Source organism: Lathyrus oleraceus, chromosome 3 (genome assembly GCF_024323335.1).
Source record: "Lathyrus oleraceus cultivar Zhongwan6 chromosome 3, CAAS_Psat_ZW6_1.0, whole genome shotgun sequence".
In the NCBI taxonomy this organism is placed as follows: domain Eukaryota; kingdom Viridiplantae; phylum Streptophyta; class Magnoliopsida; order Fabales; family Fabaceae; genus Lathyrus; species Lathyrus oleraceus.
Window position 1 is genome coordinate 14,876,487 of NC_066581.1, and position 72,089 is coordinate 14,948,575.

The following is a 72,089-nucleotide window of genomic DNA, read 5'->3' on the forward strand; positions in this document are numbered from 1 at the left end:
CAATAAGAATGGCTCAATGTATCATTTTGGCATACATGTGAAGAAAATAATTATCATAAAAAAAATCCAGCCAATGGAAAAATCATTAAAAATCACAATTAAAAACTAGACTCAATCATGAACATGATGGAAAAAGAATCATAATTTTTGGATGAAAAATGAATTAGAAAATAATTGTTGAAGTTTGATGATTAATTGGGTGAAATGTGAACAAAAATGCATGGCATAAGTGGTCAACACAAGTCAACAGTGGCAATTGAGTAAATATTTTTTCATTAATCAAAACGCTGCAGTTTTGGAGGGACACGGGAAATGTTCCTATTGGCTGTTGCCAATGGAACAGTGAATTTGGCCAACAGCAAACGAAAATCTGGGCTTTCATGCACATGAACTAGGGTTTGGCAATGGTTCATGGATTCAACAACATCACATATCATGGTTCAACCAACACAAACAGCATTATGGCATTCATGTATTCATCAATCATCATGCAGCAACTAAACAACAGCGTTCAACATGACAGCAGCAGCAACATTCATCATTCTTCATAGCATAACAGCAAAACAACATGGACATGAAGATTTATGAACAGCTCAAACATACACAGCAATATCGTGCATTCATCAACCAGATTCATCATCAAAATCAATAGCACATGAACAACAGTATGGACTTAGCAGCAATGGTTCATGGTATTTTCAAACAGCAGCAAGGTTTAATGATCATGGCAGCTCATGTTCATCCATATCCAAACAAAATTTGATCAGCATACAATCAACATGGTATTGGCTCATGAAATTAAAACAGACAATAGCAGTCAATATTCATCATCATGTATAGCATGTTTCACAAGGGTTTTCAGGACAGCTTAAGGTCTTATAGCAGGGCACTATCTTCATGTTGCTAACAATTATCAAAGACAAGCTTTATATACCAACAGACAAATGGCAGCCAACACAAACAAGAGAGCACAAACCATGTGGACTTTTGAGCATGGCATGGGCTAAGCATAACAGCATCAGGCATTAGCATAGCAAAGGATAATGGCTCGTGTAATCAAAACAAACAACAGTACACAATAGCATGAATTTAGCAAGCAAAGTTAACATTGTGTCATCATCATTATAACACAAAACATGAACAACAGCATGCAACATAACAGCAGCGGCAACATTCATCATTCTACGACCCAAAACCAGACCAAGCATAGCATAATTAACATGGCAGCTGTACACAATCAGCATGGTACTCATCAATTCAACTAAGTTCATCATCAACCAAATAACAAGCATGCCACAATCAGTAAACCCGACCATGCAACATCATTATCATTCAACACTAGCTAGCATAATCAATGGAGTTCTAGGCATGGGGGCGGGTTTCAAACAGCAGGGCAATATGGTATCATGCTCATTAACCCATCAAAATCAAACAACAGTAGCAGGGTTTTAGCAGCGTGGCTGCACATTCATGTTCATCATCATCATGTAATCATCATCATACCACATTTCAATGGTAACAGCATGGTATTATCAATGTGCAAATGGCATCCAAACAACAGCATGGTAATTGCAAGCAGTCAACAGCAAAGTTCATCATCATGTAATCACTTGGAACCCAACAGAAACAACTAGTCATGGCAAGGAGGTACTGTCATGATGCAGTAGCATCAATCAACAACAAAACAAAGCAGCATAGCACAGTAGGTTCATGCAAATATCATGCAACATTGAATAACCAACACCAAACACAACAAACACAATGCAATGGACTTTCTGAGCATGTTTAGGAGATTTCAAACAGTAAGGCATAGCACAGTATGGCAGCATATTCATGTTTTAAAAATTGCAGCAGAATTTTATGAACATCAACATCATCATCACAGCAGCATGGTATAGCAGCAACCACTCATGTTCATCATATAATCAAAACAAGCTCATCATCAACATGCATTACCAACGAATTTCAACCATAATTTACAAATAGCATGGCAATGATATAGTTCATGCAATCACCATGTAAACAACAGCCATACACGATACAGAAAAAACAGGAACAAACTGGGAATGGCTTAGGGTTTTCAAAGCAGTAGCAACAACTCCATCACCTCAAATCGAGTTTGTATGAAAAATTTTCAGGAGTCCATATTGAACACACACAAAGGTCCAGAAAAGCATGGCAATCAATAGTTCATCATCAGTTTCCATTAAAACAGCATATACACCATGAATCGAGCATAAGAAAATCTGAACACCAACTTTGCTCATGAATGAAAAGTTTCAGAAGTGGATAAACAGCATACCAACAGGACCATTAGAGCATATACAGAGCAAATTCAAGCATGGTTTTCATGGAAACATGGTGAGGAAGGAGAATCGAGCAAAAATGTATATGAACCAGCAATTTCAAATCCAGATTTCTAGCAATCTACTCAACCATTTTAAGTGGTTCAACTTGCAATAGACTCAGCATGGCAAGGACTACACAAAGCATAACATGGATTTGAAAAATAAATGATTCGAAAATTTACCAATATGAAGAGCAGAGGAAGATTCAGCAGTTGTTTGGTCTGGATATGCTCAAACAGTTGAAAATTCTCCCTCCACAAGTTGAATGGTGAAGAAAGCTCGTTTTAATGCAGCTGGGAAATCACTTAAACCAAATCTGCCATAGCTAGTGGTGCTGAAGAACAGTTGAATCAAAGCTGCTTCCAGTTGTGAAATGGCAATGGGAATGAGCTTGAAATGATGTTTGGATGATGGAGAAACCAAAGGAAGCTCGAGTATTTTGGAGTTTTAGCAGAAAATGCAAGTCGAGCAAAAATGCAAGAAGGAGAGAATGAGTGTTTCTGTCCTTGGAGGCTGTAAAACTAGGGTTGTTTTGTGCTGAAAATGATCTCTTATATGACTGTTTAAGATTAACCAATCATGTACTAACCAAAATTAACTTAATTAAACCATTTTGCAAAATTGCTAATGTTTGGCCAAGTGGAGGAGAGGTGTGAATTGACTGAGAATTTGGGCTGGGTACAGGCTGCAAAAAGGACAGTATATTTGCTGTTTTTGGTTATACATGGAATGCTGCAGCATGTTGTACTGGTTTTGCCTTATGTACTTCTATTTGCACCTTTTGCCAATTTTGAATTTTTATCCAAAATGATGATGGAATGATGGTATGATGGTGGTTTTAAGCTTTGAGCAAGTTTCAAATATGGTTTAAAACATTTCCCAATTGGCAAAATGATGAAAAAGTCCATAAATCAAAAAGTCAAAGTTTGGTCAAACTTTGAATTTTAAAGGAATTGGTCCAAAAATGCCATTTTGATTGGCAAGGTTTTAGGTCATGAAATTTATATTTTTGGAAAGAGGATGAAAAATGTGGTGTGTAGGAAAAAACCCCACCAAATTTGGCCTTATGGTTTGAGAGTTATGGCTTGTTGAAGTTCAAAAATTGGTGAAAATGATTTGATCATATCTTGACAACCACACATGGGATTTTGATGTTCTTGGACTTTTTGAAAATGGGAAGACAAGATCTTCAACTTTCATGTTGGGCAAAAATTCATTTGAAGCTTGTATCATGATGTAAGTTTAAGATCAAGAAGTTTCCATTTTTGGCAGTTGAAATTACAGGTCCACTTTCTATTTCTGGAAAATTTTCTGATTGGCTTGATTTTCTTCCATGATGAGGTTGAACATGATAGATGAGGCTTATACAAGCATGAATGAGCTCCTTCAAATCAATTCTATCCATCAAATCTTGATTAAAACAACTGTTGACCAAGTTTGACTTTCTGTTGACTTTTTCTAGGGTTTTGGACTGATTGAACTTCTTCTGATGATTTCCAAACCCTAATTCCTTGAGACCTTGACTTCAAATGATGTCTCAAGATGTGTGAACCTTTGATTAATAATCATGATGCCCAAATTCTGCAAGAATGGCCATCATCCATTGCTTTGACTGATCAATGACTGACTTTGACCTAATTGCTGATGATTGCTTCCACTGCAAGCAACAAGGTTAGACAGACAATATTTTTGTACTTTTTTGGTTAATAAACATGTGAAAGCAAAGATATACAAATGCAAAGTATGCTTGGTGATCAAGAAACAAACCCACAAGGCAATCTATCCACTAAGAGGAAAGCAAAGGCATGCAATGATCCTTGAGGTTATGATATGAATGATATGGGCCATGAGGGATCTTAGGGCCCAAAATTGGGGTCTTACAGTGGCTATTGATTACTTCACCAAGTGGGTGGAAGCAGCCTCTTATACGAACGTGACGAAGCAGGTCGTTGCCAGGTTTCTCGAGAGAGACATTATTTGCAGATATGGGGTTCCCGAGAGAATCATTACTGATAATGGTTCTAATTTGAACAACAAGATGATGGCAGAACTGTGTCGGGAATTCAAGATTGAACATCACAATTCTTCTCCCTATCGTCCGAAGATGAATGGGCGGTTGAGGCAGCCAATAAGAATATAAAGAAGATTGTGCAAAAGATGGTAGTAACCTACAAAGACTGGCATGAGATGCTGCCGTTTGCATTGCATGGGTATCGAACGTCGGTGCGTACGTCTACTGGGGCAACTCCTTTTTCTTTGGTATATGGGATGGAAGCCGTGCTACCGGTTGAGGTTCAGATTCCCTCTTTGAGAGTCCTGATGGGCGTGAAGTTGCAAGAGGCTGAATGGGTAAGGACCCGGTATGAAGAGTTGAGCTTGATTGAGGAAAAGAGGATGGCGGCCATCTGTCATGGGCAGTTGTATCAGTAGAGGATGAAGCGTGCTTTTGACCGAAAGGTACGACCTCGGGTATATCACGTGGGTGATATGATGCTGAAAAGGATTCTTCCTCCTCAAAACGATCGAAGGGGCAAATGGACACCCAACTATGAAGGTCTATTCGTGGTCAAGAAGGTTTTCTCTGGTGGAGCCTTGTTGCTAACGACCATGGATGGCGAAGATTTTCCATCCCCTGTGAATGCGGACGCAGTTAAAAAATACTTCGTATAAAGAGACCCGCTGGACGAAAAGAATAAAATAGTCCAGGAAAAAATGGGCATCCCGGCGAACCAAAAAACAGAAAGAAAGGTTCGGGCAAAAATTAGGGATAAAATGAAAAATTGTACACCCGGCAAGTCGAAAACCTGAAAAGGCGACTTGCGCAAAAAAGGGTATCCCGGTGGACTGAAAACCCGAAAGGGCGGTCCAGGCAAAAGAGGGATTGAAACGAACAACTGCGTCTAGCATGATCGTTTGCGCTTTGGTTAAGGCATCATGGATAATACCCGGTGGGGATCAATCAGAAACGTCTTGTTCAGAAGGCAGAAAGCACGGAGAGTTTGAGGACATATGGGGTGTAACCGAGTTGGAACTCGATGAGATTACGGGTTCCACATTGCCATTAGGATAGATTTTTCCTTTTGTGCGCAATTACCTCTTTTCAGGAATTGCTTCCTTTGTATTGCTCAATTTGAGCCACACTTTTTAAATCAATAAAATGCATATTCAGTCAGATAATTTTGTTTTTGTTTTTCATTATCGCTTTGATTGCAAAAACATCCGATTATTTTTGATAAAGAATCTTTGCATTTTAAGACATACAGGTCCCTTCCAATGCATGTTTATAAGATTGAAAACTTGAAATCTTATTCGGAAGGTTGAGTGACCCTAGTGTTGAAATCTTGACACGTGTGGGGCACGATTTTATCTAACGATCTTTTTTGCGGGTCCTGTTAGATCTTTTCACTCACTTGCAGGTTGTGATGTGGAAGTTGTTGACAAAACAAATCCCCATGGAGTCCGATCAGGGACGAATGAATAGAAGAGCGGTGAAAAAGGGACGACGAGACGTACGACGATCCTTGAAATTAATTAAGAAGACTCTTCAAAGTCTGAAGATTGGAAGGTCTGTATAAATCCCAGGAGTTCGCTTTTTGTCGAGTACGGAGCGGTTTGGAATACAAGATGATGGAGCAGAAAAGGTCCAGACGAGTCTGGAAGTTCTCAAAGTTGGAAAACTGACATGGGAGTTGGATATGAATACCATGGTTCGACGAGTCGTCGGGTGTTCAGTGCCGGACTGTCCTCCTCCCCAAGCAGAGTCGGAATGACTAATTCCCCAGCAGATTCAAGGTCTGTGGTTTCCCTGGCAGGGTCAGGATGGTTATCCCCAGCAGGTTCGAGATCAATGCTTCCCCAATCGCCAGGCCTGAAGGTTGCGATTTCCCTAGCGGAAGTATCTGTGTGCGGTGGTGTCTCAAGCAGAGTCGGGATTGATATCCCCAGCAAGTCAAAGACTGTTGTATCCCCACAGAGTGCATTGGTGGATCTTTCCCCAGCAGTTCCCCAAGCGGATCGGGTGCAAAGGAGGTTTTTTCCCCAGCAAGGGTTGCTTTTTCCCAGCAGCAGCGATATTTGTAACACCCCGATAAAAATAAGATAATTACTTAATTTAAGTTAATATTATATTTATTAATTTAATTAAATAATTGGAATTATTGGATTATTATAATTATTATTATTATTGGAATAATAATTATTGAAAAGTATATAAGTTGGAAATAAGAAAAGGGTTCCATTTTGGTAAAAAGAGTTTTACGTGAAAAGGAGAGAAACGGCTGAAAAGAGGAAAAGGGCAAAGAGGCAGAGCAAGGGTTGAAGAACGGAAAAGCTTGAAGCTTAAAGATTCGCCGGATTAACTCAGGTAAGGGGGTTTATCGTCGTTTAATGGGTATTATGGGTTAACATGTAATGGGTAGTGATAAACCGTTGAATCGACCCTAATTGGGATGTTGAATGCTGAAAAATTGTGTTGGATAAGTTGTGTTAAAGCTGTAATTGAATCTGTATTAGTGTGAGTTGCGATTTCCCGAACGTATAGCTTTTTACGGAATCGGAATCGGAGGTCCGGAAGTCCTCCAACGGTGGAAAATGCGGAGAATTCTGCATTCTGCTTCGTGTTAGCGCAGGAACAGCTTTCTGTCTTGCGTTAACCGGTTAACCCAGGGTGTTAACCGGTTAACACTGTTAGGAATTGTGAAGTATTGCTGTTTTGCTTGCGTTAACCGGTTAACCCAGGGCGTTAACCGGTTAACACTGTTGTGATTTGTGAAAATTGTTGTTCTGTCTGCGTTAACCGGTTAACCCAGGGCGTTAACCGGTTAACACTGTTGAGTTTTGCCAGAAAGCGTGTTCTGTGTTGCGTTAACCGGTTAACCCAGGGCGTTAACCGGTTAACACTGTTGGAAATTGGAAAAATTGATAATTTAATGTTGTGAACAGAATTGGGGATTGGCCTACATCGGTGTGTGATATAGTAGGGATTATTTCCCGTTGTTTTGAGTAGGATAGGTATTAGTAGAGTGTGCTAATACTGTGATTGAATTATTTGGCATGACATGATATGATTATGTGATAAATATGCTGATGATGTGTGAAAATATGCATAATGTTGTGAATGTATATATTATGCATGTGTTGGTGAATGGACTGTTTTATGGCTTAGAGTGTGAGCATATGTCCATTGTGGATTGTTGTTGATGATGTTGCATTGCTAGGTGAATTAGCATGCATATTGTGGCCTTTATGGTGGTAGCTAATTCCCAGGGTGAGGAATTAGTGAGTAAATCATTGTAGATTGTTGTTGATGTTTGCATGCTAGGTGATTAGCGTGTATAGCATAGCCCTTGGGGTGGTAGCTAATTCCCATGGTGAGGAATTAGTGAGTGAGTCACTAGGTCTCAAATGAGTGGGACTAGTGGGCTTGGTAGCCGTATCTGGATTTGATCGGTGAGGTGAATTATATGTTCACGAATAGTCGGTACCGCATGCATGGAGTCTCATTGCATAATGTATGTATGGCGTATAATATGAATGGATGTATTCCAATATTATACGTGTGTTTGTGTTGGCATTGAGTATGAGTATGAATTGTGTGGTATTGAGTATGATATTTGAGTTGATGTGCCGTTACTGAATGTGTGATATGATTAGGGTGATTAATGTGTTATTGACTTAGCATTACATGATATTTTATAACGCTTATTATATCGATTGAGGAACTCACCCTTACAACTATTTTTCAGGTAACGAGCAGTGATTGAGTAGAAGCTAGTGCTTGGAATCTAGTGTAGTCTCCTTAGTGGGTCATGCTCTGATAGATGTAACATCGGGACGGGATGTTTTACCTTGTTGAATAATTTTACATGTAATGTGTTACATGTTCTGCATGATTGATTTGATTTCTATCCGCTGCGTATTGTGCAAATACTTTATGTTTTGAATTAATAAAAGAGCATGACAGTTATGATGGTGAATGGTGTGAAATGATTGTGTGACACCCTTAATTGCATAATTACTCTGATTGATATATTGTTATTTTAATTAAATATTTGGGGTATTTTAGAAGGGTGTTACATTAGTGGTATCAGAGCATAGTCGGTCGAGTCGAGTCGTAATTATTCTGTTTCCCTGTATGGGATAGGTGTTGTGTGACCCTATCAGTACTTATTGTTTTAGCTTGATTGGGTTTTCAGAATAGAGATGGCTGGAAGAGGTAGAGACGATGCTGCGATTGCTGAGGCTCTGGGTATGCTAGCTGGAGTACTTGGAGGGAATCCGAATGTCGTGGGAATGGGAGCTGCTCGTCAACTGAGTGAGTTCCAGAAGAACAATCCTCCAATGTTCAAGGGAGCATACGATCCAGATGGTGCTCAGAAGTGGTTGAAGGAGATCGAGAGAATCTTCCGAGTGACTGAGTGTGCCGATAACCAGAAGGTCAGGTTCGGTACGCATATGCTGTCAGAAGAAGCAGATGATTGGTGGGTTGCTACCCGCACTGAGTTGGAATCTGCTGGGAATGCTGAGATCACTTGGGCTGTGTTCAGAGAGAGATTCCTGAGGAAGTATTTTTCAGAGGATGTCAGAGGAAAGAAAGAGATAGAGTTCTTAGAATTGAAGCAGGGCAATCGGTCTGTTACTGAGTATGCTGCTAAGTTCACAGAGCTGTCGAAGTATTACACTCCCTATGATGAGGCTACTGGGGAATTCTCGAAATGTGTGAAGTTTGAGAACGGGTTACGTCCCGAGATTAATCAGGCTATTGGGTATCAGCGGTTTAGAGTGTTTTCTGATTTGGTTGACTGTTGCAGGATTTTTGAACAGGATACCAAGGCCAGAGCGGAGAGCTATCAGCAGAGGGTTGATAGGAAAGGCAAGAATCAAAATGATCGTGGGAAACCGTATGCAGCTGGCAAAGGTTTCCAGAGACAGAGTGGGATGAAGAGGCCTAGTGGGGGAGACTCCAGTGCCCCTGCTAAGTGTTTCAGATGTGGTCAAGCTGGACATCGTATCCATGAGTGTACCAGTAATGAGAAGAAGTGTTTTAAGTGTGGCAAAGGTGGTCACTTGGCTGCAGAGTGTCGGTCGAAGACTGTGACTTGTTTCAACTGTGGAGAGGTGGGTCATATCAGTCCACAGTGTCCTAAGCCGAAGAAAGAGAACCAGTCGGGAGGCAAGGTCTTTGCTTTATCGGGTTCTGAGACTTCTGCAGATGATCGTTTGATCCGAGGTACGTGTTATATTAATGGCTTTCCTCTTGTAGCTATTATTGACACAGGTGCGACTCATTCCTTTATATCTTTGGATTGTGCTGTGAAACTTAAGTTAGAGATATCTGAGATGCATGGTAGTATGGTGATTGATACTCCTGCGAAGGGTTCAGTAACTACTACTTCAGTTTGTTTAAATTATCCTTTGAGTATTTTTGGTAGAGACTTTGGAATGGACCTTGTGTGTCTTCCACTAGTGCAGATTGATGTTATCTTGGGTATGAACTGGTTGGTGTTTAACCGAAATTATATTAACTGTTTTGATAAGACTGTGATCTTTCCTGAGATTGAGGAAGGAAAGGATTTGTTTCTATCAGCAAGGCAGGTGAATGAGGAAGTAGCAGATGGGGCAGAGTTGTTTATGCTGTCAGCGACTTTGGAGGCTAAAGATAAACTGGCGATTTGCAATCTAGCCGTGGTGTGTGATTTTCCTGATGTGTTTCCTGAAGAAGTGAATGAATTACCGCCAGAGCGTGAAGTTGAGTTCTTGATTGATTTGGTACCTGGTACTAGGCCGATATCGATGGCTCCGTACCGTATGTCTGCTGTTGAGTTAACTGAATTGAAGAGTCAGTTGGAAGATCTGTTGGATAAGAAATTTATTCGTCCGAGTGTGTCACCGTGGGGTGCGCCAGTGTTATTGGTTAAGAAGAAAGAAGGTACTATGAGGTTGTGTGTGGACTACAGGCAACTGAATAAAGTGACGATCAAGAATCGGTATCCTTTGCCGAGGATTGATGATTTGATGGATCAGTTGGTTGGTGCGAGTGTGTTCAGCAAAATAGACTTGAGATCTGGGTATCACCAGATACGTGTGAAAACTGAGGATATTCAGAAGACTGCCTTCAGGACAAGGTATGGACATTATGAGTATTCTGTAATGCCTTTTGGTGTGACTAATGCGCCTGGAGTATTTATGGAGTATATGAATAGGATTTTCCATCCGTACCTAGACAAGTTTGTTGTGGTGTTTATTGACGATATTTTGGTGTATTCGAAATCTGAAGAAGAGCATGCTGAACATTTGAGAGTGGTTCTAGGAGTTCTGCGAGAAAAGAAGTTATTTGCTAAACTGTCAAAGTGTGAATTTTGGTTAGAAGAGGTTAGTTTTCTTGGTCATGTGATTTCAAGAGATGGTGTTGCTGTTGATCCTTCTAAGATAGAAGCGGTAGCTAAGTGGGAAGCTCCGAAGTCAGTTTCTGAGATAAGGAGTTTTCTTGGTTTGGCTGGTTACTATAGGAAGTTCATTGAGGGATTTTCTAAGTTGGCGTTACCGTTGACGATGTTGACTAGAAAGGGGCAAGCGGTTGTTTAGGACTCAAAATGTGAAGAAGGTTTCCAAGAGTTAAAGAGAAGGTTGACTACTGCTCCTATTCTGATATTACCGAGTTCGTCGGAATCATTTGAGGTTTACTGTGATGCTTCATTGTTGGGTTTGGGTGGTGTGTTGATGCAGAATAAGCAGGTTATAGCTTATGCTTCGAGACAGCTGAGGGTTCATGAGAGGAACTATCCGACACACGATTTAGAGTTGGCAGCTGTGGTATTTGTTCTGAAGTTATGGAGACATTACTTGTATGGGTCAATATTTGAAGTTTTCAGTGACCATAAAAGTTTAAAGTATTTGTTTGATCAGAAAGAGCTGAATATGAGACAGAGGGGATGGTTAGAGTTTCTGAAGGATTATGACTTTGGTTTGAATTACCATCCGGGTAAAGCAAACGTAGTGGCTGATGCATTGAGTCGGAAATCATTGCATATGTCTATGTTGATGGTTAAGGAATTGGATTTAATTGAGCAGTTTAGAGACTTGAGTTTGGTGTGCGAGAGTACTCACAATAGTGTTAAATTGGGAATGTTGAAGTTAACAAGTGGTATTCTGGATGAGATTAGAGAGAGTCAGAAATCCGATGTGCTTTTGGTGGACAAGTTGACTCTAGTGAATCAAGATCAAGGTGGTGAATTCAGAGTTGATGAGAATGGTGTTTTGAAATTTGGTAATCGGGTGTGTATTCCGGATGTTACCGAACTTAAGAAGAGTATTCTTGAGGAAGGACATCGTAGTGGCCTGAGTATTCATCCTAGGGCTACGAAGATGTACCATGATTTGAAAAAGTTATTTTGGTGGCCGGGAATGAAAAGAGAAATTGCAAGTTTTGTTTATTCTTGTTTGACTTGTCAGAAGTCAAAGATTGAGCATCAGAAGCCGTCTGGGCTAATGCAACCGTTGGCTATTCCAGAGTGGAAGTGGGATAGTATCAGTATGGATTTTGTTTCTGGTTTACCGAGGACAATTAAGAATTTTGAGGCTATTTGGGTGATTGTTGACAGATTGACAAAATCGGCTCATTTCATTCCGATCAGAATGGATTATCCGTTAGAGAGATTAGCTGAGTTGTATATTGAGAAGATTGTAAGTTTGCATGGTATTCCGTCGAGTATTGTTTCAGACAGAGATCCTAGATTTACATCGAAGTTTTGGGAAGGTTTGCAGAAGGCTTTGGGAACTAAGCTGAGATTGAGTTCTGCATATCATCCGCAGACTGATGGTCAGACTGAGAGGACGATTCAGTCACTAGAAGATCTTTTGAGGGCTTGTGTTTTGGAAAAGGGAGGTGCTTGGGATTGTTACTTACCTTTGATTGAGTTTACCTACAACAATAGTTTTCATTTGAGCATTGGTATGGCACCGTTTGAAGCTTTGTATGGTAGGAGATGTCGGACACCTTTATGTTGGTATGAGTCCGGTGAGAGTGTTGTGGTTGGACCGGAGATTGTTCAACAAACTACGGAAAGGATTAAGATGATTCAGGAGAAGATGAGGATTGCTCAGAGTCGTCAGAAGAGTTATCACGACAAGAGGAGGAAGTCACTTGAGTTTCAAGAGGGAGATCATGTGTTTCTTAGTGTCACTCCGATAACTGGGGTTGGTCGAGCTTTGAAGTCGAAGAAGTTGACACCTCGATTTATTGGTCCTTATCAGATTTTGGAGAGGATAGGGGAGGTAGCCTATCGTATCGCTTTACCGCCGTCACTTGCGAATTTGCATGAGGTTTTTCATGTGTCTCAGTTGAGGAGGTACATTCCTGATCCGTCGCATGTTGTCCAAGTAGATGATGTACAGGTGAGAGATAACCTGACTGTTGAAACATCACCTATGAGGATCGAGGATCGAGAGTTGAAGCAGTTGCGGGGTAAAGAGATTGCCTTAGTGAAGGTAGCTTGGGGAGGACCAGTAGGTGGCAATGTGACTTGGGAACTTGAGAGTCAGATGAAGGAGTCTTATCCGGAGTTATTCGTTTGAGGTATGTTTTCGAGGACGAAAACTCTTTTAGTGGGGGAGAGTTGTAACACCCCGATAAAAATAAGATAATTACTTAATTTAAGTTAATATTATATTTATTAATTTAATTAAATAATTGGAATTATTGGATTATTATAACTATTATTATTATTGGAATAATAATTATTGAAAAGTATATAAGTTGGAAATAAGAAAAGGGTTCCATTTTGGTAAAAAGAGTTTTACGTGAAAAGCAGAGAAACGACTGAAAAGAGGAAAAGGGCAAAGAGGCAGAGCAAGGGTTGAAGAACGGAAAAGCTTGAAGCTTAAAGATTCGCCGGATTAACTCAGGTAAGGGGGGTTTATCGTCGTTTAATGGGTATTATGGGTTAACATGTAATGGGTAGTGATAAACCGTTGAATCGACCCTAATTGGGATGTTGAATGCTGAAAAATTGTGTTGGATAAGTTGTGTTAAAGCTGTAATTGAATCTTTATTAGTGTGAGTTGCGATTTCCCGAACGTATAGCTTTTTACGGAATCGGAATCGGAGGTCCGGAAGTCCTCCAACGGCGGAAAACGCGGAGAATTCTGCATTCTGCTTCGTGTTAGCGCAGGAACAGCTTTCTGTCTTGCGTTAACCGGTTAACCCAGGGTGTTAACCGGTTAACACTGTTAGGAATTGTGAAGTATTGCTGTTTTGCTTGCGTTAACCGGTTAACCCAGGGCGTTAACCGGTTAACACTGTTGTGATTTGTGAAAATTGTTGTTCTGTCTGCGTTAACCGGTTAACCCAGGGCGTTAACCGGTTAACACTGTTGAGTTTTGCCAGAAAGCGTGTTCTGTGTTGCGTTAACCGGTTAACCCAGGGCGTTAACCGGTTAACACTGTTGGAAATTGGAAAATTTGATATTTTAATGTTGTGAACAGAATTGGGGATTGGCCTACATCGGTGTGTGATATAGTAGGGATTATTTCCCGTTGTTTTGAGTAGGATAGGTATTAGTAGAGTGTGCTAATACTGTGATTGAATTATTTGGCATGACATGATATGATTATGTGATAAATATGTTGATGATGTGTGAAAATATGCATAATGTTGTGAATGTATATATTATGCATGTGTTGGTTGTAAGAACAAAAATTGTTCTACAACAGATTCCTTGATTTTGATGATAACAAAGGATGAAACCCAAAATGGCACCCTAACGAAAAGTTTCTAAGTGTGCAGGATTCTAAAGAAAGAAGGAAGAAATCTGATGATGTCATCAGATACAGAAGCAGATCAGATACATATTCTCAAATGATCAGAAGCATCTGATGAGGAAACACGCTCAAGAAGTTCTAACTCTAAGCAAAACAGCAAAGTATCAGAAGCATCTGAACAAGAAGTGAACTCTAGATGTTCTGACTCTGAACGACGCTATCTCTAAACTCCAGAAGTTCTCAGCGCTATCTAAAGAAACTATCTGAACTCACAAGAGATCAACATCAGATACAAAACTCCAAGTTTCTCCAGAAACACAAATACTCTTAGCATGGAATTGCTAATCATAAAAGAGTAACGTTTAAGTCAAGAAAAGATTTGCAAATGGATTTCCTAATTGAGAAAGAGACGTTAATCTCCAATTTCAATAAAGAAAATACTACTTGTGTTAAGTAGTCATTTCAAGAAGAAAAAGTCATCCTGCAGAAGCTATTTATGTGATGGCGTAACTTCATCTCAATATCCATCAGTTTCAACTACTACTTCATTGATCTATATAAAGGATTGCAAATCAACATTTCAATCACTACACACATACAAGGAAAAATCATACTGAAACATCAACACAAGAAAACATTCTTTCTCTCTAAGATCTTCACGAAGCTTTTGCTTATAACGTGAAAAACTCTTGTTCTTAATTTTGTAATACTTGCTTTCTTAGAAGCACTCTAGTTTACATAAATCCTTCTTCTATTGTTTGTTGATTTCCTCAAGTGACTCTGTGTAGTCTGTATACTTGAGAGGGCTAAGAGATTTTTATCTTAGACGTTGTTTGTAATCTTTCAAGATTAGTGGATTAAGTCCTTGTTGAAGGCGAAATCACCTTGGCCGGGTGGACTGGAGTAGCTTTGTATTATAAGCGAACCAGTATAAAATCATTGTGTGGTTTTCATTTTGAAAAGCGCTTATTTTTCCAAACAATTCAAACCCCCCCTTTCTTGTTTTTCTCACCTTCAATTGGTATCAGAGCTCAGGCTCTGTTATTGATTTTCTAATCAAACACTTAACAGTGTAGAGAGATCCATAAAGAGAAAAACTATGGCCCACACAAATGAAAAGGATAGTTACAATGCTAAGCCTCCTGTCTTTGATGGAGAAAAGTTTGATTACTGGAAAGATAGAATTGAAAGTTTCTTTCTAGGCTATGATGCTGAACTCTGGGACATTGTCACAGATGGATACAAACCTCCTGTCACAGTGGATGGAGCTGAAGTTCCCAGAAGTAAGATGTCAGATGATCAGAAACGAGTTTTCAAGAATCATCACAAGGCCAGAACCATACTCCTAAATGCTATATCTTATAACGAGTATGAAAAGATCACCAACAGAGAAACAGCCAAAGATATACTTGACTCTCTGAGGATGACTCATGAAGGAAACTCTCAAGTCAAAGAGACAAAGGCTCTGGCACTTATCCAGAAATATGAAGCCTTCAAAACGGAAGATGATGAAGCTATAGAGGCTATGTTTTCTAGATTCCAAACTCTTATTGCAGGTCTCAAGGTGCTGGACAAAGGATACACAACTGCAGATCATGTTAAGAAGATAGTCAGAAGTCTGCCAAAGAAATGGAGACCTATGGTCACTGCTCTGAAGCTGTCAAAGGATCTGAACAATATCAGCCTTGAAGAACTTGTTAGTTCTCTCAGAAGCCATGAGATAGAACTAGAGGAGGATGAGCCTCAGAAAAAGAACAAGTCAGTAGCGCTAAAGTCCAGATCTGAAAGACGGAAACCTGACAGAACCAAAGCTCTCCAGGCAGAAGCTGAAGATACTGACGATTCTGAACCAGAAGACTCTGATGATGAAGAAGAGTTGTCCCTACTAACCAGAAGAGTCAAGCAACTCTGGAAAAAGAGGAACAACAACAACTTCAGAAGATCAAGACCCAGAGGGGATCGATCAGAGTCAACTTCAAAAGGTAAAGCTAACAAAGATATTACCTGTTATGAATGTAAAGAAACAGGTCATTACAGAAATGAATGCCCCAAGCTGAAGAAAGACAACTCTAGAAAAGAAAGCTTCAAGAAAAATACCTTCAGAACAAAGAAAGGATTAATGGCCACCTGGGATGATAGTGAATCTGGATCATCAGAATCTGACTCTGATGAACAGGCCAACGTAGCACTTATGGCTATCACATCCAGCAGCTCAGATGAAGAATCTGAAGAGGTATTTTCTAAACTTTCTCGATCTGACTTAGAATCATGTTTGTCAGAAACTCTTACCTCTTATCAGAAATTAAAACAAAAGTTTAAAAACATTAAAGGCTGTCTTAAAGCAAAATTTGAAGAGTGTAGTGAACTTGAGATGACAATTCTAGCACAAGAAGATACGATTAGATCTTTAACATTAGAAAGAGATGGAGCTAAGAGAAATAGCTTAGAATTATAAGAAGCGTTGTCTCAAGCACCACAAACTTCAAATAAAATTATTTATAAATATGAAGAAGCCTTTCAAGAATTTCTGAAGAATGGGATAGATAGGAGTATTATGGCATCCATGATTTATGGAGTAAGTCAGAACAATAAAAGGGGAATTGGTTATGATCCTAAGGAAGATAAAACTTCTACCAGTGACCAAATTGAATCTCCTTTTTCATATCACTACACACACACACAAGAACACAAATTTAAAAATGCTAGAAGACCCAAAGTTATAAGAAACTCTGGGAAAACTAATCTAAAAGGACCCAAGAGATTCTGGGTACCGAAAGATAAGATTATCTATGTTGCAGATATCCTATGCAGCAAAGTTCAGACACCAGTCATGGTACCTGGACTCTGGATGCTCGCGACACATGACGGGAAGAAAGTCTATGTTCCAAAATCTGGAACTTAAAGACGCTGGATTCGTAGGCTTCGGAGGAGATCAGAAAGGAAGGATCAGAGGCTCCGGAACTATTGGTAATGGTACTCTTCCCTCTATATCTGATGTTCTTTATGTAGAAGGATTAATGCATAACTTGTTATCCATAAGTCAATTAAGTGATAACGGTTATGATGTAATCTTCAATCAAAAAACATGTAAAGCCATTAATCAGAACGATGGCTCTGTCCTTTTCACAGGCAAGAGGAAAAACAACATTTACAAAATAAATCTTTCTGATTTAAAAGATCAAAATGTTAAATGTCTAATGTCAGTTCACGAAGAGCAATGGGTATGGCATAGACGCTTGGGCCACATTAGCATGAGGAAACTTTCTCAGCTAACTAAACTCGAGTTAGTCAGAGGCCTACCTAAACTGAAGTTTTCTTCAGATGCTCTATGTGAAGCCTGTCAGAAAGGAAAATTTTCAAAAACATCTTTTAAAAAGAAAAATGTTGTTTCTACCTCTAAGCCTCTGGAACTTCTTCACATTGACTTATTTGGTCCTGTGAAAACAGCATCAGTTAATGGAAAGAAGTATGGACTAGTCATTGTTGATGATTACAGTCGCTGGACATGGGTAAAATTCCTAAAGCACAAGAGTGAGTCTCACTCTGTATTCACCAGTTTCTGTTCCAAAGTGCAAAAAGAATTCGACTCTAAAATTATTAGAGTCAGAAGTGATCATGGTGGAGAATTTGAAAATAAAGATTTTGAAGAATTATTTGATTCAAATGGAATATCCCATGATTTCTCCTGCCCTAGAACTCCACAACAAAATGGAGTTGTAGAGAGGAAGAATAGGACACTCCAAGAGATGGCCAGAACCATGATCAATGAAACTAATGTAGCAAAGCACTTTTGGGCAGAAGCTGTAAATACAGCGTGTTACATTCAGAATAGAATCTCTATAAGACCTATTCTAGAAAAGACTCCCTATGAACTGTGTAAAGGAAGAAAACCAAACATTTCATATTTTCATCCTTTTGGATGTTCTTGCTTTATATTAAATACTAAAGAACATCTGAACAAGTTTGATTCCAAAGCACAGAAAGGTATTATGTTAGGATACTCAGAACGCTCTAAAGGCTACAGAGTATACAACACAGAAACCAAAATTGTGGAAGAATCAATTCATGTCAGATTTGATGATAAGCTTGACCCTGAAAAGTCAAAGCTAGTTGAAAAGTTTGCAGATTTGGAAATCACTCTTGTAGAATCTGATAAAACTCCAGAAGCAACTGTCACTCAGAACTCTGAAGAAATTAAATCTCCAGAAATCCCAAAGAAAGTCAAAAGTCGTATCAATGTATCTGAAGATTTGATTCTGGGAAACAAGGACGAACCTGTCAGAACCAGATCCACCTTCAGGACCTCTGAAGATACTCCTCTGGGACTAGTGTCTCTGATTGAGCCTATGTCCTGTGATGAAGCACTTCAGGATAACGACTGGGTGGCAGCTATGCAAGAAGAATTGGATCAATTCTCAAAGAATGATGTCTGGGATCTCGTTCCTAAACCCAGAGGCACTCACGTCATTGGAACCAGATGGGTTTTTAGAAACAAGCTGAACGAGAAAGGAGAAGTTGTCAGAAACAAAGCACGACTGGTAGCTCAAGGTTATAGTCAACAAGAAGGTATTGATTATAATGAAACTTTTGCTCCAGTCGCGAGGTTAGAATCTATTCGTCTTCTTGTATCTTTTGCTATTAATCACTCTATCAAATTATATCAAATGGATGTCAAAAGTGCATTTCTTAATGGTTATATTTCAGAAGAAGTGTATGTCAATCAACCTCCAGGCTTTGAAAATTCGAATTTTCCAGAACATGTTTTTAAGCTTAAGAAATCCTTATATGGACTCAAACAAGCTCCCAGAGCTTGGTATGAACGATTAAGCAATTTTCTTCTGGAACAAAATTTTATCAGAGGGAAAGTTGATTCTACACTCTTCTGTAAAAACCTTAATAATGATCTCATGATATGCCAGATTTATGTTGATGATATTATTTTTGGTTCTGCTAATATCGCTGTTTGCCAAGAATTTTCTAAGTTAATGCAGGCAGAATTTGAGATGAGTTTAATGCAAGAACTAAAGTTCTTTCTGGGAATTCAAATTAATCAAACTCCAGAAGTCACGTACGTCCATCAAAGTAAATATATTAAAGACGTTCTGAAGAAGTTTGACATGACAGAATGCAACTCTGCAAAAACTCCCATGCACCCAACTTGCATTCTGGAAAAGGAAGAGGTAAGCAACAAGGTTTGTCAGAAGCTCTATCGAGGTATGATAGGCTCTCTTCTCTATCTGACTGCTACTCGTCCTGATATTCTCTTTAGTGTCTGTCTTTGTGCCAGATTCCAATTATATCCTAGAGAATCTCATTTAACAACAGTTAAGAGAATTCTTAAGTATCTGAAAGGAACTCCTAACCTGGGCCTGATGTATGAGAAAACATCAGAGTATAGACTCTCGGGTTATTGTGATGCAGATTATGCAGGAGATAGAATAGAACGAAAAAGCACTTCTGGAAATTGCCAGCTTCTGGGAAACAATCTGATATCCTGGGCTAGCAAAAGACAATCAACAATTGCTCTATCAACTGCAGAAGCAGAATATATCTCAGCGTCACTGTGCACAACTCAGATGCTCTAGATGAAGCATCAGTTAGAAGATCTGCAAATCTTTGAGAGTAACATTCCTATCTTTTGTGATAATACTGCTGCTATTTGTTTAAGTAAGAATCCCATTCTACATTCCAGAGCCAAACACATTGAAATAAAACATCATTTTATCAGAGACTATGTTCAGAAAGGGATAGTAACATTGAAGTTCATTGATACTGAACATCAATGGGCAGATATCTTTACTAAGCCTCTAGCTGAAGATAGATTTCTTTTTATCTTAGAACATCTGAACATTAAAAATTGTCCTGAATGAAGTATGGCTCTGAAAAAGTAAAGTGAGACTCTGATGTAAACAAATGTATTTCTGCCTCTGACTCTGATACTTCTACCAAGTTAAGAAGATATCTGAGTTAGAAATCTTCAGAAACCTATCCTTTGGTATTCCTGAAGATCAGATACATCAACACGTGGAGCTCTAAGCGTCTAACCCTAGAACTTCTAGACAGCTGTCAAAAGAAATCAAAGGTCAGAACGTTTGAAATCTCCTAGAGCAGTGTGCGTACTGTTGGGATTAGACATTCATTAATTAGCTGTAATCATTTTTCCCCCCAAGCGTGCTATTTTGATTTTTGTGCTAACGCTGGAATGTGTGTCGTTTTGCATGTGTTTTACTTAGAGTATATAAACACTTTTCTCACATTTCACACACTTATCACTCTCACTCACTCTAAAACCCTAAACCCTCTCTGAAGCATTCTCTGCAAGTTCTTCATCTTCATCAATCATCTTCTTCTTCACCATGGACGCTCAACAACAACAAGTCTTTAACTTCTCTCAAGAAATGGAATCAAGTTCTACTGCTCAAACCTCAAGCATTCCAACACCAACGGTTACAGGCGTCACCATAACCCCTGTTTACAAAGAACCTCACGTTCTTGACCGTGAACGCCATATCAACCTTTCAACCCCTTTTGAAGGTTTGGATGTGTTGTGCGAATCGCTTGTTGATTTCGACAACCTAAGAAGAAATGGCGTTGATCTAACTGGAGAACTTCGTCAACAAGGGTGGGAAAACTATTTCCAAAGACTTTATGGTCCTATTTACCCACTTCTCGTCAAGGAGTTCTGGAGATTTGCAGATGCAGATGACAACTTCATCGTCTCATATGTTCTGGGGGTGAAGATTGTTATTACTGAAGGGTCTATTGCCTCTCTGTTGAACATGGAGAGAAGTGGAGGAAAAAGGATTTACAACATCCCTCCTAGGTCAAAGCGCATCACTGATGTTATCAACCCAACAATTTTCAAACCCAACGTTGAAGGAAATCCTTCAAAGAACAAGGAGCTGCACCAGAACCTCAGAGTGTGGCTGAAGATTATTCTGGGAACTATTCACCACCGTCCTGCCTCTAACTCCTCTGACTACATCAATGCAGACCAGAAATGCATTCTGTACTGCATTCAGAAGGGTATAAAGATCTGCCTCCCTGCTCTCCTTTTCAGATATCTGAGAGATTCCGTCAGAGAAACCAGAAATAACATGAAGCCCAGATCCTACATTCCTCTGGGAAGATTGCTATCTGACGTCTTCATTGAGCATGGACTGGTAGACCATCTGGAAAAGACCAAATTGATGGATGATCTGGCAATAGATGTTGGGAAGCCTCTGAATGCCAGAAACCTCAAGAGTATGGGGATAATTAAGAAGATTCAAGTCAGACCCACTCTGGACACATCCTGGGATTGTTTGAAAGATCAGAGGAAGATGCCTCATGGCCTGGCCAGGTTCTTCAAGAATGAACCCAGAGATGCTGTTGCTATCTATCTTCAGCGTCTGCTGGATGATAGTGTTGACATCTCTGAATTCAGCCTCGACGACTGTCTGGATTCTGAAGAAGACTTCGTCAGATACAAGAGAGGTCTTTCTGAAAAGAAGATAGCACCACAGGCAAAGAAGGCCAGACTTGGAGAAACTTCTGGAAGCAAATCTTCAGCTCCTCTGAATATCTCTACTGGTAAGTCTGTTCCTCCTATTACCTCTAATCCTCTGATGGCTTCTTCTAACCCTCTCTCTTCACAACCTATTTATACCACCTCTGATATTTCACCCTCAATCACCAGAACCTCCCAACCTACACCAGTTCTAAATGTAGCCCGTACATTCATACCTCCCTCTGAACCTAAACAAACCCACCAAAGCACTTCCTCTTCATCATCCTCAGAACCAGAATCACCCCCATATGTTTCTATCTCTTCTGGCCAAGAATTTTCTGATCCTGATTCCCCAACCATAGCCACACTTTATGCTCACAGACTTGCTTCACAACAACAAACACAAACACAGTCTGAAGCAACCTCACCTCCACCACAACAAACAACCACCATACCTTCTGAAACTCAACCCTCTGACCCCCACACCTCTGATATCATCCCACCAAACATCTCCGCTGCCCCAGAACCAGAATCTGAACCTTTAGATTTAAACCCTCTTTACGCTTCACCCCAAACATCTGAACCTCAACCAGAAGCAGAATCTGAACCCCAACCTGAATTAGAATCCGAACCTCTCACTTTAAATCTCAGCCCTCCAAACTCTCCACCTCACACCTCTGAACCAGAACCTGAACCTGAACTTTCTAAACCTACCCTTAAGGAAGCCATCTTGATGATTGCAGAGGCTTCAGTTCAAAAGGTCGATTCTCTGGTCACTAACTCTGAACTCAGTGATGATCCTAAATCTGTAAGGACACACTGGAACAGAGTCATTGGCTGGATGACATCTGAGGCCTTTAGACTGAAGAGCATATTGATCACACTAAAATTCACCGTATTTCTGACTCCGATTTCGCATGCATTCTTAGCTTTTATTGTTGTTTTGCTTTGTTATTTCTTTGTTTTCTTATGTTTTCAGGTTTTTATAATAATCGGAGCTTGAATCGGGAAAAGGAGCGAAAAAGGAGTGAAAACGGGCGAAAACCTAGAAATTCAGCGTTTTGCACTTACGGCACCCACCGTGGCGGGCGCCATGGGGTTAGCCATGACGTGGCCACGTCTCAAGACCACTCCTCAACCGTCAAGACCCACGATCCCCACTCCATCATCCCCTGTAGGGACCATGGCGGGCGCCATAGGCCTGTGGCGGGCGCCACAAGGCCAAAATCAGTAACCTCCACTTTTTAGTGGAGGGGCGTCCCTGTCATTTCATGCTTTCAGTTTTTACTATAAATAGGACCTTAGATTTTCGTTTTTCTTCATCCAGAATTAGAATTCTCTAGGCATATATCAGTTATAAAGCAGTTGCCATTCCACATCGGGGTGCCTCTGCAATCGAGTGATCGAGTCTGTAATCTGTCTGTGGTTCGAGTCTTGGAGCACTCTGGAGGAAGTTAATCCTGCCGCCATTTTAATTCAAGTTCGTATTTTACTTTTATTTATTTCCTGCACTCGCACATTTACGTTGTTTATTTCCTGCACTCGCACATTTACGTTGTTTATTTCCTGCACTCGCACATTTACGTTGTTTATTTCCTGCACTCGCACATTTACGTTGTTTATTTCCTGCACTCGCACTTTACTTTGTTTATTATCCGCACTCGCTTTAAATTACTTTTATGAAAAACTATAAAAAGAATATTTACTTTATCATGTCTAACTAATTCTATAAAGGTTAGAATGTAAGGATCGTAATTAAACCAGTAATCAGTATAATTGTTCGTGGAAACACCTAAGGGCTATTTTATCTTTCAATTCAAGTAATTGTTTTTAACTATTTCAAAAACAGCCAAAAGCGCTTTGTCTAGTTTATTAGGAGATTTTAGATTAAAAAGAAAAGAGATTTTAAAACGATTTTCGGACGCGTTAGGAAGTTTAAACTCTGGTTCGTAAGAACCTCTTTTTGCTAGGAAGTCCAGGTTAAAATACTTTTCAACTTAGTTAAGATACTATATTTCTTAAAAATAGGTTTACTACTCTAACGCAGTACGCACCTTTTTATCCGTGACAATAGGAGGGGTTGATTAGAGAGTACAACTCGGTTCTGAATACGCGAAAGCGACAGTTCCTGTTAAATTAGTTCTTTTCAAAGGAGAAAACATTGCCCATAAGTAGTTCCACTAACAAGTACTGGATTATCATTGATTGCGTGAATTACATTCGAGCCTGTCTTTATTTATTATTTAAAATTATAATTTTATTTACCATTGCACCCTTATTAAAACCCTTAAAAATAGTTGCCTTAGATACACACCATAACAACAGGTTTGATAGATTGACACTTGGTCTCTGTGGATTCGATAATCTTTTATATTACTTTGACGTGATTCGTACACTTGCGAAAAACACGCATCAAGTTTTTGGCGCCGTTGCCGGGGACCAATTTCGTCAAATTTCATTACCCTGTAGTTATACCGTTTAGACTAAGGTTGTTACCCACCGGTCAATGCGAAAGACTCGCAGTGCCGGAAGTTTAGTAGACCCTCTAGCTGAACCTGAACGTTACGCTCGCGCACGTTTATTTTTCCATAGGAATAGGATAGCTATGGCCGAAGAACAAAACCGAAGACCTCTTAAGGACTTCGCCCAACCATCAAACGAGGAACCTAGTTCCTGTATAGTAAACCCCGTTATCCCAGCCAATAATTTTGAACTTACACCATCCCTGCTGCAATTAGTGCAACAGAGACAATTCTCAGGTCTCGCTACTGATAACCCAAACCAACATTTAAAAAACTTTCTTCAGTTAGCAGACACCTTTAAAACCAATGGAGCTTCTCCTGAGGCGATACGCTTAAGATTATTTCCCTTTTCCCTCAGAGATAAAGCTCTATCATGGTTAGATTCCCTTCCACCCAATTCAATAACAACTTGGGATGACCTTAGGAAAGTTTTTCTTGCTAGATATTTTCCCCCAAGTAAGACCGCTCTTCTTCGAAACCTTATAACTAGATTTACCCAACTCCAAGGAGAGTCGTTGTTCGAAGCCTGGGAGAGATATAAAGAACTATTAAGAGCATGCCCACACCATGGCTTAGAGAATTGGCTAATCATCCAAACCTTCTATAATGGACTTCATTATAACACTAAGATGACCATCGACGCTGCCGCTGGTGGCGCACTGATGAATAAACCTTACCCTGAAGCTAGTGCCCTTATCGAGGACATGGCCCAAAACCATCAATCATGGGGAGTAGAACGAGCGACAGTGGAAAAGAAGGAAGCCCAAGGAGGAATACATGAGCTAAGCTCTATAGACATGATGCAGGCTAAAATGGACGCGTTGGCCCTTAGAGTCGAACATATGTGTACAACTCCGAATACTGTAGCCGCAGTTTCACCGAATTGTGAGATATGTGGAACGCAAGGACACCAATCCGCCGAATGCAATCTGTTAAATGAAACCAACACTGAGCAAGTGAACTATACCCAAGGGAACCCATTTTCTAACACATATAACCCTGGATGGAGGAATCACCCAAACTTCTCCTACAAAAATAATAACCCTATTCAAAATACCGCACCTCCGAGACAACAAGGTTACCAAGCCCCTAGAACAAATCAACCTATGCAACCTGTACCGCCAAACCCGAGCTTTGAAGAAATTGTAAAAGATTTCATCGTTGCTCAAAAACAGAAAAACAAAGAGTTCATGAACCAAAGCGTCCATGTTAACGAACTAATTACCCAGTTAGGAACCAAGGTTGATCAAATCATTACTCATAATAAGATGCTTGAAACCCAGATCTCTCAGGTAGCGTTAAACCAAGCCCCACAGACTACCCCTGGAGGACAGTTCCCTGGACAACCTCAACAAAACCCGAAAGGGCAAGCTAATGCCATTACTCTACGAAGTGGAACCGCTTATAAGGAGCCTTTAAACCCTAGATTAAGTGAGCCTGAAACTTCTGAGAGGAGTGAGGAAAAGGAACCAGAGAAGCCTGAAACCCCGGAAAGTCAAGAAAAAGGAGAAGAACCTAAAAATAAAACCTATGTACCACCACCGCCATACAAACCACCAATACCATACCCTCAAAGATTAAAGAAAACCCAAATCGATAATCAATATCAAAAATTCGTTAAGGTTATAGAAAAACTTCACGTAGAAATCCCCTTTACAGAAGCCATCACCCAAATACCTTCTTATGCTAAGTTTCTCAAAGACATACTTACGAATAAACGTAGACTTGAAGATCCGAAACCCGTGGAATGTAATTCTATTTCCGAAGATAGGTTAGCAAAGAAAGATAAAGATCCCGGAAATTTTTCCATTCCTTGTATTTTAGGGAATCATGTCATCGAAAAAGCTTTTCTAGACTTAGGAGCTAGTGTGAGCTTAATGCCTTTAGCAGTTTGTGAGAGATTAAACTTAGGAGAATTACAACCTACTAAGATGTCGCTTCAATTAGCCGATAGATCCGTTAAATACCCTATAGGCATACTTGAAGACGTCCCTGTTAGGGTGGGTCAGTTGTTTATACCTACTGATTTTGTTGTCATGGACATTAAAGAAGATGACGACATACCAATCCTCCTAGGTAGACCGTTCTTATCGACTGCTGGAGCCGTAATAGATGTTAAAAAAGGAAAACTAACTTTTGAGGTAGGTGAAGAGAAGATAGAATTTATATTGTCAAAATTTCTTATGGCACCTGTGATAGGAGATTCTTGTTATGCCTTAGATATCATCGAAGAATGCATTAGGGAATTAGAACAAGAAGAAGAAAATAAATCTATAAAATTGCCATCAACCCTTATTTTGGAAGATGACAATTATAAAACACCCTACATTGATGATAACCTTCACGAATGTTTATCTCTTACCCCAGATCCTATGCCTTGCCCTATGAAACCGACCGTAAAACTTAAGGAACTGCCTAAAAACCTGAGATATGAATTTCTGGATGAAGATATGAATCGTCCAGTTATAGTCAGTGCTACCTTAAACCAAAAAGAAACCGATCAATTATTAGAAGTTTTACGTAGGTACCCCTCAGCCTTAGGATATAAGATCTCTGATCTAAAAGGAATAAGCCCATCCGTATGCATGCATCGGATTTTGCTTGAAGAAGATTCAAAACCTTCCAGAGAACACCAACGTAGAATAAATCCTATAATGAGTGCGGTAGTTAAGACTGAAGTTCTTAAGTTACTAGAGGCAGGTATAATATATCAGATCTCGGACAGTAAATGGGTGAGTCCCGTGCATGTAGTACCCAAAAAGGGAGGCATCACAGTCGTGCAAAACGAGAAGGGCGAACCTGTAGCAAAAAGAACCGATGGAGGTTGGCGTATGTGCATAGATTATAGAAAATTAAATAAAGCAACTAGGAAGGACCATTTCCCATTACCATTCATAGATCAAATGTTGGAGCGCCTAGCCAGACACTCTTACTTTTGTTATTTAGATGGATATTCAGGATTCTTCCAAATACCTGTTCACCCCGAAGATCAAGAAAAAACTACCTTTACATGCCCAGTTGGAACTTTTGCCTATAGAAGAATGCCTTTTGGACTTTGTAATGCTCCTGCAACTTTCCAACGCTGCATGATGTCTATCTTTGTTGATTATTTAGATGGAATTATGGAAGTATTTATGGACGATTTCTCAGTTTGTGGATCAGATTTCAAAAATTGTCTTGTCAACCTTGAGAAAATCCTGGAGAGATGTGTGGAGGTAAACCTTGTGCTAAATTGGGAAAAATGTCATTTCATGGTCACCGAAGGGATTGTTTTAGGACATATAGTTTCCGAAAAAGGTATAGAGGTAGATAAAGCAAAAATAGAAGTCATAGAGAATCTAAAACCGCCGAAGACTATCAGGGAGATAAGAAGTTTTCTTGGACATGCCGGATTTTACCGACGTTTCATCAAAGATTTCTCCAAAATAACAAAGCCCTTAACTGGTCTTTTAATGAAAGATGCTGAATTTATCTTCGATGAAAAATGTACTGAAGCATTTAATCTTCTGAAGGAAGCTCTGACTTCAGCACCTATAATGAAACCCCCTGATTGGTCAGAACCGTTTGAGATAATGTGTGACGCCAGTGATTACGCTGTTGGAGCCGTTCTAGGTCAGAGAAAAGATAAGAAGTTACATGTGATTTATTATGCCAGTAGAACCCTAGACGCTGCACAGCTCAATTACGCAACAACCGAAAAAGAGCTCCTAGCTGTAGTTTTTGCAATAGACAAATTTAGATCTTATCTAGTAGGAGCCAAGATTATAGTTTATACCGACCATGCTGCCATTCGTTACTTACTAAGCAAAAAGGATGCCAAGCCTAGGTTACTTCGATGGATTCTATTACTGCAAGAGTTTGATTTGGATATCCGTGATAAGAAAGGCACTGATAATGTGGTAGCTGATCACCTATCTAGGCTAGAATACCTGAAACCTGATCCAGTTCCCATAAATGACGATTTTGCCTATGATAGACTGATAGCCCAACTAGAAACCATTGAAGAAGATAACCCAGACCCTCATGAGTATTTTCAAAAATCCTTAGCCATAAGTGATGTACCTTGGTATGCAGACTTTGTTAATTATCTAGCCGCTGACATCATACCCCCTGATCTAAACTACCACCGGAAGAAGAAGTTCTATAGTGATGTGAGAAACTTCTATTGGGACGAACCATTTCTTTTCAAGAGAGGTAAAGATGGCATTTTCCGCCGTTGTGTTCCAGAAGAAGAGGTAAATAATATAATTGAGCATTGTCACTCTGCACCCTATGGTGGACATGCAAGCACATCTAAGACCTACGCCAAGATTCTTCAAGCTGGCCTATTCTGGCCTACTATGTGGCGTGATGTCCATGCTTTCATTGTCAAGTGTGATAGATGCCAACGCACAGGAAATATTTCAAGACGTAATGAAATGCCGTTAAGAAATATCCAAGAAGTAGAACTCTTCGACGTATGGGGTATAGATTTTATGGGACCGTTCCCACCATCTTTTGGAAATCAGTACATCTTAGTAGCTGTTGACTACGTGTCTAAATGGATTGAAGCTATCGCCGCACCCACAAACGACACCAGAGTAGTCATCAAATTATTCAAAAATTATATATTTCCCAGGTTTGGAACACCCCGTTTAGTCATAAGCGATGGAGGATCGCACTTCATATCGAGAATATTTGATAAACTTTTAAGCAAGTATGGAGTTAAGCATAGAGTAGCAACACCATACCACCCACAGACCAATGGACAAGTGGAAGTATCTAATAGGGAGATAAAACAAATCCTCGAGAAGACTGTCTCTATATCTAGAAAGGATTGGTCACAGAAACTTCAAGAAGCATTATGGGCCTATAGAACCGCTTTCAAAACTCCTATAGGAACAACCCCTTATCAACTGGTCTATGGAAAATCATGTCACTTACCTTTTGAATTGGAACATAAGGCCTATTGGGCCATCAAAACTTTGAATTTGGATTACTTGACAGCTGGTGAGAAACGTATCCTTGACATCCACAAATTAGAAGAGCTCAGACAATCTGCCTACGAAAATGCCATCATATACAAAGAAAGAACAAAAGCTTGGCATGACAAAAGAATCATAAGAAGAGACTTCAAAATAGGCGATCCTGTTCTCCTGTTCGATTCTAGGTTACGACTTTTTCCAGGTAAACTCCGTTCGAGATGGACTGGCCCTTTCGAAGTATCTAAGATCCTGAGATCCGGTGCTATTGAAATCAAGAACCAGACATCTAAACCGTTCATCGTCAATGGACAGAGGTTGAAGCCCTACGAAGGAGGTGACATCCCGACAACATACACCTGCCATACTCTGAGTGATCCACCATATCCTTCCAATGATGTTTAAATATCGGTCGTCGAGCTAATGACGTTAAACAAGCGCTGCATGGGAGGCAACCCATGGTTTTTCTTATTTTTTGTACTTTTTATTTTTTACTTTTACTTTATTTTGTTTATATTATTATTATTATGTCAGGACTAACGATTGAATGTTTTATGTGCTTTCAGGACTTGTTTGCTAACCTTGTACAGAATGCAGAACCCTGATGACATGCACGTGGCCTTTAGAGATGATGCACAGAGAGAGCGTTACTATGTTCACATGAGACGCCCTATGGCTCCTACCAGGTACCCTGACCATGACTGCATGGATGCCTTGGGGATAGAGCCAAGCGTCAGATTTTTATGCCATCAACTCCAGTGGGAACAGTTTGACTACAGGAACAACACTTATAGGAACTTGACTCTTGAGTTCCTCAGCTCGTTTCATTATGACCCCTGGGCTGGACCCGATGGACTCGCTGTTTTCAGGTTGTTCGGGATTGACTACTCATTCCTTCACAAGGAGTTTGGTGATTTGCTAGGTTTCCAGACTACTCCTGATGCTATTCCAGATACACCGATGGGGTATTTTATGAGCAGAGAAGTGGAAAAGTTTTGGACTAAAATATCCGGCGGAGGGAGCCAAGATCCTTCTACCCAGTTTTCTCAGGTAATCCACAACCCTGCATTGAGGTACTTCCAGATGATTCTAGCACATTCTTTCCTAGGTTTTCCAGATACAGAGACACTGCTAAGTGAAGAGGAGATTTTCCTACTGTTTTGTGCGACTCAGTCTCGCCCTGTTGCTTGTGGCAACTTTCTGTTAAAGGGCTTGGCTAGTGTTGCCAGATCATCCGTAGGCATCATCCATGTCGGTGGGATTGTTACACAGATTGCTACTGCATTGGGTCTGTCTCGCAAGTTATTGCACCTCAGGACCTTCTGCTTCTACACCACCCTGGATATTGATTTTTGTCTTGATAGAGGACTGATGAGGAGGTTTTTTTTTTAGCCCAACATGTTTAGACTGCTGATCGACGGCGAAGCGATACACTATTTCACATTACCAGATCAGCTGATGACCAGTGTCCATGATCCTGAAAATTGGAGTTATGCTCTAGAGGGTTATGGAGAGACTGTCGAAGAGCCGAAATCGCCTCCCGCCACTGAGTACACTCCTACACCTCTTACTCCCCAGATCACTGTTATGTCTAACAATTTGTCTCTGCAGCCACCTGACCTACAAACACAGATTTATGAGCTCCGTAAGGAGACTGCCCTGCTCAAGCAGGAAGTGGCAGACTTAGAGTTACAGATGCAGGTTTCTGATCTCACTCATGCCTCAGAGACCGATGCTCTACATCAGGCGATTGAAGAGCTTCGGAGGGAGATAGCTGAGTTTCGTGGATCAAGCCAGGAAAAGACGCCTACCACATGACTCATTCTACCCTGACAGCATTACCCTAGTATTTTATTTATCGCATTTCCAGACATATTTTACTTTACTGCAGCTTTTATATTTTCATGCACTCTAAATTTCTTATATATATACATATTATGCACTAATGTTAACTTTTTTCTTTTTCTTTTGTTTCTTTAATTATTTTATTTTATTTTTTTTTTTTATTTTTTTTTTTTTGTCGTGCAAAGAAAAAAAATATAAGACAAAAATATTTTCATTTTTGTCTTTACAAAAAATATGCAAGCCTCAAGCCTTGAAAAGAAGAAGAAAACGCTATTCAGACCCCCCGGAAGACAAAGGTGCAAGAAGGCCCAAAAGGAGGATCCAAAACCACAAGGCCCAGGAATTGGCCTTGTGGCGGGCGCCATAGGCCCTGTGGCGGGCGCCACACCGTACCAACAACAAGTACGGGGCTGAATCCCCATTTCCACCATTTTCATCCCTTTCTTCACCAAAAACCCATTTTTCCAACCTTCCAAATCCTCCTTGAACCCCATTAAAGCTCCCTCATTTCCAAAATACCCACCATCCATAAAACATATCCAACATCCATTTCCATTTTCATCCATCAAAAAAAAAAAACCAAAAAAATCAAAACTTTATCATCCCCTCATAAACCACTTTTTCTACCATTTTCACTACCTAAGGAGCATTCAACAATGGAGTTCAACGGATTTCTTCTTCGTGATGGAAGACCGGGCGAAAGGCAACGGAAAATTATTCAGAGGCTTCAAAGTCGAGAAATTCTCTCGACTAGGTACGTCGACGATAACTGTCTGTATGCTTTGGGTATTTATCATAGTGTTTTTAATTTATTAGAATTTCTAGGCTTGCATAATATTTTCATTAATCAGGAACCTACCTATGAGCGACTGACAACTGAGTTTTTGAGTTCTTTAATATACACTGTCAGTCCTAACACTGCTAGCACTGTTGGTACTGTTATTTTTAGACTGTTCGGAATTGAGTATGAATTCAGTACCGACAATCTAGCAGGTTTGTTAGGAATCCCTCATAGGGAAGGTGCAATTTGTGAGGCACCTTTGGATGCGGAGTGGTCGGCCGAGGTATTTACCTTCTGGCAAAGGCTTTCAAGTTCTTCAATTAATTCTTTCGAAGGGATACTTGCGTCGACCATTCACAACCCGGCCATAAGAGTTTTTAGACTTCTTTTGGCATGTACTATTTTTGGCCGGGAAAGTCCAAACAAGGTAAATGCTCGTGAACTCCTATTTTTGCAAGGATGCCTCACTAGAACCCACATCAATCCGGTCCCGTTTATGCTTGCTCATATGACTTTATTTACTAACAAAACAGGACCGATTGTTTTTGGAGGGCTTGTTACGTATATTGCTCGGGCTCTTGGCCTGAACGATGAGATAGCTACACTTGAACCACTACCTCCTCGCACAATTAATTTAAAATTTCTGAAAGACATGAAATTGTGCCGAGCAAGGAGAGAAGGTGGTTATGAGTTGATGGTTCATGGGGTAGCTATCCCATCTGTTGCTTTACCATGCAGTAGACGTACTGATGTACGTGATGAAAGGAACTGGACCTATGATCTTAATGCTCCACGTGTTTTGGGTCCACTTCCTCCTAATATTCCCGATGGGGAGGCACATGACACTGATGATGAGTATGATCGGAGAGAGCAGTCTCCCATCCCTCACATGTCCCCCCATCGTCCTTCACAGTCACACACCGCACCATCTTCCTCTAACCCTGTTGCAGGTACTGCTCCTGGATTCCATGTCACCGAGGAGATGTGGCGTGATATGACAGCTAGAGAAGAAAGGCGTGATGGCCTTCTCTCTACTATTTCACAGCAGCTGACGGACAATATGAGCTTCATGCAACAATCGCGATTGGTTTCGGATCGTGCCTATAGCAACGTTTGCCGTACCTTGAACGATATCTCATTAGAGCAGAACCGTCAGAGAGAGTTCAACAGCCAACACTACCAGCTTGTCGAGGCCACTCAGGGTTCCATCTTAGGTAACCTTCGAGAGGTTCGGAGTGCTCATGCTGCTTTATCAGCACGACTCGACCGGAGGGACCAGCATCGTAGTAGATCCCGTCGTTCCAGACCATCACATCAGGACGGCGAAGGCACCAGTGCCCCTCCTCAGTAGTCTTTTTCAGGTTACCCCCCTTATCTTATTTCGAAACATTGGGGACAATGTTCGATCTAAGTGTGGGAGGGGATTTTATTGCTTTCTGTCATTTCCCTTTCTAGTTAATTATTTCCTTTCAGTTATTTCCTTTCAGTAATTTAATTTTCTTAGATAATGCATGAGTCTGACGAGTCACCAGTATAGTGTCTTTTTAGTTCATCTTCATTTTTTCCCATTTCCTTAGCCGTACCAGAAAATTTTTAAAAAAGAAAATGATGTTGTTTCACATGTTTTTTGGGCTTTGGGACAGGTTTAGATTAGGATGTAGTGACCTAGGTCAACTTTTTGAAACATCAGAACCATTTTAGCACCATAGACCTCTTGAATATAGGAATCACTCCTAAACCCCACCATCTTGGCCTTTACTATCATTTTAAAAATTGTCCTAAGTAGTTTATCTTAGCAGTCAGCTCCGGCTTAAGCATGCTCTACGTAGGGGGCCGATGAACATAAGTGAATGATCCAGTGCTAAAAAAAAAAGAAAAAAAAAAAAAAAAAAAAAAAAAAAAAAGGCAAACTCTGGTATAGGTGACCCTCACAAAGTCATTTAAACCGAAAAAAAGAGAAAAAAAAATTTTTGCAAGTCACCTATTGTTAGTTGGTTCAGAGGTATCTGGCACTGAACTTGGTAGGGCGGATTACGATCCGATCCCCCGCAGCTACATTTAGGCGAAATAAAACAGGTTTACACATGCTTATGTGCCAGAAACCTTATGTTATGGATCAGAATCACTAACCGGTCACTCTACTATGAAGCATGTACAGATAACGGGCTTAATGTGATTGCGCCTGAATGAAAAGGACACAAAAAGATGAGAAGATAGGCCTAGGTATTGTGGGATGATATGGAGTGGTTAATATAGGATTGAAGTTTGTGTTTGTGTTACTATGGTACCCTTGGTTCACTTAGTTAGTATCTGTCACTGCATCCTGACTTGAACTTAGAATCCCTTTAGCCCAAAGACAAGTGTTGACACCATATTTTCTTAAGCTTTAATGTTTGCTTGAGGACAAGCAAAGGTTTAAGTGTGGGAGAATTTGATCACACTAAAATTCACCGTATTTCTGACTCCGATTTCGCATGCATTCTTAGCTTTTATTGTTGTTTTGCTTTGTTATTTCTTTGTTTTCTTATGTTTTCAGGTTTTTATAATAATCGGAGCTTGAATCGGGAAAAGGAGCGAAAAAGGAGTGAAAACGGGCGAAAACCTAGAAATTCAGCGTTTTGCACTTACGGCACCCACCGTGGCGGGCGCCATGGGGTTAGCCATGACGTGGCCACGTCTCAAGACCACTCCTCAACCGTCAAGACCCACGATCCCCACTCCATCATCCCCTGTAGGGACCATGGCGGGCGCCATAGGCCTGTGGCGGGCGCCACAAGGCCAAAATCAGTAACCTCCACTTTTTAGTGGAGGGGCGTCCCTGTCATTTCATGCTTTCAGTTTTTACTATAAATAGGACCTTAGATTTTCGTTTTTCTTCATCCAGAATTAGAATTCTCTAGGCATATATCAGTTATAAAGCAGTTGCCATTCCACATCGGGGTGCCTCTGCAATCGAGTGATCGAGTCTGTAATCTGTCTGTGGTTCGAGTCTTGGAGCACTCTGGAGGAAGTTAATCCTGCCGCCATTTTAATTCAAGTTCGTATTTTACTTTTATTTATTTCCTGCACTCGCACATTTACGTTGTTTATTTCCTGCACTCGCACATTTACGTTGTTTATTTCCTGCACTCGCACATTTACGTTGTTTATTTCCTGCACTCGCACATTTACGTTGTTTATTTCCTGCACTCGCACTTTACTTTGTTTATTATCCGCACTCGCTTTAAATTACTTTTATGAAAAACTATAAAAAGAATATTTACTTTATCATGTCTAACTAATTCTATAAAGGTTAGAATGTAAGGATCGTAATTAAACCAGTAATCAGTATAATTGTTCGTGGAAACACCTAAGGGCTATTTTATCTTTCAATTCAAGTAATTGTTTTTAACTATTTCAAAAACAGCCAAAAGCGCTTTGTCTAGTTTATTAGGAGATTTTAGATTAAAAAGAAAAGAGATTTTAAAACGATTTTCGGACGCGTTAGGAAGTTTAAACTCTGGTTCGTAAGAACCTCTTTTTGCTAGGAAGTCCAGGTTAAAATACTTTTCAACTTAGTTAAGATACTATATTTCTTAAAAATAGGTTTACTACTCTAACGCAGTACGCACCTTTTTATCCGTGACAATAGGAGGGGTTGATTAGAGAGTACAACTCGGTTCTGAATACGCGAAAGCGACAGTTCCTGTTAAATTAGTTCTTTTCAAAGGAGAAAACATTGCCCATAAGTAGTTCCACTAACAAGTACTGGATTATCATTGATTGCGTGAATTACATTCGAGCCTGTCTTTATTTATTATTTAAAATTATAATTTTATTTACCATTGCACCCTTATTAAAACCCTTAAAAATAGTTGCCTTAGATACACACCATAACAACAGGTTTGATAGATTGACACTTGGTCTCTGTGGATTCGATAATCTTTTATATTACTTTGACGTGATTCGTACACTTGCGAAAAACACGCATCACATATCTGAACAAGTCAGAAATGGCTACATCAGAAATGCTGAGGCAAGACTCCAGGAGAGACTTGCCAGAGAGGCTGAAGCCAGAAGGCTGGAGGAAGAGAGATTGGCCAAGGAAGCTGAAGAAGAAGCAAGAAGGCTAGAAGAAGAAAGACTTGCTAAGGAAGCTGAAATCCTAAGGGAAAAGGAAGTTGAAGCCAAGGCTCTGGCGGATGCAGAAGCACAAGCTGCTGTAGAAGCTGAAGCACAGCAGGCTCTGACTCTGGGGGAGTCCTCTTCTGTGATCCCTATGGTTCTTCAGACTCTGAAAGAACTCAAGCAAGATCAGAATGAACTCCGGGCCAGAATGGACAAGCAAGATACTGTCAACGACAACATCCAGAACATGCTTGCAATGCTGCTTCAGAGAATGCCTCCGCCTCCGAACCCTTAGGCACTTAGGATTTATTTTTGCTTGCCTGTTGTCTTTGTTTTGTTTTTTGCTCTCTCTCTGAATCTGATGTTTTCTTGTTGCCTTTGTGTTTTTATATGAATTTCAGTTTTTCTCTTTATTTATTTTACTATGTCTTTTTGATTCTGACAAAAAGGGGGAGAAATTATTAATAGCTCTGATGAAAACATTGTCTAATACCTTAAGCATTCTACAACATATTTTTCTTAAAAATAAAATTTATCTAACCTGGACTTAAGAAATTGCAGAAAGTTTCAGAAACCTCTTTACTTAGAAGTAAGCTCTGGTAAGATCTTCTGAACTCCCTAGCACTATCTCAGGGGGAGATTCTGTCTATCTGATCTAATATTATTCATGTTTCATCTGCTAATTAAGGTTGTTTTGTCATCATCAAAAAGGGGGAGATTGTAAGAACAAAAATTGTTCTACAACAGATTCCTTGATTTTGATGATAACAAAGGATGAAACCAAAAATGGCACCCTAACGAAAAGTTTCTAAGTGTGCAGGATTCTAAAGAAAGAAGGAAGAAATCTGATGATGTCATCAGATACAGAAGCAGATCAGATACATATTCTCAAATGATCAGAAGCATCTGATGAGGAAACACGCTCAAGAAGTTCTAACTCTAAGCAAAACAGCAAAGTATCAGAAGCATCTGAACAAGAAGTGAACTCTAGATGTTCTGACTCTGAACGACACTATCTCTAAACTCCAGAAGTTCTCAGCGCTATCTAAAGAAACTATCTGAACTCACAAGAGATCAACATCAGATACAAAACTCCAAGTTTCTCCAGAAACACAAATACTCTTAGCATGGAATTGCTAATCATGAAAGAGTAACGTTTAAGTCAAGAAAAGATTTGCAAATGGATTTCCTAATTGAGAAAGAGACGTTAATCTCCAATTTCAATAAAGAAAATACTACTTGTGGTAAGTAGTCATTTCAAGAAGAAAAAGTCATCCTGCAGAAGCTATTTATGTGATGGCGTAACTTCATCTCAATATCCATCAGTTTCAACTACTACTTCATTGATCTATATAAAGGATTGCAAATCAACATTTCAATCACTACACACATACAAGGAAAAATCATACTGAAACATCAACACAAGAAAACATTCTTTCTCTCTAAGATCTTCACGAAGCTTTTGCTTATAACGTGAAAAACTCTTGTTCTTAATTTTGTAATACTTGCTTTCTTAGAAGCACTCTAGTTTACATAAATCCTTCTTCTATTGTTTGTTGATTTCCTCAAGTGACTCTGTGTAGTCTGTATACTTGAGAGGGCTAAGAGATTTTTATCTTAGACGTTGTTTGTAATCTTTCAAGATTAGTGGATTAAGTCCTTGTTGAAGGCGAAATCACCTTGGCCGGGTGGACTGGAGTAGCTTTGTATTATAAGCGAACCAGTATAAAATCATTGTGTGGTTTTCATTTTGAAAAGCGCTTATTTTTCCAAACAATTCAAACCCCCCCCCCTTTCTTGTTTTTCTCACCTTCATTGGTGAATGGACTGTTTTATGGCTTAGAGTGTGAGCATATGTCCATTGTGGATTGTTGTTGATGATGTTGCATTGCTAGGTGAATTAGCATGTATATTGTGGCCTTTATGGTGGTAGCTAATTCCCACGGTGAGGAATTAGTGAGTAAATCATTGTAGATTGTTGTTGATGTTTGCATGCTAGGTGATTAGCGTGCATAGCATAGCCCTTGGGGTGGTAGCTAATTCCCATGGTGAGGAATTAGTGAGTGAGTCACTAGGTCTCAAATGAGTGGGACTAGTGGGCTTGGTAGCCGTATCTGGATTTGATCGGTGAGGTGAATTATATGTTCACGAATAGTCGGTACCGCATGCATGGAGTCTCATTGCATAATGTATGTATGGCGTATAATATGAATGGATGTATTCCAATATTATACGTGTGTTTGTGTTGGCATTGAGTATGAGTATGAATTGTATGGTATTGAGTATGATATTTGAGTTGATGTGCCGTTACTGAATGTGTGATATGATTAGGGTGATTAATGTGTTATTGACTTAGCATTACATGATATTTTATAACGCTTATTATATCGATTGAGGAACTCACCCTTACAACTATTTTTCAGGTAACGAGCAGTGATTGAGTAGAAGCTAGTGCTTGGAATCTAGTGTAGTCTCCTTAGTGAGTCATGCTCTGATAGATGTAACATCGGGACGGGATGTTTTACCTTGTTGAATAATTTTACATGTAATGTGTTACATGTTCTGCATGATTGATTTGATTTCTATCCGCTGCGTATTGTGCAAATACTTTATGTTTTGAATTAATAAAAGAGCATGACAGTTATGATGGTGAATGGTGTGAAATGATTGTGTGACACCCTTAATTGCATAATTACTCTGATTGATATATTGTTATTTTAATTAAATATTTAGGGTATTTTAGAAGGGTGTTACAATATTCCCCAGCAGGGTGGAGTCGGAGTGATGGCGAGTTCCTCAGCAGAGCGCCTCGAGCTCCCCAGAAGAGTCCCTTAAGGGGGGATGCTTTTTATACATTCATCATGAAAAATAAGCATAGCATATTGCATAATAAATCGCGTAGCATTTCCATGATTATGGAGCATTGCGCTAAAAAAGTCAATCATGCATCATATTGCAAGCATAAGCTAGTCTCAGACCGTGGTTATTGTTTGAGAGGTGGTTCGCCCAAAAGGAAGATGCTACTCCGAGGAGTTTGGTACTGTATCAGCAGTATTCCCCAAGTAGTGCGATATTGGAGGAAGGGTTTCTGTCGAGCAGAGATGGAAATGATGGTCAGAAAAGTTTCGGGGTCCAAAAAGAAAAACAAGAAAGAGATAATCCCCAGCTAAACGCGAAGTGTTTGTCTGCCAGGGTTGAATAGAGAGCAGTCGGCTCAGGGCTTGTTATCCTCAGCGTGGGTCGTTGTGGCACGCGTGCCGTCTCATGTATCACTATTCCTTTTCTCCGATGCTGACAGGCATGGAAGTTTTCCGGTGTCCAGACCGAGGCAGGTATCCAGACCGATGTGGCACTCCGGCCAGTTTCCGATTTCCAGATCGAAGAAGTTCTCAACAATCAGGACGAAGAACTTGTGGCACTCCGACCAGTTTCCGATTTCTAGATCGAAGAAGTTCTCAACAATCAGGACGAAGAACTTGTGGCACTCCGGCCAGTTTCCGATTTCCAGATCGAAGAAGTTCTCAACAATCAAGACGAAGAACTTGTGGCATTCCGGCCAGTTTCCGATTCCTAGATCGAAGAAGTTCTCGACAATCAGGACGAAGAACTTGTGGCACTCCGACCAGTTTCCGATTTCCAGATCGAAGAAGCTCACGACGATTAGCTCGATGCAGCTTGCGGCAATCCGGCCAGTTTCTCGGTATCCAGACCGAAGAGGTGTTCAGACCAAGGTGGCGTTCAGGCTAATTCCCCCAGGTGTTCAGGCCATGGTTATCCCTGCATTACCATTTATTTTGGTATCCAGGTCGACGTTTCTGTTTCGGCATTCCGGCCGATGTTCTCCGTACCAGACGGGTGCTTCTTTCAAGATCGCTTCTTTTCCGATTCTGACAGGCATTGTTATTTATTTTCCCAACAGAGTGCAAATTGTTCGTCTGTTCTTGGTATTCAATCACTCTTCATCCTGATCATCTGAAAGCCGAGGCTATTCATATCGACAGGTTCACAGTGGATTGAATAGGGGCAGCTGTAACACCTCAAAATTTGCCCTCCTCTCTTGGGACTAGCTTGGGCATTGCATATCATTTTGTAGGTCATTAGGCATTGCATAATTGCATATCATGTGGCTACATTGAGCAAGTCATCCTCCTAAGTCTTGATCAGAAGATAAAAGAGGTTGAGATGCAAGCTAAGGGTTTCATTGATCGAATTGATCATTAATCATCTGAGGATGTGTGGTACAAATTAGGGTTTCTTGATTCTCAAGGAGATTGATCTTCATCTTGGTTGCAATGATACATCATCATCATCATGGTCTTGATATCATCCAAGAGATTGATCAGATACCTTGGGATTAGGGTTTTGACCACTGGTCAACCCTAATCATCTACATTGGGCCAGTCAGGGCTTAGCAAGGAGATGGGGTTTTCAATGGATATGGGGATCATTTCATGATTATATTGAACTTATGGAAGCTAGGGTTACATTATTGAGCCATTTCATCAGGAGTTTGAAGCTCAACTTGATCAGTGCATAACCAAATTCATCTATCAGTCAGAAAAGTCAATTGTGGTTAACTGTGCCTGAAATGATGGATTTGGAGGTTGGAGAGGGTTAGATACACTTCATTCATGTCTAGACAAGTTTCATTTGACATTTCAAACATCAAGAATGAAGAAAATAAAGTCAGATGAAAACTTTCCAAAAATAGAAAGTGACTTGTAATTGAAAACTGCCAAAAATGGAAAGTTTTTCACCTCAAAATTACGTGTCCAAAAATGCTTCAAATGAAAATTTGTCCAACATGATAGTTGTAGATCTTGCTCTCACCTTTCCAAAAAGTCCAAGAACATGAATTTCTCATGTGTGGTTGGCAAGTTATGGATTGATCATTTTCAGAAAATGTTGAAATTCAAGGTGGCATAACGTTTGAATGGAATGGCCAAATTGGGTGATCTTTCTTTGAGCAAACCACATTTGACATGTACTTTCATGATGCATCATTACATTTCATTGAAAACCTTCACATAAAAAGGTCATTTTTCAAGTGAACCATTTAAAAATTGGTGGGAAAAAAGGTCAATTTGAAAAATACATGTGATTTCCATACAAAACCAATTCCAACACATTCTAAACATCATTTTAGACTTGCTTGAATGGTTTTTGCACTGTTACATTGGCTGAATTAGAAAAGGACATTTTGGCCAAAACACTTGAAATTGCACTTTGCTAATTCACTTGGATTTTGCTAATTTGGATTAACAAATTGGATTAGCATATCATATAAAGCCTTAAGCATAACTGTTTCTCCTAATCACATTTCATTTTCTCAGATCCAAAAGCAAAATTCACAAAATTCTCTCAATTTTTTCCAAGCTTTTTGCACTTTGTTCATCAAGATCCACATTGCTTTTGCTTCTTGCGTGCTTGAATCTTCATCTTCAGGCATTTGTAAGCATCTGTTGAAGGAAATCGTGGCAAGAACGGTGGAGAATCGTGACTGTTGGCATCTTGATCATCCATGGCAACTTGATAGTTCTTCGAGCTGGAGCTGCTTCGAACTGCAAGATCCATTCTAATCATCTTCTACATCATCAAACTGCATCTGTTTCACACTTTTGGACCTTGAAGCTCACGATTTCCAGTCTGCCATCTCGAAGAGGTTAGAACTCGATCTCAATAGTTCTCAAAATCATGATATGGCTTGTGTAGATCTAAGTTCATAGAGTAGAATGAAACTTGAATCATGTGATTTCGTTGAGAATTGCTCTAGTTATTTGGATCTGAACATTTGGATATGAAACCTTCTTTTGCTCGATCTGATTAGCATGCTTAGAGTTATGATGAATGCTTGTTGTTTTAGTGACCTACATGATTTTCTGATTCGAATGGTATGCTGCTTGCGTATTTTCATGAAAATTTGCTCATGTTCATGAAGAACATGAAGAACACGATGAAGGTGTTCGAATTTTCTTTTCCAAAACGCGTCCAGATCTGTTTTGCCTTGGCCTCGCGTTTGAATTCTGTTTCCCGCGCGCATCCTCCAATCACATGACGCCACTTCATTTAATAAAACGGGGCGTTTCACCCCTGGCTTCACATAATTACAAAACTGCCATTCGCTCCTTTGGATTTTATTTTAATTATTGAATAATTATTTCATTTCATCACTAAACTTCAAAAAATCATAATTAATCATTTTTGATCCAATTTGAGTGAGGATTTTTGTGTTCATCTCCAAATTCTATCTAGTTTGTTTTAGGTATGATAATAAAAGTTGTGCCTGGTTGGTTTTTGATTTTGTCTAGAGGCTTTGGTCATGTATGCTTTATGTGTATGTTTTTCCATTTCATTCATGAAATAATGATGCCTTATCCAAAATGCTTGAAATTTTATATGCACATTCTTGACTCTTTCCTGGTGATTTTGATGTATAGTTTGATAATTTTGAGTTTCTGGATTGATAGATATGGTGTGATCAAGTTGAGTGTGACAATGTGTGTCACACTATGTTACGTCAACTTCATGATTTTATTTTCTATGCTTGTGGACCTTTGATTGAGCTGAATTTTTTCATGATTGAGCATATGGATGTTGAGAATACATGTGAATTTTTCTGGATTTATTGATGGAATTTCCTATTTGATTGGAATTTTATCCCCTGTTTGGTCATTTGTTGATTTTTTATGACACATGTTTGTATTTGCTTTGTGAAATTCTGGTCATTAATTGGATGGATGTGAAATTTGGCATGTGTATTCTAGACATATTGTAGAGAATCTTGGCTTTAATCCCATTCATTTATCATGTTTTGATTCTGTTTTATGATTGATGGAAGTTGATGCTTGTTTGATGCTTTATGTTGGCTTGCTTGAAGTTGTCTGGAATTTATGAATTTCATTGACCTACTTCCCTTGATCCAAATGAGCTGAAATTTGATATGCTACTCATTAAATGTGTTCTGTGTAGACTTGATTTTTTGTGGAATTTATTGAAATGTTTTGATGTTGATTTGATTGTGATCATTCTGTTTGGTCCTTTGAGGTTTCAATTTGCATGTTTTGTGCTATTTTGTTCATGAAATGATAATGATGAATGATATGAATGTGGAATCACTTGGGTTGGTTTCTTGATTGTTTGATTGTGATTTTGGATAATTTTCACTTGCTGTTTTGGATTTTTGATCTCCTTTTGACCCTAGGCTTGTCCTAGTGGTCTTGGTTCTCATATTTGAGTTTGGCTTTTCAGGTTAAGAGACAAATGCTTTAAGGAGATTAATGCAAGTTGATTGAGTTTGGTTGCTTGTTGTGAACTAACTTGTTTGTTTTGTAGGGTGCTTAGCTCACTTGCTTTGGACTTGTGATTTGCACAGATGATTGATTGTGTTGTCTGTTGGTTTTTATGCTGTTTGTTTTGACTTTGTGATTGGTATACTGACTGTATTTGATTGATTTCAGGTACATTAGTTGCTAATAGTTCTTTGAGAACTTGCTGTGCTGCTGCTTGGTTGTATAAACCAATTGAGGTAGAATTTCTTTTCTCCATGTAGTCTGGAAGACTTGGCCTATTACTTGGCCAGGCAACTGTCTGAAGTCCTCCTTAAGAGGCAATGCCTGTGATTGTTTATATTTGTCCCCAAGCAGGAAAAGACCTTGATTAAGGCAATTGGCAGACACAAGAGGTGTGTAGTCCACCTCCTGCTATTCTGTTGAGTCGTCCCTCTGCTCACACCACTGTGTTGATGCATTGGGATATTAACCCAAGATCCATGTACAGTTGTATAGTTGAGTCAGAGTCATGAGTGTAGAAGGGTTCCCACTTTCTGAACCCACACTCCTTTGTCTGAAGCTCTCCCTGGCCAGGGATAAGAGCTGTGAGGCACACCCCTCACTCACCTTTCATATGGCTTCACCCTGACTCTCAATATCAGGGTTAAGAGCCAACACCACCCTGACACAGTTGTGTTGCTTTTGCAACTTAACCCCTGATTGAGCCCACATCTGTCTGTATATAGTGTGTGCTAACTGTGAATGTTTGATTTGCTTTGTTTATGCTTGCATGCGTTGCTTTTTCCTGGTTAGGATTAGCTTGTTGTTGTGCAAGTAGATAGAAACCATAACATAGGGCAATGATGCATGATAACATCTAGGCTCGAGTCCAGCTCCCTAGTAGTGTGTCTCCCTTTGTATCTGGTTAGAATTTTTTTCCCGTTCAGGGGAACTACGTCGCCCTGATCCTCATACCAGATGAGGTACGTAGGCAGGAGACCGTGCGAGGTCTCTCCGGGCACTTTTTTCCTTTTTGTGTGTGTTTTCTTGTTAACCCTTTTGTGTGTCAGGATATGGATGTAAGCCCAGCGATTGGTTGTCCGTATCCTGATTGTGTTTGTTTGGTTCGGAAGCCGATGTAAGTCCAGCGATTGGCGTTCGGGTTCCAAGTTTGCCCGTGTTTGTGTGTGTCTTGTTTCGGCGTGCGTGAGCCGAACTACGGCAGCTCTGATTCTCGTTCCAGACGAGATACGTAGGCATAGGATGCGATATCCTAGCGAGCCCTCTTCCCCTCTTCTCTCACCTGTGTTTCTTGTGTGTGTGATGTTTGTTTTAGCAACCTTTTCTTTCCTTTAGAGCATGGATCCCGTCGAGTACGACGGATGCGTAGGGGTGCTAATACCTTCCCTTCGCATAACCGACTCCCGATCCCATTCTCTTTGGTCGCGAGACCATGCTTTTTCCAGGTTTACTCTGAGCGTTTCCTTTCCCTCTTTTGGGATAAATAACGCACGGTGGCGGCTCTGTGTTGTTTTTGTTTTAGCCCACCGGTTGTTTTTCGCGGATGCGACAGTTTGTAGCAGAAATTTTCTGCTGTATTTGTAACAGCAAAGAAGAAGTTTGCTGCGATTTCTGAAGGCCCAAATCCAGTTGGGTGATTAGGTTATAAATAGCATATTGTAACCTAGTATTTGTAAGCCTCTTAGAATGAAAAATTAGGGGTGTGTGTGAGGTAAACCTCCCAACTTGTGGGAAGGTTACCATGTGTTTCTCAGTGGTCAAAGCTGAGAGTATTTGTAACTCAAAGCCTGTAGGAAAGAGTGATTATGGTCTTGAATGAAGCTGTGAAGCAAGTTCAAGTTGTTTTAACATTACATTGTATTTGTAGTGATAGGAATGGAAATTGGAGGTTTCTATCTAGGAGTTCCTAGGTATAGATTGCATTGGGTAGGGATTAAGTGGAGAGTTGTAAACGGGGGAGTTTAACTCTGAATTAATACTGCTGATAGTGGATCTTCTTCCTGGCTTGGTAGCCCCCAGATGTAGGTCATGTTGGACCGAACTGGGTAAACAATTTTCTGTGTTTGTTTTCCTTCTGCATGTTATAATCCTGTCTGCCATAACTCAGGTTGTAATTCAGTCTGCCTATCAAGTTAATAACAGACCTGATACATAGCCTTCTGTTTGAATGTCAATCAGAATGTTTTGACATTCATCATTAACAACACATACTGAATAATAGGCATGTTGATCTTAGTTCAGTATTTAGTTAAGTCTGGTCTTCAAGAGGATAACAGACCTGGCCAAAGGATCATAGTGAAACTGTCAAACTGGAAGTCTTGACAGTTGTACGTGTAGACTGATACTGAAGTAGAGACTGATTAGTCTTTCACAGTATAGTAAAGTTAGCACAGTCTGTTTTCAGGAACATAACAGAATCAGCATGAGGTATATGTTCTGAATGTCAAACTAAAGGTTGTGACATTCACACCTGACAGTTGGTGCTAAATTGTAGGATAATTAGTTTTTCTGTTTCAGCATTTTTCTCAGGCTAATTTAAGGAATCCAATAGCTGAGCTAAAATCCAGGAAAATAACAACTAACCTACAATTAATGAACCTAACAGCATTTTTCAGTTTAGGAAACACTAGTACTAAGTCAGCAAATTGAAATACAGTAACAGGTGATGTGTAAATCAATATTGATATATCATGCTGATAACTGTCCAAACACAACAAAAGTAAGTATGGTGTTTGATCTCTGCTGTGTCTTTGTACAAGAAGGACAGAACTAGGTGTTCTTCCATTCTAAGTTACAATGTTGGATCAGATGTCATGACTTGGAGTAGAACATCTGAATTCTGACTATGCCAGAATTTCAATTCTCCCACACTTTCAAGTTTTCAAACTTCAAACAACCTCTCTTCCCTCTCTTCAACTGTTCTTCATCTCAACTTCATTTTCATCCTCCTCAAATCAAATGGCTGAACAACAACAATCTTCAAAGGCAATTGAAAGCAACAACATGTTGGAAGGAATTCTTGAGTTAACTCTTCACATTCCGGTCAATGAGTTAATTATATTGTGTGAAACTATCATTGATTTCAAAAATATAAAGGATAAGGGTTTTGGTTTCACTTAAACGTTGAATGTTCAAGGATGGTACACCTTCTTCGAGTGAATCACAAGCCAAGTTTACCCTGTATTGGTAAAGCAGTTTTAGGTTCATGCAACAGCTGAAAGGGAAACCAGAACTTCCTATGTCATGAATAGGAAGATCATCATCACTGAGAAGTCCATTGCGGACCTTATTGGTCATGATGGCAAAGGAAAGAGGGTTCATAGTGCAACCATCACTGCTAAGAGAGATGTTGGTATTTCTCTTGTCATATTCAAAGAAGAAACAAATTTCACTGATGAAAATGGTCTTAGTGCTAAGGACTTAACAAGGAACCTAAGGGTTTGGTTCAATATCATTTTGGGGTGCATCAATCACATACCAAGTACAAACAACTCTGACTACATCAACACACGTCAGAAAATCATGTTATTTCTTATGGAAAAGGGTGTTAAGCTAGGACTTCCATCACTTATGTTTAAGTTCCTAAGGGAATCTATCAGAGAATCAAGAACTGGTGGATCATCCAAGAAGGCTAGGATCAAGTTCATTCCAAATGGCAGATTGGTTTCAGATATTCTGGTGGAAAACGGTTTGATGGATGACCTTCTAGTCAGTGGCTTGACAAAAGAATTGGTGAAGGATGCTGGGAAAGTTTTCTGAGGGAAGAGTCTGAAGAGTACGGGTCTTATCTCCAAATTTCAAACACCATATGTCATGCTAACTAAGGATGATATTTATGGTATAAGAAATCCTCTTGAGAACTACCCTATTTTCACTAAAATTGACCTTCCATAGGTTCTGATGGCTTACTTGGAAAGCTGTTTGAAGGAAGCAATTAAACCTCTGGTGGATCCATTTAATCTTCGGGAAACTTGACCAGATGTTCATGGAAAGAGAAAGAAAGAGTTTAGAGGCGAAGGATCTTCTAGCGCTCAGAAGAAGAAGAAGATTGATATCTTTTAGGACGAAGATGAGGTGCTTCTAAGTGAGCGCCAGAAGGCCATGATTCTGAAGGATACTTTCAGGGTCGTCCAATCTTCAAGAATTTTGGTAAGCTTCCTTATAATAACGCTTCTTTAGATTCAGTTTCAATTTCCTCTAGAATCTTACCAATTCCTCCTCCATCTCAATACTATATTTCTGAACCAATTTCAATCCCACCACCATAAACAAATCCACAAATGTCAACACCTATCATAGAAATTCCACCACCAATATCCACTCTCATAAAAGAAACACTTTTTCACAAAAAATTCTTTAGTTTCTGCTCCTGTTTTAGAACAACAACTGATACCACCGCCATTATTGAAGGAGAAAGGCGATCCAAAACGCAACGGAATTTAAAAAAAAAATCTCCTTTAGTGATCCTTACGAATGGGCATGATCAGTGATAGAATCGTTACCTCTTGTGGTGATTGAAATCTTTGATGAAGATCTACAGAGCGATCACGAACGTTGAATGGTGACAACGTCTCTACTCAATCCACACAAATAGACTCCTTCAATCTCAGTGCTAGCTGCTACGAATCAAGGTTTTAAGTGTGTATGTGTGTGTGTGTGTGTGTGTGTGTGAGAGAGAGAGAGAGAGAGAGAAACGAAATTGTAACTGCATAAATGCTTCTGCACAAGGGTTCTATTTATAGAACAACTTGTGTGGGTTGCAAGCTAAAAATCCCACTAAAGTGTATGTGGCATATATCTTATGATATGCCAAAATCACTTAAGCGTGTGGTACCTTACCATATTTCATATTCTACTTAAGTACATTGTACCTTACGATGTTCTACAATTCACTTAAGTGCGTCGTACCTTACGGTGTTCCTTAGTTACTTTATCTCTCATCAATCCGTCCTTTTGTGTATGACCCTGTAGGTTTTCGCGACATTAGCAATTATATTAAATCAAATATTTAACATAATAAACAGTGAGCGGTATCTAGCAACACATCACTGCTACCCAAGACACGAAAATGTCATGTGATCTGACAAATCCTTTTGTGATAATACTTATGTGTATAATTACCCTTTTGTCCTTATATCTATATTGAACACAAGGCATAGACCGTGTCATCCTTGTCCAGTTCAATATTGGGCCCGTAGATATTTATTCTGTTACGCAAGATGGGAAAATTCCATCTAGGTCACTCATGTCCCTCAGCATGCTTCGTAGAGTACCCATCAACTGTCTTTATGTTCATCCAGTTACAGACAATGTTTGATCAACAATAAGGCACTCGACTCTACATCTAGGGTACATAGTGGTTCAGGTCAAAGGGTGGTATACACCATTATCACCATGAGAATAATGTCCTTATGTTTAATGGGATCTCATGATTAAGTCATACTTGATACATTAAACGGACTAGCTATTCTAGGGACTTTATTAAACAAACATAATAAAGAAAAAGGCTTTTATTATTAATAAACAATTAAATACAAGTACCAAAAGTATTGGCCTCTAGGGCTTACACCAACAATTATCTTCTCCATAGTTACAAACTACACCCATCTCACCACTAACAACTGTTTCTGCTCCCCAACCAAATAATCCAAACTTTACAACACCTAGAACATCTCCTGCAAGAAGTATTTCTGATGGACATGTTTCCGATGACACTCCTGAAGGAATGTTTGACTTCAAACCAGAAATCACTTCACCATAATCATCTCCCATTATTCAACCATCACATCCCTCCATTTTTTGGCTTGACTATTATGAGTCCAGGATCAACCTCACCATAAAATACCCAAAAATACCAACACAATCCTCCCCTGACCTTGGTAAGGTTCTAACGGATTTTGACTCTGAATCTAAGAGACATTTGGAGAAAGCAATGACTATCAATCATTCTTCTACAAACTCTGATGCAAGTGATTCAGCTTGGGAAGCTTATAGAAGCTGGATGACTCCGAGATTTCCAAGACGAAGGATCATGGGTACACTCTTGCTGAAAGCAAATTTTGTTATGGGTTCATGCCCTTAATGGAATTGTGGAAGCTGAGAAATTCCCAATTATGCCTTCCCGCACCAGAAATCAAGGAAGCCTCTCCAGAAGCTATGGAAGAAGAAGAAGAAGAAGAAGCACTGGAAACAAAAATTGTTCAACACGTTGAACCTGATGCTCCTAAACCTCAAGACTCTGCTATGGGAGAAGCTCCAAATCAGATAGTCGTCTCAAAAGCTTCTACTTCTCATCCTATTCCATTTTATCTTATGAGAATAATCGATCATATTTAGGATGATAGTGCAAAGGTCAACGAGCATCTCGATAAGCAAAATATGATGTTTCAGCTGATTCTGTCAAGACTTCCTCTTCCTCCTCCACCTCCTCCCTATAACCCCTAGATTTTATTTACTTTATCTTTATGGCAATTTTCTTTTATTTCCTTTCATTGTACTCTGTACTGCCTATTGACATTTTTAATCAATGGATTTTTTTTCTCTATGTTTATTTTTTTTGTCTTTTTGATTGATGACAAGTGGGGAGCAAATATAATGTTCTAAAGGGGAATAATTAAGTGTTTATTTTGATATCTAATTTCCTAAGTAAAGACCCAAACACTTCTTAAATGCTTCTGCTAACAAATACTTTGAAAAAGAGTTTGTTAAGTGTTTTGCAAGGTTATTTCTCAAGAATCAGAATGGTTCTGAATGTGCTAATTCTGAAAATCATGCTTCTGAAAAATCAAGGTTCTGAAAACCTTATCCTTCAAGGAAGAAAATTTTCTAAAGAAAAGATTATGAAGTAAAGCCTATCAGAATAATGATGTTATCAACCAGTGCTCTGGACAACATCAACTAACTTCTGAAGATAAACCAGATTCTGACTGAGTACTCACTATGGTACTTCAAAAGGTAAAATAGGAAAGTGTTCTTTCATTCTGATTCTATCTTTGTAGGACTATACATCTCAGGGGGAGCTAATTGCTTCTGTAAGATGTATTCTTCTGTGATTACCCTATACAAAGTTATTCATCAACATACATGTTTTGTCATCATCAAAAAGGGGGAGATTGTTAGAACATGATTTGGTTCTGCACATATACCTTGAGTTTTGATGATAACAATATTGTATTTTTGTGAGAAAAGTTTTGGTACCCTAATGGTTTGTTATTGTGTAGCTTTAACAATCATACCTGATTCTGATCATATGATGTGCAACATCATCAGTTTCTAAACTTTGCATTCCAAATCCGCTTATGCGCCTGTGTTAACGCAACAATCTCTAGCCTTCCTATCGAGGTTTACTTGCAGGACCGGATACAAAGTCATAGACTAATATGTGTTAAGCATATTGGTATGTTTGTTGGTAAAGTGTTTAGATCACTAGAAAAATAAGTAAAATGTTGGCAAATAGAAAAATGCAGTAAAAGTAAAAAAAAAAAAGAAAAAAAGGTAAAGGCAAGATAAAGATGTAAATGAACAGAGTAAATGAAAATAATTTGACAAGTAAAATAGTTTGAAAATAAATGTGGAAGCAGGTGTACATTTTGCAGGAAGTTAACTCTTTTCTCTCAGTCGCTTGATACTTCAAGTGTTTTCCTATTGCAATGTTACAAATGCCACCCTTAGAAATGAAAACCACATCTACTTAAATAGTAATAAAAAATAATTGCTAGGAGTCGGAGCCTATCACCCATGTCTCTGGTAACTTCCCATGTTCTGCTTCCCACGATCAATTTCCATCATGGTACGCTTGACTTCGATTTTGACAAAATCACCTCTTTCATCGACATAGCTTTCCTGATTTCCCCCTCCGTCGAATTCGCTTTCGACCTCCTTTTTGTCGTCCTGATTTTGTCCTTCTTCGGGGTCGAAATTTGCCAGCTAACAACCTGCAGTTAGAAGTTATGAAAGACGTCAATATTGCTACTATAATGTTCTTTATGCTTCTGTGTTATTTCACCCATCAAAAGCTTTTGAGTAGACTCTATGTTGCTGCTACAATGCTCTATCAATTCTTGCTTCTAGAAGTGACTCTGGTCACCAAACTTCTGAAGAATGGCAAGCTTCTGAAGTTGTATTATGTAGTTGAAGATTCTAAAGATCTCAAGACAGATGATTGAAATTATTAGGGTTCTGATTGAGGATTCTGAAGACCCTGAAGATTATGAAGATACTGAAGAACTCAAGCCAGACTATTGACGCTATCAAGGTTCTGGCCCAAGATTATGAAGTTTATGAATCTAGCTCTCTACTTCTTCACTTCATGCTTCAATCATCTTTTATCAGAAGCCAATGAATATGAAGATAAGATCAAATGAGAACGTGATTAAATAGTACATGGTACAAATCAAACAACATTTCCACTACCTGATTTCATGGGCAATGACTGCAATATTCATCACACTTGTCACTGCTTTTGTGGGCAAAAGGAAAGTACATGGTATCATTCTTTTCCCATTCAATAGTGGACATCCGCTCAAGGAGCTTTCCCCATTTTTTCCTCCAATGGTCACATGCTTACACTATATAAGCATACATTAGAGACTTGAAAAAAATGCTAAGTTTTGCATAAGTAATTTGACAAACTATTTTTCTTTGTGAAAAGCTATCATTCTTTGTATTCAGTTTTCTTTAAGTGTTTGCTATTCATATGTGTAAAATCTGCTTGTGTAGAAGCATATAGTAACACACTAAATATTTATTTAAATTATTTGTTTTATTCCTTAAGGAGGTTGTCCTTGAGAAGACAAATAAAGTTGTTCTTTGTGTGTCCTTAAGGAGACTAAGGTTTCGTTAGATCCTTGAGAAGACAAAGAAGGTTATTCTTTGTGTTTATTATAATTTGTTGATTATAGTGGATTAAATCCTTGTGTATAAGGAAAAATCACCTTGACAGGTGGACTGGATTAGCTTTGACTTCAAGGGAACCATGATAAAAATCTTTGTGTTTTCATATGTTTGTTATTAACTTGTTAGTGGTGTTTTTATTTTGGGAAAAGATTTTTCTTTTAAAAACCCAATTCAAACCCTCATTTCTTGTGTTTTTCACATCTTTAGAATATTGTTTTTTATATAAAGCAAAATGGTTACATTTAAAATTATGTTGTTGTGCTTGGTCCAACAATGGGACAATTCGTACGATTATGTTCGGGATGACGACATGGAATACATAATCTCACCATTTTGTTTGTCGTATCTATTTCAGTTCGAATACGTGTGCTATTTGGGAAATCCTTTTTTTTCTTCGTATTATTTCATTGTGCCAGAGTATGTCCCCTTGATATGCAGACCAATAATCTTCGTTTGCTTCCACCGTAAAGCTAATGTTGTAAATATTACATAGGTTTATGACTTTGTAAATGGAGGATAGTAAGTTGGAAGGATCCTGTCGAACCTTTGAACATGCCGCTATGACATGGGAGAAAGGCATACGAAAGGATTGGAAGTTTTCGTAGTTACACCAACCTCTATCTAGTTCCACTCGATAGTGTTCCTTCAGCCTGCCTTCATTGTGATCCATTGACTTAGCAACACTGAACCAAACTTTAGTACGACCAAATACTATGACCACATGTGTGTTAACTTTGACAACTCCCTCTTTAATGAATTTCATTGAAGCATCATTAAACATCTGCCTAAATTGTAACACTGAACTCCATTTGGATCGTCTGATCTCAAACAGCACCCCAAGCCTAAAATAGGTCGCTCGCACTAAAGCGATTATTGGTAGATTTCATATGCCTTTGAAGACAAAGTTAATTGATTCCAATAGATTTATTGTCATGTTGCCATATCGTTGATCGTTGTCGTATGTCCTAGTCCACTTATCCAATGGAATATTGTCGATTCTACCTTTGCATGCATCAGTAAATTGTTCAGACTATAAGGAATCTTGCATGCATGGCCCTATTACGCAGCCTACAGTGAATCTCTGCCACGAAAATAATAAGTGTACTATTTTTCCTTTTATAGTAATAATGGGGGAATTCCCTGAATGTCGATCTCAAGGACTGCACGTCAATATCGAGTTTAAATTATCATTCAATTAAACAAAAAGTATTAATTTGGTTTTTAGTTGTAGAAATATAAGAATAAAGACAAAGGCAAATAAGAATGAAAATAAAGGTTTACATGGAAAAAGGAACAATGCCAGGGAAGGTGTATGATCTAGCTACTCATATTGTTCAAAACAAATGCAAGATTAAATTATACATTACAAGTATTTGGATGACTTTGATCTTCAATCACTTCCGCTCATGAAAACCTTTAACTCTCCGAACTCCTCGCTCTCTGTAATACTTGATTGCTTGATAATACTGTGTTTTGCCTTGTTCCCAAATGATCTTTTCCTAGGTAGAAGGTCCTCTTTTATAATGAAAATTCCAAGCAACAGGTGGACATGTCCAAAAATCTCTCTGAAAGCCCGATATTCAAAAGCTCGATGAAAAGGTTTGGAATGGTGCCTGACACGGCTGGGAATGGTGCCTGACACGGCCCGTGTCAGCTGACATGGGTGGCCGTGTCAGGCTACTGTTTTCTTGACATGCCCCCTCTGCCTGACATGGGTGACCGTGTCAGGCCTCCTGTACCGGGTTTTTCCACTCCTTTGCTTGCCGAAATCTCGCATTGTCTTGCTCCGAGTTCCCTGGTTCTTCCACCTGGACCTGTAAGACAAAAACACAGATATCCCACGCATAAAATCACAAAAATATAAATAAAATGTAAAAATGAATGTAAATGCTTAATTATTATACCGGGAGTAAAATTGCCTTGAAAAGTACTAAAAATGCTTGCACAATGTCTCAAAATCCTCGATTTCGTGTCGGATCAGTAACAAAAACTTAATGCAAATGGTGATTGATCACAACCCCAAACTTAGCTCATTGTTTGTCCTCAAGTGATGTTTTAGATGACATTGTGTGTCACTCCCCATGTTTCTTTATGTTTCCTAACACTATTGAGATCATTCGCTAACATCTTCCCTCTTCCTTCCTTAAGTCCTGCTTTTTCTTGTGAGTTTTCAATCGCACTTCCGCTTCAAAGCACCGTTTCACCTGTCAGCTTATATCATATTCTCTCCAATTCTCTCGGGGTTAAGTGTTTTTACTCATAATTCAGAATATGCAATATCAACTTGCAAGTTTGAATAGTCTCTCTTTTCATATCACTTACACACAACACACGCACACACTTTTGAGGTCTTTCGGGTTCTAACGGGGCTTGGGTTAAGGTGTGGATATTCAAACAAAAAAATGGGAAACAAATGGTTTTTGGTTCAGAGTCAATGTTACCATCATGTTTACTGTGTTGGTTTGTTTTTCTTTTGTTGTTCGCTCGGTTTCTCTTTTTTTCTATTTTTCAACCGAGTGCCCTTCTTTGGCTCGTGCTTCTTTTGAACCTTCGAGTTTATTTATATATATTTTTTCTTTTTCTCTCGATAATTTTCTACTTTACTTTTTTTCTTTGTTTTCGCACGTTCTTGGGCTTTTGGAACTCTTGGGGTTTTTACCCCAAATTTAGCTTTTCAACACAGTTTAATAATATTAACATGACTCTGAACAAGGTAAGGAAGTGTTTTGGCCAAGGGGTACATTTACGGGGTTTAAAAAACAAATGGATACAGGCTCAAATGGGGTTACAAGGGATACAATTATTTGGGACGGCTAGAAATGCTCAAGGTTAATTTCAAATAACATGCCTCAGTGTGTGTAATCATGTAGTGACAGTCCCAGAGAATCTACGCAAATTTAGAGTGATAAAGACATACCTGAATATCGCTCATGATGATCAATGTGTTTGGCTTTCTATGACTCACCTTGTTAGGTTAATCTTTAACAATATCCATTATACTTTTTAGCCTGGTTCGACTTCTTCCTTACTTCGGAATGTACATGACACTTATGTTGGTTAAGCTGTATATGTTGCGTCCGATCTTTCTTTTTCAGCAGTGTCGACTTCCTGGGGAGATCCTTCACAACAAGCAATGGTAAGTGGTGTGATCCTTTCATCCACTCCCAATCGTGATCATTACTAACTCCACAATATCACCATAAACTTGAAACACTCGCAGCATAATGTACCTTCAAACAGAAAAACCAAATCTAGAATGCAATAAAGTAAAATAACAAAATACTGAAAATAACCATACTGAAAATAACAATAAAAAACATAAAATCTCCCCCACACTTGAACTAAACATTGGCCTAAATGTTTGCAAACAAGAGCGGAGGAGAACACTCACAGTACCCTACTGAGGAGGTGGTTGTGGAAAATGCAGCATCAACTGTCGCATCATGTTGTTCATCTCATCCAACATTGCCCCATGCTGGGCTTGCTCGATGTCTTGTCGTTGTTGCTCCGTCCTTAAGTCACCCAATTTAGTTTGTACCCATGTCCATTGGTCAGTGGACCAGGAAGAAGATCCTGCCTCCTGCTGGGTAAGTTCCTGATGTGGGGGTACAAACTGTTCCTGAGGTTCTTTAGGTTCCTCTTCTTCTGCCTCTGTGGCATCCACTTGGTCATCTACAAACTGCTCACCTGCAGCAAAATGGTCAATGTCGTGGCCTTCCTCCGCGTCAGGGTCAGCGCTTACATACAACCAGTTTGCACAGTCAGTAATACTAACTCTGCCCAGATCCGACAGAGCTATAATAAACCGTTTATGGATAAGCACAGAATAGTAAGTGGGGGCAACAACAATCATACCTTGTTGAATCAAAGTTGACATGTCAATTTTGGTTTTACCTACAATTGGCGTATCTTCGAGTAACCTGATACCCAAAATGTTCAGCAATTTGGGTGATCATGCCACCTACGGAGATGCCTCCGGAGTCTGCTCGGCCAACTCTGCCCAGATAGTCAGCTAGAAAGGCAGCCACATTGATGGCTTTGTTTTGTGTCATCGAGTACATAAAAAATAATTCCCTCTGAGTGGCTACCCCAGTGCTATCGCCTCTTCCAAACAGGGTGTAGGCCAAACCCTTTTGAGCATAACGGAAACATAGATTCTGGATGCTAGAGGCCTTAGCACCCTTTGAGGTGTAATCCGTCCTCCCTATGATGGCAATCCAGAAATCCTTAGGCGAGAACCCATCTGGGACCGCTCCCGGTCCGTACAGTGGGAGTCGGAGTATCCTTGCCAATTCCTCTACAGATAATTCATGATAGTTATTGAACATGCGGAAATGCAAAGTCCCTAAATAATACCTGGTAGTGTCGATCCATCTCTTTTCGAGTTGGAATTCCAGTGTGCTGAGGAATTCGAGCGTGATGCGCTCATATGTCGACGCCTCCAGGCTCATAAACTCCAACATTCCTAAGACGTGGAACATCATGTACACCTCAATTTTGAGCCCTAGAGTGTTCAGAGTGTGCTCGCACATGTACCTGGTAGGTGTGAGCTTCCGTTTCTGGTGGATTTGATACCGCTTTTCTTGTTCTGGATTGTCAAATAGGATGTTGTGTGGATTTGGGTTCCGACTCGGTCATTTCCGTGACCTTGACATCTCCGCAAGTTGTTACTTTCCGGTGAGAATTCTCCTCGAGGGCATTTTGGACTTGCAAAAATAGATTTTTTTTTGAAATAGGGAGTTAGAAAATTCTGAAACCGTGGTTAGAACGGGGATGACGAGTGGAGTAATATTCGTGAAGGGTGTTTTGGTAATAGGGTTGTGGAAATGGTGGTTATGGAAGCTTTGAGGTTTGGGGTTTTAATGGAGTTTGTGAGGGTTAGAGAGAAAGAGAGTGATAATGATGATAATGGTGAGAGAGAATGGTGGTAGTGGAAAGAAAAAATCTGATAATGATAAGGTAATTGGGGTAAAGTATGGTTAAGGTGGAATAAATAGGTGGGGTCCACACAAATTTTGAAATTTCAAAAACAAATCAAAAATCCCGTCTGCCTGACACGGCCGCCCGTGTCTGGCTACTGTCCATCACCATGCTCACTTATTTTCCTTTAGTGTTCCTGACACGGGTCGTGTCAGCTGACACGGCCGCCCGTGTTAGGCTACTGTCAATCACCAATTTTTCTCAATCCTTCAGTGTTCCTGACACGGCCCATGTCAGGCTGCCCTTTTGGCCGTTTTTTGGATTTTCTCCCGTTCAACCTCTGGTACCTCCGGTCACGTTATTTATCCTTTTTCATGACTTAGACATTTGTTGAAGTGATGTTCCCCTCCTTGTAGAGCTCACGTGTACTTACAAACATACATAACTGATTAGAATTAAAAATGTATGGGTTGCCTCCCACGAAGCGCTGCGTTTAACATCGTATGGCTCGACGGTTCTCCGTATTTTCAGGTGAGATGTATTTTTTCTATCAGACCACCCTCCTGGTCTTGTAGGCACAGTTTGACTCTCTGCCCATTCACCTTGAACGTGTCTCCATTTGCGGGATTTCTTAGTTCAACGACTCCATGCGAAAATACTTTTTGTATCATAAAGGGTCCCGACCATCTTGACTTTAGTTTCCTAGGGAATAACTTCAACCTTGAATTAAATAATAAACCAGTTATCCTTCCTGAAGTTCTTTCTTCTGAATGCGCCTGTCGTGCCATGTTTTGGTTTGTTCTTTGTATATCTTGGCATTCTCATATGCTTTCTGAATTCTTCCAGCTCTTGTAATTGAAGGGTCCGAGATTTTCCTGCTTTGGACAGATCATAGTTGAGAAATTTGGTAGCCCAGAATGCCCTGTGCTCTAGTTTGAGCGGCAGATAACAAGCTTTACCATAGACCAGTTGGTATGGGGACATACCTATGGGGGTTTTGAACGTTGTTCGGTATGCCCATAGTGCATTCTCTAGCTTGATCGACCAATCTTTTCGTGAGGCGCAAACTGTCTTTTCTAGGATTTGCTTGATCTGCCGATTTGACACCTCAACCTGTCCACTAGTCTGGGGGTGGTACGGTATGGTGATTCTATGCTTTACATTGTATTTCCTTAGCAGGTTCTCTATCAGCTTGTTCAGGAAGTGGGTACCTTCGTCACTAATTAGTGCTCTTGGTACCCCCAAACAGCGCAAAGATACAATTCTTTAGGAAATTGATCACCACTTTCGCATCATACGTGGGTAGTGCTACTGCTTCCACCCATTTTGACACATAGTCAACCGTGACCAGAATGTATTGCTTTCCAAAGGATGGTGGAAAGGGTCCCATAAAATCTTTTCCCCTCACATCGAACAGTTCTACCTCTAACATGGCATTTTGAGGCGTCTGATTTCTCTTGGATATGTTTCCTGTTCTCTGACATCTATCGCACTCTTTTAATATCTCTTGTGCATCTCTGAACAGTGTAGGCCAGTATAGTCCAGACTTGAGGACTTTTGTTGCGGTTCTATCTCTGCTATAATGTCCTTCATATTCTAAGTTGTGACAAGCTTTGAGGATGTCCCTTTGCTCTTCCTCCAGAACACATCTCCTCACCAGGCCATCTATTCCCTTTTTGTACAGGAATGGATTGTCCCACACATAAAACCTGCAATCATGCAAAAACTTTTTTCTTCTGTTAGAGTCAAAGTCATCAGGTATTAGTCCACTTACCATAAAGTTCGTGTAATCTGCGAACCAGGGGATATGCGTAACAGCTAGGATACGCTCGTCGGTGAACTCATCTCTGATGGGGTGTGTTTCTTCTGTTTCTTGAATCGGAGTCATCTAAGACAAGTGATCAGCAATAGTGTTTTCACTCCCCTTTTTGTCTCTGATTTCCAGGTCGAACTCTTGTAGTAGTAGGATCCATCGCATCAACATTGGCTTTGATTCCTTTTTGGAAAAAAGATATTTTAAAGTTGCATGGTCAGTATACACAATTACCTTTGATCCCAACAAATAGGATCTGAACTTCTCAAACGCATACACAACCGCCAGGAGTTCCTTTTCGGTGGTTGCATAGTTCATTTGAGTAAGGTTCAATCCGAGGCTTGCATAATAGATCAGATGCAAGAGCTTCTCCTTTCTTTGCCCTAATACTGCCCTTACTGCATTATCACTAGCATCACACATTATCTCAAAAGGGAGCGACCAATCAGGGGCAATAACTATGGGGGCTGACACAAGTTCCTTCTTCAAGGTCTCGAAGGCTTGCATGCACTCTTTGTCAAATAGGAATGGTGTATCCTTCACCAGCAGACTAGTTAGTGGTTTTGCGATCTTGGAGAAATCTCTTATGAACCTGCGGTAGAACCCTGCATGCCCTAAGAAGCTTCAGATGCCTTTTTCATTTACCGGAGATGGTAAATTAGCTATTACCTCCACTTTTGATATGTCCACTTCGATACCTCGGTTGGAGATCTTGTGTCCCAACACTATACCTTCATATACCATAAAATGGCACTTTTCCCAGTTCAAGATCAAATTTGTTTGTTGGAATCTTTCTAACACAAGTGACAAGTTAGTTACACATTTATCGAATGAAGAGTCGAATACTGAAAAGTCATCCATAAATACTTCCATATGCTTTTCGAGCATGTCAGCAAAGATTGATGTCATGCACCTTTGAAAAGTGTTTGGTGCGTTGTGCAACCCAAATAGCATTCTTCTATAAGCGAAAATACCATAGGGGCATGTGAATGCAGTCTTCTCTTGATCTTCAGGGGCAACCGCAATCTGGTTGTACCCCGAGTACCCATCTAGGAAACAATAGTAGTCATGTCCGACTAACCTTTCAAGTATTTGATCAATGAATGGTAATGGAAAGTGGTCCTTTCGTGTTGCCACGTTTAGTCTCCTGTAGTCTATGCACACTCTCCAACCTGTAACAGTTCGGGTTGGAATTAACTAATTCTTCTTATTTTTTATTACCATAGTGCCCCCTTTTTTTGGTACCACATGGACTGGACTTACCCAAGAATTGTCGGAAATAGGATAAATTAAGCTTGCATCCAACAATTTTACAACCTCTTTGCGTACCACTTCTTTCATGGTTGAGTTAAGTCTTCGTTGTGGTTGCACCACTGGTTTGTGATCATCTTCCATTAAGATCTTGTGCATGCAAACGGTCGGGCTTATACCTTTCAAGTCCTCAATTGCCCATCCGATTGCGCCTTTGTATTTTTTTAGCACTTGAATGAGTTTTGCTTCTTGGACACTTTGTAGATTGGCATTGATAATAGCTGAGCATTTTTTCTCAATGTCCATAAATACATACTTCAGATTTGTTGGTAGCTGCTTCAGATTTACCCCTGTTTTTGGTTCTTCAGTGACATCAGATGATGGTGGAGGTGGTCTTAAATCTTCCCACCGGTGTGGTCTAGATCTAATCCATTCAATTTGATTTTCCATCATAGCGAGCACCTTATACTCTCCTTCATCTTCATCACTTTCAAAAATTCATAGACTTAAGACACGTTCTAGTGATGACTGGGGTCTATGCTTTTCAATTTCTTGAGCAATTAATTGATCTATTATCTCTATAGTGTGGCTTGTGCCAATATCATCTTTGGATTGCATGGTGTTCCTCACATCTATTTTTAACTCTTCATCATAGACTTTGAGGGTCATTGTTCCTTCCTCGATGTCTATCATACACCGTCTTGTTTCCAAGAATGATATTCCTAATATGAGAGGAATCTCCTCATCTTCAGGCATTTCCAGAATGACGAAGTCAACTGGGAAAACAAACTTGTCAATTTTTACAAGAACGTCTTCCACAATCCCATAGGGTCGCCTAACAGAGGGATCCGCAAACTAAAGTGTCATTCGAGTGTCTTGAACGGTGTGAATGCCTAATTTCTTATAGATGGATAGTGGCATCAAGCTTACACTTGTTCCTAAGTCAATCAGAGCCTTCTTGAATTTTCTATCACCAATAGTGCATGGAATAGTAATCGATCCTCTGTCTTTCTTTTTCACTGGGATTTTCATGCCTCAGAGAATGGCACTGCATGTTTCAGTTAGGATGATCGGGTCTATATCAGTGGAACGCTTCTTGGAGATGATGTCTTTCATGAACTTGGCATATATTGGCATTTGTTCTAATGCCTCAGAAAAAGGAATGTTTATTTCAAGCTTTTTGAACATTTCCAGGAACCTCTCAATTTTTTTTCATGTTGATCTTTTTTCTTCTCTCTTGGAGGGTAAGAGAGTTTGATGACTGGTTTTGGAGCCTTTTCTTTCTCCTTGACAGGTGGTAGTATCACTTCTTCATCTTGGTCCTTGGTTTCCTTGATTTCTAAATCCACTTCTAACAATCCATCTTTCTCCATACTGTTTTCCTCTGTTGACTTCCCACTTCGGGTTACGACAGCGTTAACAATGTTATGTTCCCGCGGATTTGTTACCGTACCACTAGGTAAGGTACCCCGGGCTTGAGAATTTGAAGCTAACTATTGTGCTACCTGACCCATTTGGACTTCGAGATTTTTTATGGAGGCAGTGGTGTTTTTCTGATTAGTCCTGGTTTCTTCTTGAAACTGCATGTTGTGGGCGACTAATTTTTCAATGGCGATTTCCCATTCAGCCTTTTTAGGTGCCTGTTGTTGCTGCTGTTGTTGATACTGAGTCTGATATTGCCCTGTACCTTGCTGCGGAACATTCCCTCTCTGATCTTTCCAGGAGAAATTCGGACGATTCTTCTAACCTGGGTTGTAAGTGTTAGCGTAGGGATTATTCTGCTTCAAGAATTTGATCTCTTCAATTTGTTAGGGGGTAACAAAGCAATATATCGTGTGATGAGGTCCATTACAGATTTCACAAGTGCTCGCCTGAGCCGACTGGACCTGAGCTATCTGTTGAGTACCTATATTCATAGCCTTCAACTTCTTATCTACTTCGGCAGCAATAGTGTCTTCCAGACGGATTTTATTTGTCTCTGATTTTAGATCAATCACCCCCTCTGGCTGACTAGTACACCTGTCGTATAATTCTAGATGCTCATTGGCAACTATTTCTTCAATAATCCTCTTAATACCAGTGGTTGTTGAGAAATTTGTTGAGCCACTGGCTGCTGTATCAATCAACTGTTTTGTTTTTATTTCAGCCCATTAACGAACATCTGCATTTGTTCGGTCTGATCCATATTATGAGTTGGACACGCTACTAAGACCCTTTTGAATCTTTTGTAGGCATCTCCCAATGATTCACCATTCTTATGTTTGAAATTAAGGATTTCATACCTTTTCCTCAGGAATACAGATGCTGGAAAGTACTCATTTAAGAATGCAGTTTCCATCTCTTCCCATGATGTGATACTGTCGGCTGGAAGAGAGTAGAACCACTCTTCTGCATCTTCAGCTAAAGTGAATGAGAACATTCTTAATTTCTTTGCTTCATCAGTATGACCATCAATTTTCAATGTGGTGCTCATGGTTAGAAATCTTTGCAGGTGTTTGTTGGCATCTTCATTAACCTTTCTGGTGAAAGGTTTTCTTTCCAATTGATTGATTGTGCTCGGATGTAGTTGAAAATTAGTCACATTCACCGGTTGGTTGACAATGGTCAGTCGACCACCCGGTGCGTTTTCACCTCAATAGTCACCTAAGAGTCTTTCCGGAGGTGGAATTGGAGGAATCTCGGTCATTGGTTCTTTGACTTCTGAGTGATCAAAGGTACTTTCTTCTTTGGAATCCACTCTTGGATTCTGCGTCTTCGGTGAAGGATTCTCTCGATTTATGCGTCAAAAAGAAATTCAGCTGAGGGTTCTCCTCGCATACACAAATTAGTAAATTATAAATGACAGAAAAATAATTTTATTACAGAGCAACAAAATTTTAATTGAATTTAAAATTAAACTCTATATTTTGGCAGTCCCCGGCAACAGCGCCAAAAACTTGACCGGGAATATAGCAAGTGTACTATTTTGCCTTTTATAGTAATAATGGGGAAATTCCCTGAATGTCGATCTTAAGGACTGCACGTCAATATCGAGTTTAAATTATCATTCGATTAAACAAAAAGTATTAATTTGGTTTTTAGATGTAGAAATATAAGAATAAATACAAAGGTAAATAAGAATGAAAATAAAGGTTTATAGGGAAAAAGGAACAATGCCAGAGAAGGTGTATGATTTATCCATGTAACAACTCTGAGTAACAATTGCATCAACAAATATCAATTACTACCAGTTCTCAAGGGTATTTTCTCCCAAGTCCTTGGTGAGAAAACCTTTAATCAATTTACCATAATTTCTATGTCCATAGGCAATTAAGGTGAAGTTAAGCTTTATAATATCAAGAATACTCTGGTTCATACAGGGTATCCCTAGTCCTATGTGATATCTACTATAGATTAACCTTATGAAAACTTTATCAATGGCGGTCCAGCCTAATTGATAACCACAAAACAATCTCGATTGGTCCGAAAGAGAAAGCATTAAACACATCAAAAGGTTACCGTAAAAATAATATTATAAATGCAAATATAAACTCAAGTTTGTTACAATTCTAAATCAGGGACACCCCTTAGCATTGGGGGGTTTAGCTACTCATATTGTTCAAAACAAATGCAAGATAAAAATTACACATTACAATTATTTGGATGACTTTGATCTTCAATCGCTTCCGCTCATGAAAACCTTCAGTTCCCCGAACTCCTTGCTCTCTGTAATACTTTGATTGCTTGACAATGATGTGTTTTGCCTTGTTCCCAGATGATCTTTTCCTAGGTAGAAGTGTTGGTGTAAGCCCTAGAGGCCAATACTTTTGGTACTTGTATCGAATTATTTATTAATAATAAAAGGCTTTTTCTTTATTATGTTTGTTTAATAAAGTCCCTAAAATAGCTAGTTCGTTTAATGTATCAAGTGTGACTTAATCATGAGATCACATTAAACATAAGGACACTATTATTAAAGTATCCGTAGTTGAGCTTTATTGTGAAGTGGGATAACATTAAAGCATTAAGACTATTATGTATATAGACTGATGATCACATCTCATGGATCATGGATAAGGAGTTATCAAGTCTTAAACATAGGTATGAATATTAAGAGTAATATTTATACTGGATTGACCCGCTATGAGAATACTATATAGAATGTTATGCAAAGTGTCATAAGTTATTCATATGGTGATAATGGTGTATACCACCCTTCGACCTGAAACCACTATGAACCCTAGATGTAGAGTCGAATGCTTTATTGTTGATCAAACATTGTCCGTAACCGGATGACCATAAAGACAATTGATGGGTACTCCACGAAGCATGCTAAGGGACATGAGTGACCTAGATGGAATTTGCCCATCCTGCGTAACATGATAAATGTCTATGGGCCCAATATTAAACTGGACAAGGATGACACGATCTATGCCTTGTGTTCAATATAGACATAAGGGCAAAAAGGGTAATTATACACATAAGTATTATCACAAAAGGATTTGTCAGATCACATGACATTTTCGTGTCTTGGGTAGCAGTGATGTGTTGCTAGATACCGCTCAATGTTTATTATGTTAAATACGTGATTTAATATAATTGCCAATGTCGTGAAAACCTACAGGGTCACACACAAAAGGACGAATTGATGATAGATAGAGTAACTAAGGAACACTGTAAGGTACGTCCCACTTAAGTGAATTATAGAACATCGTAAGGTACGGTGTACTTAAGTAGAATACGAAATATGGTAAGGTACCACGCGCTTAAGTGATTTTGGCATATTATAAGATATGGGCCACATACACTTAAGTGGGCTTTTTAGCTTGCAGCCCACACAAGTGGTTTTATAAATAGAACTCTTGTGCAAAAGCATTTGTGGAGTTGCAATTTTGTTTCTCTCTCTCTCTCTCTCTCTCTCCCTCTCTCACACACACACTCACTCAAAGCCTTCATTCGTAGTAGCTAGCACTGAGATTGAAGGAATTCGTTCGTGTGGACTGAGTAGAGGTGTTGTCATCATTAAACATTCGTGATTGCTCCGTAGATCTGCATCAAAGGTTACAATCACCACAAGAGGTAACGATTTTATCACTGATCATGCCCATTCGTAAGGATCACTAAAGGAGAATTTTTTTTAATTCCGCTGCGTTTTGGATCGCTCATCTCCTTTAAGAAGGTCCTCTTTTATAATGAAAATTCCAAGCAATAGGTGGACATGTCCAAAAATCTCTCTGAAAGCCCGATGAAAAGGGCAACTTTTGGTCTTGGGCTGACACGGGTGGCCGTGTCAGCCTGCTGTTCTGGTGACACGCCCATGGCCCCCTTGACACGGCTGGGAATGGTGTATTACATGACTCGTGTCAGCTGACACAGGTGGCCGTGTCAGGCTACTATTTTCCTTGACATGCCCCATCTGCCTGACACGACCCGTGTCAGGCCTCCTGTACCGAGGTTTTCCACTCATTTGCTTGCCGGAATCTCACATTGTCTTGCTCCGAGTTCCCTGGTTCTTCCACCTGGATCTGTCGGACAAAAACACAGATATCCCACGCATAAAATCACAAAAATATAAATAAAATGTAACAATGAGTGGAAATGCTTAATTATTATACCGGAAGTAAAATTGCCTTGAAAAGTACTAAAAATGCTTGCATAGTGTCTCAAAATCCTCAGTTTCGTGTCGGATCAGTAACGAAATCTTAATGCAAATGGTGACTGATCAATGCCCTCCCCAATGGCGCATGCCCTAAAAAGACAACATATGCGCCCTCCCCAATGGCACATGCTTCAAAAATCACATGCAAAAAAGCATCACGTGAATGCAGCATACACTTAACCTGCACTCCCTAATGGCGCCTTACCCACCTATAATTACTGATGTTTATCAGCATTTTCATCAAACACACTCAACCTATCTACCTTATCTGCAACACACATTCAACCTACCCACTTTGTCAGTAACAGATACTCAAAAGTATTCAACAAAATGTTTCTACTAATCATGAATGATGGACATCAAGGAACAATCGATAACATTGTGACATTTGTAAGTTATTATATAACTTCCCTAATATTGTTGTTTATTACTTATTCTTACTTGTTTCTTAATTATCTTTTGTTATGACCCAAAGAGATTTCGATGTCGTGTACATGAATATGTACCACACGATCCTTTGATAGAACTGTATTTACGAGCATGCGGTTTTGGTAATCTACTCAACATAGTCTCATACTAAGTTGATTATAAATTTATTCTTGCTTTGGTAGAAAGATGGAGACCCGAGATCCACACATTTCACCTTCTATTCAGTGAATGTACTTTCACACTTGAGGATATCTACATGTTGTTGGGTCTATCTATAGACAGTAAGGCCGTAAATGGTAAAGTTAACCAAGATAACTCTATATGCGAGGAATTATTGGGTGCCCCCTTGTGTGAAGACACAACTACGGGACAAACTTCGAATCAATCTAGGGACCAAGATATTAATTTAAAATATCTTAAACAATATTATTAAAGTACAACATTAAACGAATAATCAAATGAGTATGAAAAGATAATTAAAGCTCATTGTTATATTATGATTCTATTTGATAATTTTTTATTTCCTGAAAGTACTGGTAATATGGTAAATTTATGTATTTGTCGTTGTTACGAAACATAAATAAAGTAGGCACATATAGTTAGGGTTTAGCTGTTTTGTCTCATCTATATAATTTGTTGTATAAAACTGCAAAATAAAATAAAATACTTGTACGTTTTATTCTTGCGTCTATTTTCTACAAGCATGGGGTTAGTCGAGAATATCGTCACTTGCCCCGGTCAACGAGAAGCCATTCACATTCCCTTACGCAACAAAGTAAGTTTATCTTAAATCTTCGAATTTGTTAGACTTTATACTACAACTGACTGTAACTAATATATTTTCAATCTAGGTGGTCAGTTCTAAGGATGAACTGCAACATGTGTCCCAAACACATTGTAATAGTCTATCGCAATCTTTTAGACCATATTGAACCAGACGATGTATTACTACTAAACAACTCTACTTTTGATTTAAAAAATTATCAAATTACTTATCCTATAATCATGTAAATTTCTTATACAGTTTATTTGGAGGCCGTATCTGGGTCTTGACTATCAGGTTAACCACAATGATGCTGTAGTTTGGACAACAAAGACACCAATCATCCAGTTCACTACTGTGGAGATGCACCCGAGTGACCGTGTGAAACTGCAGTTCAGCATGCAACAATAAATTCCAGAACCTCTGATCTGTTTAGGAAATTGGGATCAACAAATAGTCGATGGCCAATGGGATTATTCCTATTGGAGAGACTTCACTAAATGGATGTGTGGTTGTTGGAGGAATCGACGTCAGCACATCTTAAACGAACCAATCATACATGATGCTGGATCAACTCAACATTATATGGCTCGGTTTAGATCGGTTACAACACCACAATTTGTGTCTGAGCCAAGGTATTTGATTGATTCACGCCAACGAGCTTCGTCATCGTACGCCTAACAACAAATCCCCGCCCAATAACCAACCCCGCACCATTACCAAACCCAAGAACAATGTCAATCCAGCTAAACCCAACAACCAACCTCACACCGTCACCATACCATATACACCTAACACCAAACATCCAACCTCGCAACCAATTCATGCCACACACCAAAACACAAAACTAGAAACCAAACCCATGCTACCAATAACCATACACAACCATCACATCTGTCTATAGCCCTGATAATTCATACGATTCCACCTCATCCCAATACAACCCTCCACCAATGAACACCCAAACATTCCAGCACCACAACACCCAACAATTGTTTGACTTTCTTACACCACATGAACCATTGTTTTGTTTCCAAAACGATTTAATGTCCCAATTCGGGCAACCATATCGTCCACAACACAACCCAACCACAACGACCCAATTACGACAACATGAGCACTAAACTCAATTACGACAGAGCCGTTGGCGGCAACCCCCCAACTATTGGGGAGAAATGATGACAAATTTTTCAAATACTGCTGGACCTTCCGCAACACCTTCACACCAACCACCATTGCATCATGTCAACACTCAAAGACCCCAAACACCTCAGGGAAATCGTGGGATACCTCGAAGGCAGCCTAACGCATCAGAATGTGGAACATTGAGACGTTTCGATCAGACAGACAATTGATTTTCTTGTCAATTGTTGTGTATTTTACCTTTATAACATAATATTATTAATTATTTCTTATTTTCTTTTTTATTTTAATTTTATATAACTATAACTTAAAAAAAATATATAAACAAAACATACACCACCACATGCAATGATACATGCTCTTTATGTCATAATTCATGCCTCAATTGCATTAACTTGAGGTATATGCTAATGTCATTTATAATGGAATCTTAGTGCAAGTACCAAGAGGAATCTTAGTGCAAGTACCAAGAGGAATAATATTTTTTATTTGAAAAATAATCATATTAATAATTAATTTAAAAAATATGTTATTTTGATATTATTTTTGAAAATAATGGTTATTTAAAAAAAAATTCAAAATATTTTTTTATAAAAAAATTTCTTGATTAAAAATGGAGGACAACAAATTAAGATTTTTTTACCGAGATAACCCACTTTTTCGAAAAAATTCCCAAAATACCCCACTTTTCAGCAAAATTCCCAATCTACCCCACTTTTAGGAGGAGGCGCCAATTGGATTGGCGACCCCTCTTAAAAATTGCAAGGAGGCGCCAATCCAATTGGTGACTCCCTTAAAAAAGCCTCAAATGAAAAAACCTCCAACATGAAAGTTGTATATCTTTTCAAGACAATGAATTTGTATATAAATTTTGCATCATTTGGATTTTTTATGAGACAGTTATGGGCAGTTGAAGTTGGACTTCTGAGTTTTTCAACTGTAATCTGACCTATAATGTCTTGCATTATTTCATGTGTTTCTTTTAGAGTTATGAAATTTTGTCCAACATAACAACTGAAGTATACATCTTAAATTTTCCAATGCACTTGGTCCCACCTCAAAATAATTAAAAATGAGTGAGTTAGGTCCCTGCGAAGTTGACCCAAAATTAGGGTTTCTGTCAAAATGACCTATAATGTTTTGAAATGAATGATGAGCTTCCAAGTTTCAAATGGATTTTTGATGAACATGAAAGTTGTTCATATGGCGAATGTTGTTAAAACTTAAATGGAGGCGCCAATTGGATTGGCTAGGGCAGGTGCCTTAACCAATCCAATTGGCGCCTTTGTGTAGGTTTTAAAAGGAGGCGCCAACTCAATTGGCGAGTCCCTCATAAAATGCCTTTTTTGTCTTATAAATAGATGCGTTGTGTGACCTATTGTTCCACAACTCATATAATCATTTGGCTATCATGTTTGGTGTTCGTCGCCGATACGGTAAGGTGATTTATGCGAGAGATAAACCTCAATTGTTGATGCTGTTTTGGAACATTACCACGTTAGATCAACTGAAGAGGGAGCTGGTTCGATGGTTAGATGGGAAAATACCAGAAGGGGAAAAAATCAGAAGTATTGAGAGACTTGACAATATCTTTGGTTGGGTGCGAATGAAGACTGATAAGGATGCTAGGGAAATGATGTTCGGTCGAGACGACATTAATTTGATTGTTGTAATCAGTTAGAATTATTTATGTTTTCAGATGTTTTGTACTGATGTTGGTTATGAAACTCGTTGTAACAAGAACTTAATGATATATAATGATTGATTGTTACAGAAATACAATGTTACAAAAAGCTTAAGATCTAGATAAAATGTTACAAAAAGCTTAAGATCTAGATAAAATGTTACAAAAATCTTAAGATCTAAATGATGCTCCTTGATTGGGACAGTTGTTTTTGTTGTGTCCTGATTGACGACAGATACTACATAATCTTATCATTTTATCTGTGGAATCCATCTCTGTTCTGATACGTGTGCTGTTTGGCCTTCCTTTCTTCTTTCTACGCATCTCTTCATTGTGCCAAACAATATCTCCTTCATATGGAGGCCAGTAATCCTCCATTGGTAGTACTGAAAAGCTTTGACTATATACATTCATAATAGTGCTGGCCTTGTACACATCAGATAAATGGGTGTAAGCGTCTTGACGAGTATAAGCGCATGCTGCAATGACATGGGAGCAAGGTATGCGGAAGGCCTGAAATTTTCCACAATCGCACCAACTTCTGTGTAGTCTAACAGCGTAGGCTAAATTTGGTCTCCTCTCATTGTTGCCCATTGTTTCCTGGACGCTGAAATTTTGTCTATGACGGTCAAACACTGTTACAACGTGTGTCGTAGCTTTGATGCTCTCCTCTTTCATGACCTTCATGCAACACTCACTGAATACTTGTCCGGACATTAACACTGCACTCCATCTTTCACCTCTGGTTGCGAACATAGAAGCCAACCTATAATAGGTTGATCTTACCAAGGCGGTTATCGGCAGATTTCGAATCCCTTTGAAAACCCCGTTCATGCATTCCACAATGTTTGTTGTCATGTGGCCCCATCGACAACCACCGTCAAATGCTCTTGTCCACTGCTCTACTGGGATGTTATTTATCCATCTCCCCGCGTCTTCATTAGACAGTCGAATCTCATCACGATAATATTGAAATGACGGTTGAGTTAAAGCATACCCAGCATTCACCATCTTCTTGCGAAGATTCTTATCTTTTATAGCACGCATGAAGTTTTGTGCAATGTGTCTGATACAGTAGACATGTGTAGAAGGAGGATCATGCCATCCGTTGTCATGGTTGTTGTAGGCACTTTCAATGGTAGCATGTCTATCTGAAATCAAACATAGATTGGCTTGTGGAGCGACATGCGTTCTGAGATGTCGAAGAAAGAAACCCCATCCACCAACCGTTTCACCTTCAACAAGAGCAAAGGCAATGGGAAATACATTGTTGTTACTGTCTTGTGCAACTGCCATGAGCAAAGTACCCTTGTATTTTCCGTATAACCAGGTGCCATCAATTTGCAGGAGAGGTTTGCAGAAAGCGAAACCTTTGATGCACAGGTCAAATGCCCAAAAGAGACGGTGAAATATTCTATTACCTGTAGCACAAGTTCCGTCTGGCATCATTGCTGGCACTGTCTCCAGAATTGCCACAGTTCCTGGTGTCATACCCCGATTTTGGCCCTGAATTTTTTCCCATCAATCGGTCATTTACATTTCCCTTCATTCCCTATCTCATTCTTCACACAATGCTTCTCTTTCTCTTCCTACCAACCTCATCATCCATGTAGCTCCGCAAGCAGATCAAACTCATTTCGAAGACCATGACGCTGTTCGTTTGTTTTGTTCCAACGCCCTCAAAATCTCAGCCAAAAAGGGGTTATTCTTCCTGAAGGAAAACAATTACATGCCCATTTAATAAAGTTTGGATTTTGTCATGTTCTTTCCTTGCAAAATCAGATTTTGAAGATGCAGAGAAGCTGTTTGATGGATTGCCTGTGAGAAATGTTGTATCATGGAATATTATGATATAATGAAAATAAATTGGATCGTAAGCAGCTGTGTTTTTCTTATTTTAAAAGGATGCTGTTGGAGATGGTGGTTCCTGATTATATAACTCTAAATGGTTTGATTTGTTCTTGTGCTCAGTTTTATGATGCCGAGATGGGAATTCAGTTGCACTATTTTACAGTGAAAGTTGGATTTGATTTGGATTGTTTTGTTGGCTATGCTCTTGTTGATTTATATGCGAAATGTGTTTTTGTTGAAAATGCTAGGAGGGTGTTTTGCGTTGCTCCTTTTAGGAATTTGGATGTGGAAATCATGGTGATGCAATGAAGTTATGATGCTCCACGGACATATAAGAAAAAAAACAAAAAAACAAAAAAAAAAAAAGTAACATGTCATGAGTTTTTTCACATTCTCTATACTCTTTGTGTGAGGCTTTTTACTGTTGTATCCAACATTCCAATATGCAAATGACACTGAAGTTCAATGATAAGTTCAATGATGGAAGTATTCGACAGGTTCATGAATATTCAGACACCAATCTACCACATTTCAGATTCAGTGGTCATTCAAGTATTGCACTTCCACCTTACAAGTCAACTGCCAGATCTCCTACAAAGAAAC

At 39.4% G+C, this 72,089-nt stretch overlaps 1 non-coding gene across 1 annotated transcript; it reads right to left on the bottom strand.

The window, feature by feature from the left end:
* Positions 1-24,583: 24,583 nt before the first annotated feature.
* On the bottom strand, positions 24,584-24,690 carry LOC127134187 (small nucleolar RNA R71). The gene has a single exon (XR_007807943.1). It is a non-coding gene; the product is annotated as a small nucleolar RNA R71 (small nucleolar RNA).
* Between the last annotated feature and the right edge of the window lie 47,399 nt (positions 24,691-72,089).